This window comes from Apium graveolens, chromosome 1 (assembly GCF_009905375.1).
Source record: "Apium graveolens cultivar Ventura chromosome 1, ASM990537v1, whole genome shotgun sequence".
Classification (NCBI taxonomy): domain Eukaryota; kingdom Viridiplantae; phylum Streptophyta; class Magnoliopsida; order Apiales; family Apiaceae; genus Apium; species Apium graveolens.
This window is the reverse complement of record NC_133647.1, coordinates 13,683,473-13,755,561: the sequence shown is the minus strand read 5'-3', so window position 1 is coordinate 13,755,561 and position 72,089 is coordinate 13,683,473.

Here is a 72,089-nt window from a genome sequence, read left to right as displayed (position 1 = left end):
CGATAGAAAGGCTACGGTTGGGCGATTGTTGAGTGTTGGCAGGGTCGAGTTTTCAAAATGATGTTTGCATTAAATGAAGTATCTCGTAACTTCATTTTATTTTGATGATATTTCAAAGATTGATTCTATACAAGTTTTTTCTTGTAGTTTAATCAATGGGATGAACTATTTATACCTTGAACAGTGGTAGTTCAAGCAGTATTCAGAAAAGATATAAGTATATTGGAGTATCTCGTAATTTCATCTTTTCAACTTATATCTAGTTAATTATTATCTTATGAATGACAAAGGTTTTCAGAAAAAAGTTGAGACAAGGTTAGATATATGAGATCACCTTGCAACGATATTTTTATACAGTTATAAACTGGAACTCTGTGTATATTATACATGACAGAGGATTTCAAAGATTGTGAAAAGTATATATGTATATATATACTGAATATTTTGCGACTTGGTCGCGTTAAGATATAAACTTGGTTCATTTCTTCTTGACCAAGACTTTTATGAGTACTATGAGAATGCTCATATATTGTTAATTATTATACATATTATTTCGGTGGGCTTGTTGCTCACCCTTACTTTCTTCTTTCATCATACAACAACAGACATACAAGATGAACAAGATCAAGCATCCAATTCGTGAGCGGTTAGGAAACGTTCCGCAGTTTCCTGTAGGCGTTGATGCCGTTGTAGCTGAGGTAGAAACTACCAATAGGCTAGACTTTCAACTTTATTTGTGCCAGACTTATGTATATTTATGAATTGTAATAATGTCAAGGAATATGTAAATTTATTCAGAAACCTTTTGAGGTGTAATGGCTTATAATTGTGGAATAAAACGACTTGTGTTATTTTTGGTATTCATCTCAGAGACTATAACTTGTGGTGTGTGTGTGTATATTGTGGGGTCACAGTACGCAGTAATTGGTTGTTTATTAAGATTAAGTGTTATTAAGGGAAATGGAACTCGTGACAACCCGGATCCCCGACCCCGGATTTGGGGGTGTTACAGAAATGGTATCAAAGCTAAGCGTTATAAACCTCAGAGATGATGTGACGTTAAAATAATAAGTTCACTAAGATAATAATAACTCTCGCCAAGTTCATAGTCGGACTACCTAACGTAGTACTGACAGTTAAAACCCTTATGGGAACCCTTATAAATATCATGATAGCAACATAGTTCGTTATCATATAGGGTAGCGGGGAACCGAACCCTGAGGTTGAGGAGCAACAACGTGATGTTGTTTTATTACATATTGGAGATCAGATCGTGGATCCGATGGAGTACCCCAACGAGGGACCGAATGATGTTCAAATTGAGGATGTAGCGGTTAAGGATGTTATTCCAGAAAGGATTGTTGTTGAGGAGGATCTCGTGAAGGATCCTAACAAGTCTGAAGAGGTGATCGCTAAGGAATTAATGACCGTAGTCAGATTGACTACCAGAGATAGGATTGGCGGTTACTACCGTAGGTTCGTTCAAGTTTGCAAAGATAGCAGCCCCTTTAAACGTGGCTTACTCGTAAGAGTGCAAAGTTTGAATGGACAGAGAAATGCGAGAAAAACTTTCAAGAACTGAAGCAAAGATTGGTGACGGCCCCTATGTTGGCGTTGTCGGATGGAAAAAGGAAATTTTGTGATTTGTAGTGACGCTTCACACAAGGAATTAGGGTGCGTGCTTATAGAGCACATCAAGGTAATCGCGTACACGTCAATACAATTAAGAAAATATGAAATTCGATATCCCACCCATGATCTTGGGCTCGCGGAAATAGTTTTACCCTAAAGATTGGAGGCACTACTTGTATGGAGAGAAGTGCGAGATTTACACAAGCCATAAGTGCTCTAGTACATTTTCACGCAGAAAGAGTTCAACATGCGCCAGAGGAGGCGGTTAGAGCTAATCAAGGATTACGATTATAAGATTCTTTATCATCTAGGGAAATCCAAAATGGTGGCTAATGCCCTTAGTATAAAAAAGAGACTCAAGATGAAAATGTCTTTGGGAGAGTTGATAAGAGATTTTGAGAAAATGATAATAGAAGTGAAGGTAACCGGAGCCGGTACCGAAAAGCTGTTTGAGATAGCAATACAACCCGAATTATTGGAAAGATTATATTGCACCAAGAAAAAGTGATGAATGAAGGCAGAGAGCCAACAAATAGAGAAGAGATTAATACCGAGAAAGATGATAAGGGAATAATGAGGTATTCCTACAGAATTTGGATTCCAAACGTTCAAGAGCTTAGGGACGAGATATTAGGTGAAAGCCATAGTTCGAGTAATAAGATTTAGGGCAAACCCTGAATGTGATAGTCAGGGAGGTCGCCATCAAGAAAGAAAGAACCCATAACATAATGAAATGGAAAACAAGGATTTTAACGTATAAGATAACCCTGATTATGGGGAGGTGGAGGAAACATTTCATACTGAGAAAACAGAAGTCGAGTAAGGTAGGGAGAACCAGGACGGTACTCCTATGGGGCAATTCATGGACCTGCCTAAACAAAACTTATACTTTTACCCCAACCACCACCCTGAGGAAACAATGTGGTGTGAAATTCTTTCAGGACCTTTAAGTCGCTAAGCTCTCAGAGTTCCAAGGAACAAGCTGACCCAGTCGAGGCGAGAGCCCGGTTAAAAGAAATATAGGAATTATTTGAGATTCTAAATGATTGACGAAGCACAAAAGACTATTTTTTTCACCTACCTTCCTAAGAGAGAGGCCACCCGCTGGTGAAAGACCAAGAAAGGCATGGAGCCAGAGGTTAGAATAAACTGATTAAAGTTCAGTCAATTGTTTTCGGGAAAGTAATTCCCAAGGTTATGGAGATAGTGTAAAAGCTTTAGAGCCAGAACAAAGGCGGACGAGTATGATGAATTATGAAGCTAAGTTGTAAAAGTTGTCAAGATTCGTTCTGATGACAAGAATCCCAGAACGACGTGATATTTGAAGTCAATGATTAGTGGGTTCGTGAAATGATTGTAATAGAAAAGAAAATAAAAAGAAACTGAAGTGGAAAGGAAAATAAAGACAATAGAGTTTGAGGAATGATAAGGGAGTTGGGTATGAGGAAACCCTAAAGACTCGTAGCAATAGAAATAGAAAAGTATGTAATCGTCAGGATGAAGGTGATTCACCATGAGGTACAGTTGATGGTTGAAGGCATAAGAGATACATATAGTTTATCCCCTGTAAGTTGGGAGGATTCGAGGAAACCTTGAGATAGTTTGAAGGATAAATAATGAGACGCGGATAGACTGAGAAGACAAGAAAGAAAGAAATTAGGAAAATTGGATGAAGGAAGTGACCTTCAAGAATGTGAAGTGTAAACAACAAATGTAAATGAGGAATTATTAAGAAGAAGTTCACGTTGAACACGACCAATATCTTCCAGAACATCCCTGTTGTCATTACCAAATTAGGAAAGAAAAGCGGGTAACCATTGTTATCTTTTGAAGGCCATAGGGGTTGACCTCAGTTTGAATAAGGATGCTATTGTGAAATTGGTATAGACTATCGAGGTGGGAATGATTGAATAAGATAATCTATCAAGGATATATGACTTGATTTATCCATGGAAGGATGCAAGTACCTTTTTAAAGGTGGAATTAAGGATATAACTTCGATAACTTAAGATGAACCCTAGGGGAATGCATAAAGGTTGGCATTTCACCCTTAATAGGGACAATATGAGTTTTGACAGTATGAATTGGAAAGGATTAAGGTAACAACAACCTTTAAGGATCAATGGGGAATTTTTTTCCAGAAGTATATAGACAATGGTTCTAGTATTAGTAAATGGTATTTTGATATGCCCTATATCTAGGGAATACATGAGGAACGATTCAAGGATAACCTTAGAGGTCTTACAAGGAGAAAGGTAATATTCAAAGTTCTGAAGAATAGAAATTTTGATAAAGGAAATATGGCGTAATTATAATAATGCCAGGTGGGCACGTGTTAAACCATGAAAAGTATAGATTGAACCAATGGAGGTCAGAATTGTTAAAGCAAGAAGGGCCCAAGATAAAAGACGTCCTAAGTATGATCGAGAGTTAGCCATGATAATGTTTACATTTAAAGACTAAGGCAGTAATTTATGGAAAAATGGTGATTTTTTTTATTTATCACAAGGGCTTAAGAAAAGCATTTTCACATAAGCAGTGATTTGAAATGAGGTAGAAAATTTAGTGAAGGTGGTTAAAATGACATTGATTGTAAGGAAATATTACTATCAGGAAAGGCCAAAGAGGTGGCCGACATTTTAAGTGTAAGAAGACAATTATCGGCGCTCGTGCCAGAGGAATATAATGATAATGGTTAAAGCTGTGGAGATTGTATTATGGTTTGAAAGATTGACATTCCTTCTGATGATTGTGCGATACTCAACCGTGATAGTAGTTTGGTAAATATTTAATTTATGTAATCGCCGTGAGCGGGCTTATAAGGTCATATCTTGAGATAAGCCAGGACCATGTTACGAAAGGACTAAATGAACCTTTGAGCTTCATGTCTCCTAATAATGACATATGGTTAATAATGGTATTAACCTGCTATCGTTGATTTTATTGAAACTCATCTGCAATTTTATCTGCTTCATGTCATATGTACACCAAGTTTAGGAGTGTTCTTCATGAATCATGAATGGTGATTATGTTTCCTCTCTAGAAGATTTCGGTACGGCAGAAATGGACTCTATGTGATTAGCTATTGAGATTTCGAGGAAAACGAATGACTACAGTAGGACAACGATGGACCATAGTAATGTAGCAATGATTTTACAAGTAATGAGCCGATTACAACCGTAAGAGTTGTATTAGAATGGATGTTGAGATTGAGTACCACTAATCGGGTCATGGTGATGTATAATTTATCATTGTTAGACTAATTAAGTCGATTATCTACCTATTGAATATTTATTCCTTCTTATCAATAGAGGTTCGTATTACTATACGAGGAAGGTTGCGATACAAGCATAAAATTCTAATATTATGTCTAGAATGAAATCCCAGATTCGATTTTCGATGTCGAGGGAGTTTCAAAGGTGATTCTTTATAAGCTCGAGCAAGAGTATGGGACCATAGAACGATGGACGACATAGTAGATATTCAGGAGCGTGAAATGCGATGCTATAATACTTGATGTTGATATATATACATATATGTTTTGTTCTCCTATGACAAACCTCTATAGCTCAGAGGTAGATTCCAAGCCAGATATTTGTGGCAGTATTTTTTTCATATATATAATTCTCTTCAGTTCGTTCTTTTATCTTCTTTTCATTGCATGTAAGCTGAGAAGAACAACCCTTCCAGAAGGGGAGGTATTGCCGAATGACTATCTATCTGTGTGATAGAAGCCTAGTAGGATACCACATGTTGTTTAATTGCTTGTCAAGTACTAAAGGCTGGCCACCTTCTATACTAACTATGCAATAGAACAAGTGTTCATGATCATAGTGATCTCTCAATAAATTCTTTTACTTCTATACGAAGACCAAGCTTTCGAAGATGGAGGCAACTAGAGATGAAGTGGTACTGTCACGCCCCCAAATTCGGGGTCAAGGGATTTGGTCGTCACTATGAAACCTCAATCCAAATCAACCTGTTTTATCAATAATTAAATGCCAACGGAAGATATTTATCATAAATGACCCCAAACTAATCCAAGATCTTTTAAGGTTACAGTTCTAGATACAAGATATCCAAATTCCATAAATAAATTTTTCACTTTCTTTTGAAACTCTTTTCAATAATTCTCAATCTCAAAGCTAAACCCCCTAGTATAACTTCGAAAAGAAGTATACTAGGCCCAATTAAAATATATAATTATAATATAATATAATATAAAAAACTTTATACAATAAAACTTACACTAATTCACAAATCCTGGACCAACCACCTTCCAAAAGCTTCTTCTTTGCTTCCTCGAATTATGCAGCTAAACAGCGCAAGCTAATCCTCACTGGAGGTTAAATTTGAAAACAGGCAAGTATGAGCGAAAGAAATGCTCAGCAAGATCATTATAGCGAATATAGGGTCATTTTGATATAAAACCAACATCTGCATTAGAGCAGAATATTTAAAATTATAATTGCTGAATCATAAAATTTTAGTTGAGGAATCCCAGAATTGATTCCTTAATTGTATTCAAAACCATTTTGATATTTTTGAGCGAAATGCTTCAGCAATACTTTGAATCTTGACGAGAATCAAACTCGTAAAACAGTGTTTACGGAAATATCGTAAACAATAATAACAAGAAACAATGATTATGGATTGAATTATAACTTTACTCAAAACAGAACTCTTTGAATTTAATACTTATTTTGCTGTCATATCAAATTAGATATCAATACGAACTTTGATGCTCACAACATTCCATACTGAAGTCAACATCAATCATCTATACTAATAGTACCTTTGATATTCAACAACAACGTAAATATCAGCATAAATCAGAAACTGAATCAAAACCGCATTTCACCGCTAATCCAAAACATAACAGTTGATAAATCATTTATTCTATAAATATCAAAAATGATATGATAATTTAGATTAGGATCATTGTCCGACGGACGTACTATCACATGCTGATCAGCCCGTGTGATAGCACAAGGTCATGATTCGTAGAAACGTGACCCCAAAAACACGAGTACTTAAACAAAAGGCAATATACCTGCCTGTGGCAAAAAATTTGTCATAATATTCCATATGGCACTTAGAAATAGCCCTCCGCTGGACCTTCCGTCCCGGTCACTTACGCAATTATGATCCAATCTTAAAACCTTTTATTGAAATGGGGTCATAATAATCGACACCCGAAATAATTTTATTCCCCCAATTCTTAGGTAGGAATATTCGCAACCAAATCACTTTTCTCAAAATCCAAAACATTTATAAATCCAATAACTGGATAAGTAAAATCACTTGATTATTCTGAACATAGAATAGCAGAAGAATACTTGCATAAACAGAATCATTTAATTCAGCGATATGTAAAACATTTATCTATTACAAACCGAATGGGGAAAGCAATACTTGCATGAAAAGATTTAAAATAAATATCACTTGAACAATAACTGATGATAGGGATACTTGCCTTTGGGTTTTAGTAGTTAGTAACACTCGCAAAGACGCATCTATTCTGACATTCTGTCTCAAAATATCACCGTCCTTTTTTTCAACACTTTAATGATATGCTGCTCCTGCGATTGCTAGAAGCTAGACATCCAATACCATTCCATCTCATTCTTTATCCAACGTCTTGCCCCGATAAACTCGAGCGATCCGCATCTATAATTAAAAGATATAACTTTAATCGTCTAAACGATAATTACTCGACGAATTGCGCGTCAAAACCCTATTGTCTACCCATACGATACCCCACACATAAATGAAACAGTCAAACACAAGAATTTTGACCCACATATGCACATAATTCACATAGCATGTAAACACGTAACTCACGTATCACATAATTTAAATCACATATGACTCGGTTCGTCAAAAGGTTCGACTCAGTATGTTTAAAACTGAAATCGGCTCAAAAATATGATTTATCGATCAATAAACGACTCAGAATGATTTGCAAAACAAGCGACCTTTCGAAAAAATAGAATTTGGATCTTGAAAGTATTTTTAATGCAAGCGGAATATTTTTCTGAGTCTATACACGTTTGTTTCGTATTAAACGGACGAACGGTTTATATTCTACGAATAATTAGGAATAAATCAATTAATAATATTATTAATTGATTTTTAAATACCAAAATATAATTTTTGAAAGCTTAAAAACATTTTTTAGGAATTATTTAAATTAATTATAAACAATTGTATTTTATTTAACTATTTATAAATAAAATTAATTGATTAAATAAATTAACCAATTAATTAAATCTATATATATTCAATTAAGACAAACTATAAATAATTAAAACAAATATGGATTTTTGAAAATAATAACAAAAATAATTTTTGGGAATTTAAAAGAATTCAGCTAATTATTAAATAATTAACTAAATAATTTTTGGAAATTTAAAAAGGATTTTTAGAATTTTCAAAAATAGAATTTTGATAAAAAAATAAAATAAAAATCAACTGCAGAAACAGTTTTCAGGTTGGGGGTTTGGAGGAAAATAGATCAAAGACGAGTCAAAATGAAAATAAAACGGGTTAAAACCCGGACGTGAAGAACTGCCGCCGGGTTCAACGGAGTTGTCGCCGGAATCTAGAAAACCCAGATTCCGTTGTATCCTCCGACGAACACCCGAAGTCCGGCGAGTCCCCTACAACTCCGGTCATCCCCGTTTTTTTTGTCAAAATAGTCTGTTCGCTATCCTAAATCAATCACCATCATCTCAAACTTCCAGAAACACCACCACCATCAACAATCGATCGGTCGAATGTAAAAACCGATCAAACTCCGATCAAATTCCGACGTACACATATCTTGATCAATTCTTAATGAAATTAATATTCTATATATGAATTACAGCATGTAACACGTACTATCTAACCATATCATCAAGAACAACAATCAACATCTTCAAAATAAAAAAAAAACTGAAATTTAAAAACGACTAAAACCAAAACTCGGTTTGTACAATTTTTCACTCAAACAACACAAATTTCTATATAAATCGACTGTAATTTAGCATAAGAAGCTAACCCAATCATCGAATTCATCAAACAATCACTGTAAACAAAAAAACGAATTTCGACCCCAAGAACAAAAATATCGAATTGAAGAGTAATCAACCTTTGTTGATGATTTTGATGCCAAAAGAACGAGCATGAAATGCCCTTCAAATTATAAGAACGTTAAAAACCAACATCTTTAGCTCTTAGAATCATCTGATTTCCCTCAAGAACAAATTTCTCACCCCCAAAATTATCCACATTTTTGATAATTATCCTAAATATTATCATTTTTATCTAAATAGAAAAAAAATGAGGATTTTGGTATTTATACTTAAAGAATTTTATATCCGATAAATCGCAAATCGATGCTTTGATCTCATAATTTAAAATAACTAGCCCGAAAATGATATTTTACGGGGAAATTTTTTAAAAATAATATTTATAGATAAATACAAAATTATATCAAAATTCCCCAAAAATTGCGAATAATTTAGAAATACAAAGATAACAGTTATTTGAAATACGAATGATTTTATAAAAAAACACGAATTTTATGGGCTTTGACGTCCCGGTGGGGACCCGGTCCGTTTATTTTGCAAAAACGGAAACGATTCCTAAATTAATAGAAAATTCCGAAGACACATAAAATACATTGAACACACATAAAATGAGATGAAATGAGTAACTCGAATAAACACGCGTCCAAATTATGGATCGATTCATATAAATACATCTTAAACACGTAACAAGTATCATATTAGATCATATCAGATCCGAAAATAGATTACTTAGCCGCTAAGTAACTATAAAAATGATACAATTTAATACCAGATTTGGATAATTATCAAAACCGAACTTCTTATAAAACACCCTATGAGAAAATAATGTAAAAATATCCCGTCTCTCGAGAATACGGGTTTTATTGATTTATCGAAATGATTATCGTATCAAAAATTATACGCCGGGACGCGTACGGGTCAAACCGTAATCCGGATTGAAAAAGTCAAAACACGGAAAATGTCTGGAATTACCAGATTAGGTTAGGAAGGAGTTTTCGGAAAAGTTTCGGGTTGTAAAAACGTAAAAACAGTTGAAGTCGAACGATTCCCGGCTTTATAAAATAATTTTGGTAATTATTCAGAAAATAATTAATAAATCATTATAAAATCATGTAACAATCCAAAAATTACCAGAAAAATACCATAATTATCTATACTTTATTATGGACATATAAAAATTAAAATACTCAAAGAATATCATATATAAACATCCAAAACATCACTTCCAATTATCAGATAATTCACCAAAATTCACATAAAATCATATAAATAATTCCAAATAATAATAATAATAATAATAATATTTGAAAATATGGGATATTACAGGTACAAAGTATGGTGGTATTAAGAATGGAAACGCATTCATGATACTAAGGTTGACGCATTTATTAAAAGGTTATAAAACTCTAGCAAGTAAAGGTATATGTAGAATAGTATACTGTACGGAAGGTAGTAACGCTTACGAACAAGAAAAGAAGGAGTATTGAGAAGCAAAAGCTATAATGCTAGAAGCTATGATGAGAGTCTGTGCAATAGACTTGAAAGAATTTGGAATGATCACTTAACGCGGATTGAGTTTTCTCACGACAATAGATCGTATGTCAGGTATCGAGATGTCGCCTTATGAGATCCTTGAGGAAAGACAATGTCGATCTCCCTTATGTTAGGATGAAGTTGCAGAGCGCAAAATGCTCGGACCCGTAGTAGTCCAAAGGACCAAGGATATAATAGATCTAATCAGAGGACGGCTGGTAGTAGCCCAAGATGGACATAAGAAGTATGTTGATTTGACACGAAAGGACAAGGAATAGGAAGTAAGGGACCTAGTGCTGTTATAGGTATTCCATTGGAAAGGATTGATGAGGTTCGGAAAGAAAGGAAAGCTAAGTCCATGATTTATTAGACCCTTGGAGATATTAAGACGTATTGGGAAGTTAGCATATGAGCTAGCCCTACCCAAACCTGTATCAAGTCCATAACGTATTCCATATATCAATGTGAAGGAAGTGTAATCCGGATGCCATACAAATAGGGGCATATGAGCGCATGGACATGTGACCAGATGTAACTTATATGGAGCAACCAGGAAGGGTTATAGATCAAAAAGGAACAAGTGCTTAGGAGAAGGGTCATCAAACTAGTCAGAGTTTGGTGGTAGAACCACAATGTGGGAAAATTGACTTGAGAGTTAGAAAGTGCAATGCAAGAAAAGTATCCCAACCATTTTCTATCCGATTCCGGGATGGAATCCTTTTAAGGAGGGGAGACTGTAATAACCCCAATTTTTGGAATTTTTGAAACACGGATGAATAGTAACTTTTGCTGATGATGCTGATTAAGGAAAATTATCAGACCACACTATATAGGAGTACTTTTATGGAAATTCTAAGATCGTATTAGTATTCCATAAAGTAAATGAGTGTATGTAAAGGTCGTTAGAATTCGAATCCGGACACTTTGATTTTTCCCCGAAAATCCACCAGATACCGAAATAATTGAGTATAAGGTAATATGATTAAAAGGATTTAAATTCAAGGATTATAAGAGAGGATCGTAAAAGGAATATAAAATACTGAGAAAGGTTTAGGGGAACCCAAGTAATAAGATCCCGGATATGCTCCCTCGAACGATAAACGCGAACGAAAGTTAAACGAACCGTATAACAGATAAACGGTCATTAGCCAAGTAATTAAGGGTTAATCAAAGAGGTTAGTGGAATATGATGTCATCACACCAACAAGAAGAAGACAAGTGTAACAAGATGACCTAAGCTTGATGACATAAGCATGACAAGTGGGAAGGATTGGTTGGTTTATTGTGAGCCACACATTTTTCACCATGGTAAATTCCATGTAACCAAGCTAAACACCATACAAATCATCAAAACACAAATCAAGAAGCTATTTCTTCTTCTTCTCCTTCATTGCCTCGGCTTTTCTTCTTTAAACAAGAAGGAAAATTTCAAAACTCAAGCTTCACTCCATCATAAATCAAGAGGTTAGTCTCTATAGCTCCTACATTTCATAACTAAGAAGAGCAAGTAGTTTGAGTGCTTGAATCCAAGGTTTGCTAGCTCAAATAAATCATTTTAGTTTAGGGTGAATAGTAACTTTCAAGAACAAACTTTTGATTCTTGATTTTATTTGTAAGGTCAAGGTAGCTTAAGCATAGATCAAGGCTTTCATGGGCATTCCAAGGATCTTTCATTGATTAAAAGCTTCAAGAAGGTATAAAAACTTCAAACCCTAAGATTTACTTGAATGTTTAGGAGTGATTGTGATTAATATAGTTCATGAGAAGCATGATGCTTGTGTGTTTAAAGTTTGGATTGGGTTTGTAGTGATTTGGATGATTGAATCTTGTTTATAGTTAATGAACCTTAGTATGGTTAGTAGCTTTTGTTTGTGATTGAATGAGTTGGATAAAACATAAAGTAATGGACTGATGTAGTGAGGTTTGGATGGATTTTGGTTGTAATGTTGGTTGTAAGTTGTTTTGTGATTGATTTGGAGTAGTATAAACTTTGGTAATCGCGTAAACATAGCCGTCGTAATGCCCGATTTACCTTAGACTGATTTTGTTCTTAACTTCAGGATCCGTGAACTCACTGTAAGATTCAGACCATTGCCATGTTTAGATAGTTCATGTTACGATCTTCGTTTTGATATGTGGTTCGCTAGAATCCGATGTACGGTTTAGGAGAAACGACCGTTTTAAGTAACGGCGTTTCACGAACGAACCATTACCCCTCGCCTTACTTTGAAACCTTGGTTAAGGACCTTAAATGACTAATTGGAGTATGAAACAATTATGTAAAGTGGACTAGGTAGTTGGTAGAGTACTCGCGGAAGAATCGCCTTAAAATTCTTAATGCTTAATTTATTAAAAATGGTGGAGCCGAGGGTACTCGAACGACTTATGTGATTCGTTAAGCGTAGGAGTTACCATAAGCGAACGTTAGGGTTCAATTTGTTAAAGTCTAGTTTCTTAAGCGACCGGGGTTTAATTCCAACTTATGTTATTGTTCATATGTTATCGGACCCACTCTAAGCTTAAGTCTATCCGGGAACACTCAAGCAAGTTTTCTACCCGTTATACTGTTGTTGTGATGTATATATGTATATGCATTATCTTGTGATAAGTGCATGATTATTATTAGCAAAGTCTTGCGATATATTGGAGCATGTGATATGATATTTATATGCATGCATATTTCGAAATCTTGATATCTAATGGTTGATTCAAATGCTTATAAGTTGCATAATACATATGCTAGAGATAAGCAGTAGATGCGTATAACCTTAGTATACGGGACCCAAAGGTGAACATTTTCTAAACCGGGAGTCGATGTTCTCGAGTATAATATATATATATATATATTTATATATATATAGATATAGTTTTCAAAACTATTAATCGAATAAGGTTTATTCGATAACTTTATTTTATTTAATGAATATTATTTTGAATATTCATTCGAGGACTTATGACTCCGCTTATTCTATTTAATGAATATTATTATGAATATTCATTCGAGGAATTATGACTCCGCTTACTTTATTTAATGAATATTATTTTGAATATTCATTCGAGGACTTATGACTCCGCTTATTTTATTTAATGAATATTATTTTGAATATTCATTTGAGGACTTATGATTCCACTTATTTTATTAAATAATATTCTTTATTTTATTAAAGAATAATGTTTCGATATTTGCCAAGTATTCGGAAAATAATTGATACTATCAAATCATTCTTACTTTAAATATTTCCAGAGATTATTTTCAAATTTTATCAAAACTATTTTTGGAAGGTTAGAGCGGATCCCAAAACTCGTTTTCATATTTAAGATCTTCCTTTCGAAGGGGATTTAAAATACTCGCTCAAAAATCAGAGGGATCCGGCTCCGTGATGTATTTTTATATTCACAACAAGGTTGCTGTTTTGATAAAAGAGTTTTTGATTACTTACCCAACACTCGGGAAGTAAAATTATTGGAATAAGTTAATCCATTAACAGGCATCGCCTGGGAAATATCGGTGAGTTTTTCTATCCAACTAGATACGACTTCTTGGTGGAGCCGTATCAACAAGTTTCTACTTGGGGAAAGGGGGGACGAGCTTTAAGTTTCAGAGTCATGGATTTCATCTGAACTAGGAGTGGCGTAAGTGGTCGAGTGGCGCCGACCCAGCCTTATTATATTGGCCTAAATGGCCCGGAAGTTCCGCTAAAACGGTCCATTCCTTAGGAGTCCAGTGTTCGGTTGACAAGTAAATCCGACTGTTCTCCTCTACATGTAGAAAATGGTGGGGTTGCACTACTGCGACTGATCATCGTGAGTGGTCTTCCTGGCGCGGAAAACTCCCGTAATGAGTTCATCATCCAATTGGATATTTCTGCAACACTACCCAGAGCACTTCGATAGAAAGGCTACGGTTGGGCGATTGTTGAGTGTTGGTAGGGTCGAGTTTTCAAAATGATGTTTGCATCAAATGAAGTATCTCGCAACTTCATTTTATTTTTATGATATTTCAAAGATCGATTCTATACAAGTTTTGTCTTGTAGCTTAATCTATGGGATGAACTATTTATACCTTGAACGGTGGTAGTTCAAGCAGTATTCGAAAAAGATATAAGTATATTGGAGTATCTCGTAATTTCATCTTTTCAACTTATATCTAGTTAATGATTATCTTATGAATGACAAAGGTTTTAAGAAAAACATTGAGACAAGGTTAGATATATGAGATCACCTTGCAACGATATTTTTATACAGTTATAAACTGGAACTCTGTGTATATTATACATGACAGAGGATTTCAAATATTGTGAAAAGTATATATGTATATATATACTGAATATTTTGCGACTTGGTCGCGTTAAGATATAAACTTGGTTCATTTCTTCTTGACCAAGACTTTCATGAGTACTATGAGAATGCTCATATATTGTTAATTATTATACATATTATTTCGGTGGGCTTGTTGCTCATCCTTGCTTTCTTCTTTCATCACAAAACAACAGATAGACAAGATGAACATGATCAAGCTCCCAATATGTGAGCGATTAGGAAATGTTCCGTAGTTTCCTGTAGGCGTTGATGCCGTTGTAGCTGAGGTAGGATCTACCAATAGGCTAGGCTTTCAACTTTTGTTGTGCCACACTTATGTATATTTATGAATTGTAATAATGGCAAGGAATATGTAAATTTATTCAGAAACCTTTTGAGGTGTAATGGCTTATAATTGTGGAATAAAACGACTTGTGTTATTTTTGGTATTCATCTCTGAGACTATAACTTGTGGTGTGTGTGTATATTATGGGGTCACAGTACGCAGTAGTTGGTTGTTTATTAATATTAAGTGTTATTAAGGGAAATGGAACTCGTGACAACCCGGATCCCCAACCCCGGATTTTGGGGTGTTACAGTGACAGGTTCTGATGCTTCTTTAGAGTCTTGAGATGTGGTAGGATCTTCATCTTGCTCCCCCTGGACAGGTGCATTTTCCTTTGGAGTTGTTACCACAGATTCAATGACATCAGTACTTACAGGTTCAGAGTTTAAGTCATCAGAATTTACAGAATCAGAATTTAAGTCTTCATTTTCAAATCTCAACTGATCGTGATCATTGAAATCTTCAAGTCCAATAATCTTCTTATCATCAAAAGATACATTGATAGATTCCATGACAACCCTTATTCTTAAATTGTAGACTCTGAAGGCTTTTGTGGAAAGTGGATATCCAACAAAAATTCCGTCAAAAGCTTTTAGATCAAATTTTGACAGCTGCTCATGATGAGTCTTAAGAACAAAACACTTGCAACCAAATACATGAAAGTATTTCAGATTTGGCTTCTTTTTCTTCACCATCTCATATGGTGTTTTTCCATGCTTGTTTATGAGTGTTGCATTATGTGTAAAACAAGCAGTCTGCACAACTTCAGCCCAAAAGTAGGTTGGCAGCTTTATTTCATCAAGCATAGTTCGTGCAACTTCAATGAGAGTCCTGCTCTTTCTTTCTACAACTCCATTTTGCTGTGGAGTTCCAGGTGCAGAAAATTCCTGTTTGATTCCATGCTCTTTGCAGAACTCTTCCATGATTGAATTCTTGAACTCAGTGCCATTATCACTTCTTATAATTTTAACAGAATCTTTGACCAACTTAACCAGCTATCTGACATGATTAGTTAGAGTAAATGCAGTTTCATTCTTCTTGTGCAAGAAGTACACCCAAGTGTACCTTGTGAACTCATCCACTATAACTATGTCATATTTCTTCTTTGTAATAGACATGACATTGACTGGACCAAATAGATCAACATGCAGTAGGTGATAAGGCTCAAGAATTGATGACTCAGTTTTGTTCTTGAAAGAAGATTTTCTTTGTTTTACCTTTTGACATGAATCACAAAGGCCATCAGGAGCAAATACTAATTTTGGCAATCCTCTCACAAGATCTTTCTTTACAAGCTCATTTATGTTGTTGAAGTTTAAATGAGAGAGTCTTTTGTGCCAATTCCAACTTTCTTCATTTGATGCTCTACTCAACAGACAGATTGCAGAACCATCAGAATTTGTTGAAAGTCCGACTTCATAAATGTTACCATGCCTGTAACCTTTCAGAACCACTTTGCCTGTAGAATTTCTTACAACTTCACAGTGTTCTTCAAAGAAATCCACATGATAACCTCTGTCATAGATTTGACTCACACTCAGCAGATTGTGTTTAAGTCCTGAGACAAGAGCTACTGTTTCAATGATGACATTCCCAAGATTAATACTGCCATATCCCAGAGTTTTTCCCATGTTGCCATCTCCATAAGAAACTCCTGGGACAGCTTTCTCCACAAAGTCTGAGAGCAGGGCTTTATTTCCAGTCATATGTCCTGAACATCCACTATCCAGTACTATGATGTTTTTCCTGTTGCCCTACAATCACAAAGACCACTAATGGTTAGTTTTAAGGACCCAGAATTGCTTGGATCCTTTGGCCTTTTTAAGTTTGTTAGCATTTGCAGCGGATTTAATATCAGAGTTTATGCTAACATGCTGTTTATCAGAACTTATATCAGACTTTGCATTAGTCTTTATACTAGAAGGAATTAGAGCAACTTTCTTCAAAGAAGGTTTTATTTGATAATAATCATAGTACAAACTATGATATTCCTTACAAGTATAAATGGAATGTCATAGACTACCACAATGAAAACAAGGATTTTGTGGCTTAAACCTAACAGACTGACTCTTAACTCCTGACTTAGGAGGTAAAGAGTTTATATTTTTATTCTTCCTGCAAAAAGAAGCAAGATGGTTAGAGTTTCCACAGTTATACCATTTCTTTCTAGGAGAATTAGGAACAGGCATATAATTATTGCTTTTATTCACACATTCCTTTCCATTCCTATTTTTCCTAGTTGCCTTAACCTTGTTGACATTCCTTATTTCTTTCAGCTTATGCTTAAGCTGCTTATTTATCATTAAGCCTATGTTGACTTCATCTGGTTTATCCTGTTCTAATTTTTCAGAAGTTGACTTCTCTTTAACTTCTATCACAGACTCTTTCATCTTTTCAGAATCAGACTTTATAGTTTTAGCTACAAACTTAACAGGATTTACCTTTGGCTTAACAATTTGTTTAACAACAATTGACTCAATTTGTTCAGTTCCTATTTCACTTTTATCATCTCCATAACCTAAGCCCTCTTTCCAATTTCCACTATTTAATAAATTATGAGTTGTTCTGCCAAAGTTAGTCCAAGTCCTGATAATCTCTTTTTCTTTTTCTAACTCAGTTTTAGAGATTTATTCAATTTTAGTAATTCAACTCTAACATAAAAAGCATCATCTCTCTCTTTCTGAGTTTGATGGAACATAACTAACTCTTTTTCTAAATAATCATTCCTTTTCTTATAAGCAAGATTTTCAGAAGTTAATCTTTCACATGTTAAAGTTTGATCTCTGTAGCTAATAAACATGGTTTTAAGATATAATCTCAACTCAGTAATATCATCAGTATGAAAGGCATAAGTTGTTTGAGGTACCTTCAGTTCAGCAGTTTCAGGGCTGCCATCAGCATTTGCCATTAAAGAATAATTCACCTTATCTTCAGAATCTGAAGAGTCTATCCAGCTTTTCTTCTTTGTGACAAGTGCCTTGCCTTTGTCACTCTTTCCTTTCTTACAGTTAGGAGATATGTGGCCTCTTTCATCAAAATTGTAGCATTTGACTTTTGAGTTGTCTCCTCTGTCAGACTTTGCACTTTTGCCTTCATACTTTCTGAACCCTTTCTTATCAGCACTTCCACCTTTCTTGAAAAACTTCTTTCCCCTTCTGAATTTCCTGTAGGCTATCTTTGTGATACCCTTCACCATAAGAGCACACAATTTCATCATCTCTTCATCAGCATCTATTTCAGGTAAACTTTCAGTTTCTGAATCATCATCATCAGAACTTGATAATTCTGAATCAGACTTTGTGATGAGAGCTTTTCCTTTGCCTTTCTTTGAGACAACCACTTTGGGGAATTCCTCCTCAACCTTAAGAGCAACTATCCTTGACTTTCTCCCATATCTCTTGCTTCTTTGATCCATCTCAAGTTCATAAGTCTTGAGCATACCATAAATTTCATCAAGAGTAGTTTCATCAAGAGCATAGTTGTCTCTTATAATAGTAGCCTTCAAATCCCAACTTTCAGAAAGAGCTAAAAAGAATTTTTGATTTGAATCTTCAAGATCATATTCCTTGTCCACCAGTGACAGATCATTCAAGAGTTTGACAAACCTGTCATATAAGCCATTTAATGACTTATCAGCTTTTGAGTCAAAGTGCTCATACTCTTGAGTGAGTATAGTCCTCCTGTTCTTCTTGATTGCATCAGTTCCCTGGCATCTTGTCTCCAAAGCATCCCATATCTCCTTTGCAGTCTTGCAATGAATTACCCTGTTTGACATGACATTATCAGTGGCACTATGTAGCAAATGCCTTACCTTTGCATCCTTGGCAATGGATGAGATATCTTCAGCTGTATACTCACTTTTCTCCTTTGGTATGATCTTTGCTGGCTGATCTGCAACTACAATAGAGAGCTTGGTTGGCTTATGCGGTCCTTCATTAATTCTGTCAAGGTATTCTGGATCTGTAGCTTCCAGAAACATAGCCATCTTTACTTTCCATATGGGGTACTCACAAGCTCTCAGTATGGGAACCCTAATAGTCTCATATCGACTGTGGATTTGAGTCTTTTGAGTTTCTTCAGTTTTGGCGGGCTTGGTTGGATTTTCTGCTTCTTCAGACATGATTGTTTGGATCTTTACTGTATGTGTGTTAACAGATAGGATCTGATACCACTTGTTAGGTCACACAACACTGTAGAAGGGGGTTGAATACAGTGTATAATACAATCAAATCGATTTCAAACACAAGTAACAGTAAACATATATATTCAATATAATAAACTTTGTTACAATGGAACTGTTCTCTTTCAGTGATGAACAAATATCACGAGAGCTGCTAGGTTATAATGTATGATCTTCTCGATAATGATAACACATATAGTGTAAACCTATGTCTGTGTGTATATAGTACACAGTTACAAGATAACTTCTAATTGATATGGAATATAATTCTGTCTCCTAAAATATATCAATCAGATATCTTTTACAATTCTTTAAGTCCTCTAACTCTTTCCATGCATATCTTCTTTTGTATTAGTCTCGATCTTCTTTCCTGTAAATCAGCTTCCTTCCTTAACTTTTTAGTCCTCCCGTACTTAAGTTCTGATATCCATCTTCTGATATTTATCTTCTGATAATCTAAGTTCTGATATCCTTAAGTTCTGACTTCCAGTAAGTACTGATTCCAGTAAGTACTGATATTTCCTGTTTGTTAAGATCTGAAAACTAAACATGAAACACATTAGACATGACATCTCAAAAATATCTAACAATCTCTTCAGTATTCTGAACTTCTTCTGCTAATTCATGTCCTTGTACAGGAACATAACCTTCTCTGGATAGGACATTCAGAAATATAGAATCAATTGTAAGCACTTGACTTGGTTTAAAAATCCTTCCTCTTCCTCTTCTTCATCTAGCTCTTGTAGATCCTCCACCTCTTTTTCCTCTTCCTTTAGAGGTGTTGACTTCAGCTTCATTTGAGCCATTAACTCCTTCTGTTGCATAACCGCTTCTTCAGTTGTTAGATCAGGAAATTCTTCAATTATCAATCCAAGAGCACTCCTAGCATTCTTTTGCTCAAACCTTTTATCTTTGTAGTACATAATAATCTTTTCACCTGTTTCCTTGTGTCTGTAAGTGTAACGCCCCCAAATCCGGGGTCAGAGGATTTGGTCGTCACGAAGAAACCTCAATCCAAAACAACCTATTTAATCGATAAATAAATGCCAGCGGAAGATATTTGACATAAATGACCCCAATTAATCCAAGATCTTTTAAGATTACAGTTCTAGAAACAAGAATTCCAAATTCCATCAATAATTTTTTTTCATTTTCTTTTAAAACTCTTTTCAATAAATTCCAACTCAAAACTAAACCCACTGGTATAACTTCGAAATGAAGTATACTAGGCCCAAATAAAATAAACAACTATAATTTAATATAATATAAACAACTTTACACAATAAAACTTACACTAGTCCGCAAACCCTGGACCAACCACCTTCCAAAAGCTTCTTCTTTGCTTCCTCGAATTACGCAGCTAACTAGAGCAAGCTAATCCTCACTGGAGGTTAAATTTGAAAACAGACAAGTATGAGCGAAAGAAATGCTCAGCAAGATCATTATAGCATATATAGGGTCGTTTTGATATAAAACCGACATCTGCATCAGCGCAGAACATTTAAAATCATAATTGCTGAATCATAAAATTTTAGTTGAGGAATCCTAGAATTGACTCCTTGATTGTATTCAAAACCATTTTGATATTTTTGAGCAAAATGCTTCAGCAATACTTTGAATCTTGACGAGAATCAAACTCGTTAAACAGTGTTTACGGAAATATCGTAAACAACAATAACATGAAACAATGATTATAGAGTGGATCATAAACTCATTCAAAACCGAACTCTTCAAGTTAATACTTACTTTGATGTCATATCAAATTAGATATCAATACGAACTTTGATGCTCACAACACCCATACTGAAGTCAACATCAATCATCTATACTAATACCACCTTTGATATTTAACAACAACGTAAGTATAAGCATAAATCAGAATCTGAATCAAAACTGCATTTTACCATTATTCCAAAACGGAAACAGTTGATAAATCATGTATTCTATGAATATCAAAAACGATATGATAATTAGATTAGGATCATCCTCCGACGGACGTACTATCACATGTTGATCAGCCCGTGTGATAGCACAAGGTCAGGATTCATAGAAACGTGACCCCAAAACACGAGTACTCAAACAAAGGCAATATACCTGCCTGTGGCAAAAGTTGTGTCATAATATTCCATATGGCACTTAGAAATAGCCCTCCGCTGGACCGTCCGTCCCGGTCACTTACGCAATTATGATCCAATCTTAAAACCTTTTATTGAAATGGGGTCATAATAATTGACACCCGAAATAATTTTATTTCTCCCGATTCTTGGGTAGAAATATTCGCAACCAAATCACTTTTCTCAAAATCCAAAATATTTATAAATCCGATAATTGGATAAGTAAAATCACTTGACTATTCTGAACATAGAATAACAGAGGGTACTTGCATAAACAGAATCATTTAATTCAGCGATATGTAAAACATTTATCGATTCTAAACTGAGAGTAGGGAAAGCAATACTTGCATGATACGATTCAAAATAAATATCAATTGAACAATAAGTGATGATATAAATACTTGCCTTTGGGTTTTAGCAGTTAGTCATACTCGCAAAACCGCATCTATTCTGACATTCTGTCTCAAAATATCACCGTCTTAATTTTCAACATTTTACTGATATGCTGCTCCTGCGATTGCTAGAAGCCAGATACCCAATACTATTCCATCTCATTCTTTATCCAATGTCTTGTCCTGATCAACTCGAAAGATCCGCATCTATAATTAAAATGTAGAACTTTAATCGCCCAAACGATAATCACTCAACGAACTGCGTGTCAAAAGCCTATCGTCTACCCATACGATAGCCCACACATAAAGAAGATAGTCAAACACAAGACTCTTGACCCACGTACACACATAATTCACATAGCACATAAGCACATAACTCATGTATCACATAATTCATATAACACAGGACTCGGTTCATCAGAAGGGTCGACTCGGTACGTTTAAAACGGAAATCGTGTCAAAAATATGATTTTATCGATCAATAATAGACTTAGAATCATTCGTAAAACAAGCGACCTTTCGAAACAAAAGGATTTGGGTCTCGAAAGTATTTTTAAATGAAAGCGGAATATTTTTCTGAGTCTGTACGCGTTCGTTTCGTATTAAACGGATGAACAGTTTATTTATTATGAAGTTTTGAACATTTTTCAGAATTAAATCGGGTCTCCGAATCATTTTATAACTATATAATAGGGCTCGAACACTCGAAAATAATTTTATAAGAATTATTGAGCTTGAAAAATAATTTAAAATAATATTTTAAAGCTCGAACTATTTTTCGGAATTTTTAAATCATAAGAAATAATTAACTCGAATTAAATAATCAATTAAAATTCATTAACTAAATAATTTGGATTTATTTTCGAATAAGAATAAAAATAATAATCTTCAGAACTAAAAATAATATTTTCTTGGAAATCGGACAGCACCTCCTCTATTTCTCGGACTGCCAGTCGATATCATATTGACACAACCAACAACAATCAATACAATAATTTATATTTACGCGTATAAACACTCCAGAAATGAATAACACGGCTACCTGAACCAAAACTCGGACCAAAAGTGACTTCTCCAATAATTTCTAAAAATTATGAAATAAATATATAAACACTAACATGCTATAATATACACAAGTACGAAAGCGGAATTTCGGAATCGTTACCCAAAATAAATTTTGATCACCCCGAAGAGAATATCTGATGTCCGGAAAATATCTTCAGAAAAATCCGAAATTAATGGTCATAGACATATACACGCTGAGATGCCATGTGGAGTAATCAACGCCTTCAAACTCCTTTTCTATGTCTCGAAAATAAATTAAAACGGAAATATAACGGAAATATGCCCCGCAAATTTTCATCTCAAAACCTTGCAATATATATACCTATGCGTAGGTATCGAAGCGCTGATCGTTTATATATATACCAATTGAAATTTGGATGAACGGTTTGTAAGATATGAATTTTTGAAAATTAAAAGTATATAAATATACGATAGAGAGGAGAGATAGAGGAGGGGAGGGAGTAATGTGTTGAACAGATAAAAGAAACGGGGGAGGAGTATACTCGGGGGAGGGGGTGTGTGCGCGTGGCAGGGGTGGGGTGGGGTGCTGGGTAGTTTTAGGATTTGACACGTTTTTTTTTCTTTTTTTTTTAATTTATTTTGCCCCGCATTTCTCAACTTATCGAATAAACGCGCCGGTAAATAAAATCAAAAAAATTACCAAACAAATTCTAAAATTCTCAAAATAATTAGAAAACTGGTAAAATAAAGTTTTCATAATTTTTAAAATATTTTTGATTTGCGCTCTATACCCGCATTATACGATTTAAAGAACCGAGCTACACTTAAAACAAATTCAGAAAATCACGAAAATAGTCTTAAAATGTTACAAATATCCCGAAGTTTATAAAAACATAAATTTCGAAATTTTAAAATAATTTTTGAAACGCAGTTTATACCCGCTTTTAGCAATTAAATGATTCAACGCGCGGGTAAAATTAATCCTAAAAATTCCCAAAATAATTTTAAAATTCTCAGAATATTCCAAACTTAAATAAATATGAGTTTCGTAATTTTTGAAGAATTTTGGAATTAAATACGGATTTTACAAATAAATGAAATCTGAAAATCATACAGGGCTAAATAATTGATGAAATATTGATTTCTAAATTTTATAAAATCCCAATTATAATTATTGTAATTATAAAATTATAAAAACAATTTTAGAGACAATCCAAGTATTTATGTAAATAAATATCCGAAAATAGATTACTTAGCTGTTAAGTAACTATAAAAATGATACAATTTAATACCATATTTGGATAATCATCAAAACCGAGCTTTTTATAAAACACCATATACGAAAATAATGTAAAAATATCCCGTCTCTCGAGAATACGGATTTTGTTGATTACCGAAATAACTATCGTATCGAAAATCTTGCGCCGGGCCGCGCACGGGTCAAACCGTAATCCGGATTGAAAAAGTCAAAACACGGAAAATGTCCGGAATTACCAGATTAGGTTAGGAAGGAGTTTTCAGAAGAGTTTCGGGTTGTAAAAGTGTAAAAACGATTGAAGTTGGACGATCCCTGGCTTTATAAAATAATTTTGGTAATTACTCAGAAAATAATTAATAATTCATAACTCAATATAAAATCATCTAACAGTCCAAAAATTACCAGAAAAATATCACAATTATCTATATTTTATTCTGGACATATAAAAATTCAAATACTCAAATAATATCACATCTAAACACCCAAACATCAATTTCACTTATCAGATAATTCACTAAAATTCACCTAAAATCACATAAATAATTCCAAATAATTATAATAATAATATTTGAAAATATGGGATATTACAATCTACCCCCCTTATAAGGATTCCGTCCTCGGAATCAGCAGAAGAAAACACTAAGGGATCTTATCACAAATTTTCCATTTCCAAATAAACTCAATTTTCCATAATCTCAAATAAATCTTGTATTCCTTGTATAATAAAACTTTTACAGGAGCTTCACTGTGCACCACTGTTCCATTCACACCCTTTGACCAATTCTTCAATAGAATCACTTTTTACTGATCGCGAGAAAGAAGAATAGAAAGAAAGATAGAGAGAGAGAAGAAAAGAAAGATAGATAAAGAGAGAAATAAAGAAATAGATTGACTTCGGTATATGCCACTAATATTATAACCGCATCGCAGTCCACTGTTGCTCTTGGTAATCTCGTTACATAACCCTGCTTTGACTTGACCAGGATAACTCAGCTTAACTTGCTTGGCATACCTTCGAATGTTTGGGATAATAAAATCATGGAATTTTAAAAAGAAAAGAATTTGATACCAAAACAGAAAAATCTAAATTTGAGAAAATGTATTGTTGAAATAAAAAAAAATAAATGAGAGATCAATATGATCAAATGAACTTGGTATTGCGTGTCCAAATTAAGACACTACTAAAGGTTGTTAACCTTCATGTATTCACAATACACACAAGTGATGGCGTCCCATCCAACTCCTATCACACAGACAGGTATACCTTGTTTCCCCTATAATTAGGGTTGTTCATCTCAGTCGGAATAAAAATATCAAAGAATTCAAAATCAAATGAATAAAACTGAAAAGATTTCAAAGCTGATATTTCTGAAGGAAATGAAGTCCAGAAAATAAAAATTCTGGCACAAAATGAATAAACTGGTCTTAGGGATTATGTCTTCTAATTGATATTTCTTTTTTAGAGAAGTCAAAAGAATTTATTGAAAAAGAAGGTATTTCCAAAGTCTTAATATTTATCTCCAATTTGAACTCTCCAGTTGACTCGCCATCTGATTGTAGACACTTCTTCACGTTCCAAAAATATCGATAATCTTCATCGTCGTCGAATCGTAGTAGCCTCGAAAGATTCCACCATAGAAGTTTGTAGCTTTCCGGAGTTCCATCCAGCTCAGCACAACCATCTCGAACGAATGCGCCTATCTTAACTTACTCGTTGGTACTATATCCAATAGTCCAACAGGAACTCGATATGAGCTCAAACATCCTCACATAGCTATACACACTCCTACACACTCTCGTTTCTAGTTTACTATAACCTCAGCTCTGATACCAACCTATAACGCCTCCAAATCCGGGGTCAGAGGATTTGGTCGTCACGAAGAAACCTCAATCCAAAACAACCTATTTAATCGATAAATAAATGCCAGCGGAAGATATTTGACATAAATGACCCCAATTAATCCAAGATCTTTTAAGTTTACAGTTCTAGAAACAAGAATTCCAAATTCCATCAATAATTTTTTTTTCATTTTCTTTTAAAACTCTTTTCAATAAATTCCAACTCAAAACTAAACCCACTAGTATAACTTCGAAATGAAGTATACTAGGCCCAAATAAAATACACAACTATAATTTAATATAATATAAACAACTTTACACAATAAAACTTACACTAGTCCGCAAACCCTGGACCAACCACCTTCCAAAAGCTTCTTCTTTGCTTCCTCGAATTACGCAGCTAATTAGCGCAAGCTAATCCTCACTGGAGGTTAAATTTGAAAACAGACAAGTATGAGCGAAAGAAATGCTCAGCAAGATCATTATAGCATATATAGGGTCATTTTGATATAAAAACCGACATCTGCATCAGCGCAGAACATTTAAAATCATAATTGCTGAATCATAAAATTTGAGTTGAGGAATCCTAGAATTGATTTCTTGATTGTATTCAAAACTATTTTGATATTTTTGAGCGAAATGCTTCAGCAATACTTTGAATCTTGACGAGAATCAAACTCGTAAAATAGTGTTTACGGAAATATCGTAAACAACAATAACATGAAACAATGATTATAGAGTGGATCATAAACTCATTCAAAACCGAACTCTTCAAGTTAATACTTACTTTGCTGTCATATCAAATTAGATATCAATACGAACTTTGATGCTCACAACACCCATACTGAAGTCAACATCAATCATCTATACTAATAACACATTTGATATTTAACAACAACGTAAGTATAAGCATAAATCAGAATCTGAATCAAAACTGCATTTTACCATTATTCCAAAACAGAAACAGTTGATAAATCATGTATTCTATCAATATCAAAAATGATATGATAATTAGATTAGGATCATCCTCCGACGGACGTACTATCACATGTTGATCAGCCCGTGTGATAGCACAAGGTCAGGATTCATAGAAACGTGACCCCAAAACACGAGTACTCAAACAAAGGCAATATACCTGCCTGTGGCAAAAAGTTGTGTCATAATATTCCATATGGCACTTAGAAATAGCCCTCCGCTGGACCGTCCGTCCCGGTCACTTACGCAATTATGATCCAATCTTAAAACCTTTTATTGAAATGGGGTCATAATAATTGACACCCGAAATAATTTTATTTCTCCCAATTCTTGGGTAGAAATATTCGCAACCAAATCACTTTTCTCAAAATCCAAAACATTTATAAATCCGATAATTGGATAAGTAAAATCACTTGACTATTCTGAACATAGAATAGCAGAGGGTACTTGCGTAAACAGAATCATTTAATTCAGCGATATGTAAAACATTTATCGATTCTAAACTGAGAATAGGGAAAGCAATACTTGCATGATACGATTCAAAATAAATATCACTTGAACAATAAGTGATGATAGAAATACTTGCCTTTGGGTTTTAGCAGTTAGTCACACTCGCAAAACCGCATCTATTCTGACATTCTGTCTCAAAATATCACCCTCTTTATTTTCAACATTTTACTGATATGCTGCTCCTGCGATTGCTAGAAGCCAGATACCCAATACTATTCCATCTCATTCTTTATCCAACGTCTTGTCCTGATCAACTCGAAAGATCCGCATCTATAATTAAAATGTAGAACTTTAATCGCCCAAACGATAATCACTCAACGAACTGCGTGTCAAAAGCCTATCGTCTACCCATACGATAGCCCACACATAAAGAAGATAGTCAAACACAAGACTCTTGACCCACATACACACATAATTCACATAGCACATAAGCACATAACTCATGTATCACATAATTCATATAACACAGGATTCGGTTCATCAGAAGGGTCGACTCGGTACGTTTAAAACAAAAATCGGGTCAAAAATATGATTTTATCGATCAATAATCGACTTAGAATCATTCGTAAAACAAGCGACCTTTCGAAACAAAAGGATTTGGGTCTCGAAAGTATTTTTAAATGAAAGCGGAATATTTTTCTGAGTCTGTACGCGTTCGTTTCGTATTAAACGGATGAACAGTCTATTTATTATGAATTTTTGAACATTTTTCGGAATTAAATCGGGTCTCCGAATCATTTTATAACTAAATAATAGGGCTCGAACACTCGAAAATAATTTTATAAGAATTATTGAGCTTGAAAAATAATTTAAAATAATATTTTAAAGCTCGAACTATTTTTTGGAATTTTTAAATCATAAGAAATAATTAACTCGAATTAAATAATCAATTAAAATTCATTAACTAAATAATTTGGATTTATTTTCGAATAAGAATAAAAATAATAATCTTCAGAACTAAAAATAATATTTTCTTGGAAATTGGACAGCACCTCCTCTATTTCTCGGACTACCAGTCGATATCATATCGACACAGCCAACAACAATCAATACAATATTTTATATTTACGCGTATAAACACTCCAGAAATGAATAACACGGCTACCTGAACCAAAATTCGGACCAAAAGTGACTTCTCCAATAATTTCTAAAAATTATGAAATAAATATATAAACACTAACATGCTATAATATACACAAGTACGAAAGCGGAATTTCGGAATCGTTACCCAAAATAAATTTTGATCACCCCGAAGAGAATATCTGATTTCCGGAAAATATCTTCAGAAAAATCCAAAATTAATGGTCATAGACATATACACGCTGAGATGCCATGTGGAGTAATCAACGCCTTCAAACTCCTTTTCTATGTCCCGAAAATAAATTAAAACGGAAATATTCCCCGTAAATTTTCTTCTCAAAACCTCGCAATATATATACCTATGCGTATGTATCGAAGCGCTGATCGTTTATATATATACCAATTGAAATTTGGATGAACGGTTTGTAAAATATGAATTTTTGAAAATTAAAAGTATATAAATATACGATAGAGAGGAGAGACAGAGGAGGGGAGGGAGTAATGTGTTGAACAGATAAAAGAAACGGGGGAAGGGTATACTCGGGGGAGGGGGGGTGTGCGCGTGGCAGGGGTGGGGTGGGGTGGGCTGCTGGGTAGTTTTAGGATTTGACACGTTTTTCTTTTTTTCTTTTTTTTTGCTTTTTTTTAATTTATTTTGCCCCGCATTTCTCAACTTATCGAATAAACGCGCCGGTAAATAAAATCAGAAAAATTACCAAACAAATTCTAAAATTCTCGGAATAATTAGAAAACTAGTAAAATAAATTTTTCATAATTTTTAAAATATTTTTGACTTGCGCTCTATACCCGTATTATACGATTTAACGAACCGAGCTGCACTTAAAACAAATTCAGAAAATCACGAAAATAGTTTTAAAATGTTACAAATATCCCGAAGTTTATAAAAACATAAATTTTGAAATTTTAAAATAATTTTTGAAACGCAGTTTATACCCGCTTTTAGCAATTAAAAGATTCAATGCGCGGGTAAAATTAATCCTAAAAATTCCCAAAATAATTTTAAAATTCTCAGAATATTCCAAACTTAATTAAATATGAGTTTCGTAATTTTTGAAGAATTTTGGAATTAAATACGGATTTTACAAATAAATGAAATCTGAAAATCATACAGGGCTAAATAATTGATGAAATATTGATTTCTAAATTTTATAAAATCCCAATTATAATTATTGTAATTATAAAACTATAAAAACAATTTTAGAGACAATCCAAGTATTTATGCAAATAAATATTCGAAAATAGATTACTTAGCTGCTAAGTAACTATAAAAATGATACAATTTAATACCATATTTGGATAATCATGAAAACCGAGCTTTTTATAAAACACCATATACGAAAATAATGTAAAAATATCCCGTCTCTCGAGAATACGCATTGTGTTGATTACCGAAATAACTATCGTATCGAAAATCTTGCGCCGGGCCGCGCACGGGTCAAACCGTAATTCGGATTGAAAAAGTCAAAACACGGAAAATGTCCGGAATTACCAGATTAGGTTAGGAAGGAGTTTTCGGAAGAGTTTCGGGTTGTAAAAGCGTAAAAACGGTTGAAGTTGAACGATCCCCGGCTTTATAAAATAATTTTGGTAATTACTCAGAAAATAATTAATAATTCATAACTCAATATAAAATCATCTAACAGTCCAAAAATTACCAGAAAAATATCACAATTATCTATATTTTATTATGGACATATAAAAATTCAAATACTCAAATAATATCACATCTAAACACCCAAACATCAATTCCACTTATCAGATAATTCACTAAAATTCACCTAAAATCACATAAATAATTCCAAATAATTATAATAATAATATTTGAAAATATGGGATATTACAGTAAGGAAAGAATAACCCTTTAGCATCTGCTAAGTTAGAGATTGTAACATCACCAGTTTTAGGAGCATCATCATTAGTCTTGTGCTTAGCTTCATGAGCATCATCATTAGTCTTGTGCTTAGCTTCATGAGCACCAGTAGACTTTCCTTGTCCTGAAGAACCAGATCTTTTAGAATGTTGAGGTTATTGAGCAGTAGGAACAATTGAAACATTTACAACCGGATTTTTATCACCATCACCATCAGTATCTTTATCTTTCAACTGAATAGAGCCAGGTGTACATTTTGTGACAACTATCTTCTCCCCCTTTTTGGCATCAGTATTTGAAAGAAGAGAAAACATAACATCCAGTTTATTAGCCATAGACGATACTTTATCTTCCAAGGAAGAAAATTGAGAATTCATGCTTTGTTGAGATTGAACCACAGCTTTAATAGCATTTTTCACACTTATGAGGTCAGCTGAAGAAAGTGAATTAATCATGAATGCATCAATCTTGTTCTTTAAAGTATCATGAGATTTCTTCATATCTGCAAGTTCAGAACGAATTTCTTTCACAGAAATGGTAGAGGCCTTAAGATGCAATTTCAGATCAGGATTTTGAAGGTCATCATAGGCCCTGTGAACATGTTGCATACCAATAGCAGGGGAGATAAAAGTATGTGAATCTCTCCATGCAAAATCCCATTCAGTCTTTCGAAAATGCTCAACATCAGCATTGTAATAAGAAGGATCTGCATTGAAATGTGAAGAAGAACTAACATTGGACTTCTTAGATGCATCAATAGTAGTCTTAAGCTGAGCTGTGTCAGAATCATCATGATCACTATCTTCATCAGAATCAGAACTAGACAGACCCTCAGAAGAATTTAAAGAGCTAGGCAGAATTGCTTTGCCTTTATGAGGATCCTTAGCAATAAGTGTTTGTACCTGATGAGATCCTAAAACATAAACAAGGTAACACCTAAATCTCTCTTTTCTTTTCAAGTGATCTCATCACTTCTCACACAATTTATTACTTTTGAGAGTAATATTTTTCTCACAGAAGAAATTTTATAAGTAAAGAAATACTTATAAATTTTTTTTCTCAAAGCTACCTCCCCTTTTGCCAGTACAGGAGACTGCCACTCAAAAATTTAATTTTCTCGCATAGTATTTTCTCACAGTCTCATAAAAAAGCACAGTCACACATTTTGCAAAGAAATAAGAGATGGCTGAGAGGAGTAGTATGCTTGTCATATAAATAGAGGTAACCTCAAACAAGATACTATTTATAATCATATAAACATGAGGAACAACAGAAGAAAGTAAGCAATCCCTGAAGGTGAGCCCTCAAGTGGAAGTGATGATAGTGGAGGAACAAACAACACATCAGGATGCTTAAACAGGCTAGTCAGCAGCAAGGAATCATCAGTAATAGCATCAGGATTTGTTGTAGCATCAGGATTTGACTTGTCAGGAGAATGAATTAGGCCAGCATCAGTACTTTGAACTGATGGTTCTTGTGGGGCCTGAGAAATATGAACTACTTCAGCAAGTTTTGGTGAAGGTTCTTGTGTACTCTCCTCAAACATAAGATCATTAATAACTGCATCCACCTTTGACAGGTCATCCTGATGGGCTTTCTTTTCCTTCAGTAGTTGCTCAGAATCAGTAAGAAGATCACTTTGAGCAAAATCAACAATTATTTGTGCGGCCTCTTAGTCTGCATCTTCCCTTTGAGAAGATGGTTCTTGTGTGACTGGATGTGTCTCAGTTGCTAAATCCCTTTGAGACTTATGTTCTTGTGTATTGATATCCATTGCAGAAGACCGAGCCTTTTTCTTCTTTATGATGTACCTAACCACGTCTCCATCTTTTCTTTTTAACTTGCTTTTGTCAGCTGTCTTGGGCACAACAGTTTCTTTGATCACTGGAATCTTTTTTATCAGAGCACTAACATCAGTAGTTGGCTCCTTGGTTCCAGTTGTGTCAATAGAGTCATCAGGAATTGCAACTGTTGATTTCTTTATTTCATCCTTGACCTAATGGGCATCTGATCATCAATGTTAAAATCATCTTGCATGATCAGCCTTTTTTTTCCGGACTGGAAAATATTCTTCTTTCTTCTCTCACTCTCACTCAGTTTGGCCGAATGAGCACTCTGTTCAGGTTTAACAGATTTCTCAACCAGCCTTTTCTTTGGTACAATTGATGCCTTTTGGGAGACACCAGAGGAGGCTAATTTAGGTGCTGGATTAGACTTTTGTGTAGGAGAAAGAATGCTTGGGTTAGAAACAAGATGGGTAGTGTCTTGGTCCACAACATCAGGAAATGTTACAGAGGTGCCAGCATCAGGATTTGCAGGCACTTGTGAAGGAGTAGGTCTATTTCTCAACAAAAATTGCTTGACCTCCCTAGGCAGGAAAGGTGGTCTTGAAAAATTATTATTTTCATCTCTTTTAATGTGATCAGTGATAGCCTTCTCAGAAATTTGAAACACATGAAGCAATTCATCATTATCAAATGCAACATTAGGGCATAGAAAATTGAAAATCAATTAAAGAAGTCTAGTATACCCTATTACTCCTGATGTATCTGCTCTCCTAGAAATTATGAATTGAATTATAGTATTACCATAGTCAAAATTACCAGAGTAAAGGAGAGAGTACCCAATTTTCAGAGAAGTAGATGGAAGAGCATCAAAATTTGTTGTTTTATTCAAGAAGCACCTACTGATGCAGTCAAAGAAGAAATTTCATTCTCTCTTCAATTTTATCCTTGTCAATTTGCCAATGGTTGTAATTTCACCTTTATAGCTCAGAGTTCTAAGCATATCAAACATCTGCTCAGTTGCATAATTATCAGGAGCACCATCACAAGCAGGCAATCTCAATGCTTGAACCAGGACATCAGCATCAACTTCATACCTGCGTCCCCTATATTCAAAAGAGAAATCAGTGTTTGTTTCATTAACTAGAGCTGTATTCCATACCTGCTGTCACACCCCAACTTAAACAGCAAATTAAATATAACTATTACAATATTTTAAAAGAAGAATACAAAACCAACTCCAAGATCTTATAGTTTAGGGTTTGGAACAACCCAACACTACCAACTATTACATTTGATTAAAAGTACCGAGTCCTCACACAAACTATTATTACTTATTCTACCTAAGCTCGAACATAAGCATCAGCATCACATGTTTACGGGAAGTCTGCTTGAATCTAACCATAGCTGATAGCTGTAATATCAGGGTAAAGCAAGGAGTGAGCTAAATGCTCAACAAGTGCTAACAGTACGACACAAATCATAAATCGAGATATACATTAAAGAATGACAATGGAAAGACATAACCAATGGTAACGAGAGATAAAACTATGTGAGATGGCATCATTTTTCTTGTATCAAAACAATTTTAAAATCATGTCTTAATCAAAATCATTTTATGACGCTACGGATTACAGCCGGTGATCAGCCGCGAAGTAATCCCGAACCTCGCTGGGTTCTAAAATATCAACGGGAATCCCTAGGCAACTTTTAAGCCTAATATAAGTGTGGAAAGAACTCGTGTCTCAGTCCAGATTCACTATTTAACGAAAACATTTATCCCCCTTTGGGACTGAAAACCCATATTTTATTTATTTCAAAAACTGATGCCGAATTATAACAAAATCTCTTTTAACAGTAAACATTTTATTAAGGGAATATAGATCAACTCGAAACACGGGAAATATGGTACTAAATCTCAGGGCCATGATTTACAAAATTTTACTCTATTAGGGTAACCAAAAGGTTTTCGTATGTCAGAACTTGGACAGGAAAATTTAGTGAGACTAATGGATAATATAAAGGGGTAATGCCAAACTGGGCTTAAAGCAATGGTTTCTCGTCAAGGTACAGGTATTGGATCATCAAGAAGATAAGTTTCATGAATACTATGGGTGTTAAGGTATGAAGAAATGATTCTTTAGCTCAGGATATATCAGAGTTGTCAAGCTTTAGGATAAGAAAGAGGGGTATCAATCAATGAGGGATCACTTTGATAAGTTTCTGACTTTCACGGTTCAAGGTAAGGTTCTATAGGGATTCAAGTATCAGGATGAGATATCAATACTTAGGAATCATCAGCATGTTAATCAAGAGGATCAATCAAGTAATATATCAACTCTTCATTTTATCATGGCATTTAACTATCATGAAAAGGCTTTTGAACTACTTGCAATACATACTCGAGGGTTCATGGCATTTCTATATAATTCAAAGATAAACGAAAGATACGCTTGATTTAAAACATATAAAATGACTTAGGATAATTGCATCAATATATATATATGAACTGTTTATAGTAAATACGAAGGTCAAGTTGAATCACTTGCCTTGAGAAAGGATGGTCTGGTCTGACTGGTAGGAGCAACTGGAGCTTCACTCGACCTTTATGGCAAGTTTTCCATCGTCTTGAGATCCTACATAATAATAATAATCCTCATTATAATATATTCTTACCATCTTAACCTATTTACAACTTGAAATTAAACACGGAATTACTAGGAATTCATAATGCCCATATCTGGTCCTGAATGCGGTCTTGGGAACATCTTCTTCTTTGATCTTTAATTGATGGTATCCCGATCTCAAGTCAATCTTTGAAAAGCATTTTGCTCCCTTCAACTGATCAAAAAGGTCATCTATCCTTGGTAGCAGGTAGCGGTTCTTGATCGTTACCTTATTCAACTCCCGATAATCTATGCATAGACGCATACTCCCATCTTTCTTCTTTACAAACAGAACAGGTGCTCCCCATGGCGACGCACTTGGCCGTATCACTCCCTTATCCAACAATTCTTGTAGCTGGCTCGCCAACTCTTTCATTTCTGCTGGTGCTATCCTATATGGGGCCTTTGAAACTGGTTCCGTTCCTGGAGCAAGGTTGATCTCGAACTCGATTTGTCGATCTGGTGGTAAGCCTGGTAGTTCGTCGGGAAACACATCCGGGAACTCGTTAACTACAGGGATATCTTCCATGCTGGGGCTGCCTTTTTCCGAATCCACTACATAAGCTAGGAACGACTCACAACCTTTTCTAAGTAGCTTCTTAACCTGAACAATTGTAAGAAATAGTTCGCTTGCCTCTGCCCCTTAAATACTACCTTCTCTCCACTCTTCGTCTTTAAATACACTCTCTTGGTCTTACAATTAATCTGAACGTTATTCTCTCCTAACCAATCCATTCCTAAAATTATGTCAAACTCTCCCAACTTGAAGAGTATCAAGTCGGCTGAAAACTTATACCCCGAAATATCAATCTCACACTTTGGACAAAATTAATTCACAGGAATCTTCTCTTGGTTCTCAATTACCACATTTACTACCTCACTCATAATCATTTTCTCACATTGAAGCTTATCAACAAAAGATTCTGATATGAAAGATCTTGTTGCTCCCGAATCAATCAATACTTTAGCTTTGACATTATTGAGTAAAAGTGTACCTGCTATCACCTCCGAATTCTGTACAGCATCCTTCATCTTCAAATCAAATGTCCTTGCTGTTGTTTGCGGGGTTGATGTAGGTGGTGGAGGTAATGCCAATACCTCAGCTGGCACGCTTACACTGGTACTTGCCACATTCATCAGAGCTTTGACTGGTCCGGTTGCCTTGCAATCCCTAGCTATGTGTCCAGTCTTCCCACACTTGTAACACGTAACTCCTGGCTTCGGCATCTTGCACTCATTCGCCAAATGTCCCTTCTGATTGCACCTGTAGCATGTCATGCTCAGCTTATTACACACTCCAGGGTGCATTCTTCCGCAGTGCTTGCATTCTGGCCTCTGGAACCTGTTTTCTCCAACTTGCCCTTGGCTTGCCTGATTGTTCCCCTTCGATTCTTGCCTTTCACCCAAATTTCCTTTCTTTTGAAAATTTCCGCCCTTCTGGAAACCAATCCTCTTTACATTCTGATCTTGTGAACTTCCTGCTTCAGACTTTTCTCCATAAAATGGAACCTTCCTCTTCTTGTTATCCCTCTCTTTCCTTGACTGCATCCCATTATTCTCAATCAGAGCAGCTTTCTGTACTACTCCCGCATAAGTTTCAAGCTCAAACATAGCCACCCTATCTCTGATCTAAGGCTCCAATCCTTGCTGAAATTTCTTTGATTTTTCCTCTTCAGTGCCGGTATACTTTGTCACAAACCTTGACAACTCAGTGAACTTCTCCTCATACTCCAATACAGTCATGTTCCCTTGCTTCAACTCAAGAAATTTTAGCTCCATCTGATTCTGCATGTACTTAGGGTAACTTCTTAAATCTCTCCCAAGAAACCTGCTGAGTGACTTCCATAGCTTTTACTGATTCCCACCAATAGATGACTTCTCCCTTCAAGAAGTAAGTAGCATACGACATCTTCTGATCGTCTCCTAACTGTACCAACTCAAAAGCCCTTTCCATCTCCTTGATCCATGTGTTAGCTATCACTGGATCGGTGGTATCATGAAATGCAGGTGGATTCATATTCTGAAAAGCCTTGAAAGTGACAATTTGTCTAGGTGGTACTGGTGGTTTAGGTGGTTGGTGTGGCTCACGGTTATCTTGGTTTTCAATTCGTTGTTGAAGAGTTAGTTGTTGTTGAGCTATAACATTGGTTTGCTGTTGCAAAGTTTCCAGTAGTCGAAGAATATTTGGGTCTGTGGTGGATGTGGTTGTTGGGTTCTTCTTTTTGGGAGGCATAATCCTGAAATAAGAGTTATGTCAAAACAGATATGAATGATAAAATGATTCGAGGGTATCGCATGGCATTCTTATTTACATATGGGGTCAAGTTTCCAAATTAAGCAGATATGATGATGCATATAAAAACGTAAAATAACAGTTGAGAGCAAATGGAACAACAGAACATAATTATTGAAATTTTAAAGGTCACAATACATAGGATTGGGACAAAGTCTGATTCTAGGAAAAACAGGCTTATTTAAAGGAAACAACGGAAACAACTGGGGATTCCATAGAGTCTGATAGTACAACAACATGAAAGGTAAATGGAAAGAACTAAGGCCCCACTCCATCTGAACGGGGCTTGGTAGTCTTTTCCTCTCGAAGCGTCTTCACAATGTTCTGGAGCTCATCCGCCACCATCTGGATGACATATTGGCTGGTGCGGTCCCGGTGCGCTGGCATCTCCTCAAGCTTAGTGTTGACGTACTGAACCAAGGTCTCAAGTCTCGCAGTCATCTGCTCCTTGGGCTTCCCTTCGTAGTTTCGGCTGTCCGGATACACGTTCTTCAGTCGGTCTATCAGTCGGTCGTACTTGCCCTGAAGCATGTCGAACTCGCGCCTCAATTCAGCATACACTGTGAAAGCAATAGTGTCATCCGACCCAGAGGATGACGAGGAATGCGCCCTTTACTGACAACCAATAAGAGGAGTATTAATAATAATTTACTTAACCTACTCTCTCGCATATTATCTATAACCTACACACATATCCTATAACCTATTTGGGTTGTCCAGGGACTCTAAACCGTAGCTCTGATACCAAAACCTGTCACGCCCCCAACTTAAACAGCAAATTAAATATAACTATTACAATATTTTAAAAGAAGAATACACAACCAACTCCAAGATCTTACAGTTTAGGGTTTGGAACAGCCCAACACTACCAACTATTACATCTGATTAAAAGTACCGAGTCCTCACACAAACTATTATTACTTATTCTACCTGAGGTCGAACATAAGCATCAACATCACAGGTCTTACGGGCAGTCTGCTTGAATCTAACCATAGCTGCTAGCTGTAATATCAGGGTAAAGCAAGGAGTGAGCCAAATGCTCAACAAGTGCTAACAGTACTACACAAAACATAAATCGAGATATACATTAAAGAATGACAATGGAAAGACATAACCAATGGTAACGAGAGATAAAACTATGTGAGATGACATCATTTTGCTTGTATCAAAACAGTTTTAAAATCATGTCTTAATCAAAATCATTTTATGACTCTACGGATTACAGTCGGTGATCAGCCGCGAAGTAATCCCGAACCTCGTTGGGTTCTAAAACATCAATGGGAATCCCTAGGCAACTTTTAAGCCTAATATAAGTGTGGAAAGGACTCGCGTCTCAGTCCAGATCCACTATTCAAGGAAAACATTTATACCCCTTTGGGACTGAAAACCCATATTTTATTTATTTCAAAAACTGATGCCGAATTATAACAAAATCTCTTTTAACAGTAAACATTTTATTAAGGGAATATAGATCAACTCGAAACACGGGAAATATGGTACTAAATCTCAGGGCCATGATTTACAAAATTTTACTCTATTAGGGTAACCAAAAGGTTTTCGTATGTCAGAACTTGGACAGGAAAATTTAGTGAGACTAATGGATAATATAAAGGGGTAATGCCAAACTGGGCTTAAAACAATGGTTTCTCGTCAAGGTACAGGTATTGGATCATCAAGAAGATAAGTTTCATGAATACTATGGGTGTTAAGGTATGAAGAAATGATTCTTTAGCTCAGGATATATCAGAGTTGTCAAGCTTTAGGATAAGAAAGAGGGGTATCAATCAATGAGGGATCACTTTGATAAGTTTCTGACTTTCAGGGTTCAAGGTAAGGTTCTATAGGGATTCAAGTATCAGGATGAGATATCAATACTTAGGAATCATCAGCATGTTAATCAAGAGGATCAATCAAGTAATATATCAACTCTTCATTTTATCATGGCATTTAACTATCATGAAAAGGATTTTGAACTACTTGCAATACATACTCGAGGGTTCATGGCATTTCTATATAATTCAAAGATAAACGAAAGATACGCTTGATTTAAAACATATCAAATGACTCAAGATAATTGCATCAATATATATATGAACTGTTTATAGTAAATACGATTGTCAAGTTGAATCACTTGCCTTGAGAAAGGCTGGTCTGGTCTGACTGGTAGGAGCAACTGGAGCTTCACTCGACCTTTATGGCAAGTTTTCCCTCGTCTCGAGATCCTACATAATAATAATAATCCTCATTATAATATATTCTTACCATCTTAACCTATTTACAACTTGAAATTAAACACGGATGGCACTTAGGCCTATACGCACTTAATTTTATATTCACTTTTAAATTACAAAAGTACACACATAGCCACATAATCACATATCATATATTAATACCAATAACACCATATATACCATAATGCAACACTAGGCTTAGATGATCTCGACTCACATCTTAAGTCACTTGGTCGCTAAACTAGACAAGGTCTTCTAATTTTGGCTTCCTAACTCGATGTGCCTTTCCTAAATTATCCAAAACCTTTTGACCCTCACTTGTGCCTTTAGCTCTACTGACCTTATACCATCTTACAACTATGGTGGTCGACCTAATACTCACTTCTAAGGGTTCTAAAACTATGTGATAAGTGAAAGTGCTCACTGGTGCAAATTTCAGAATGACAACTATAGTTCTTGAGTGCATTAGGCACTCTTAAACTATAAGTTTTCCTTCAAAACTTTTACACAAGACTCTCCTGACCTAAGGGCATCTCAAAAACTTGATGTGGCTCAAGGGCCTGGCTTGGGCCTTCTTGGGCCTAAGCTAAAAGTCCAAGGTTCCCCTGTTTTTCTGGGCAGAAAACGCCCTGACTTGAATTAACTTGTGACACGTGGTTCTAACTCATATCCTATGAAATATGGTTGGAAAAACTTCTATGACACTCCCTCTAACTAAGGCCCAATAGGGCCTAATGAGGGCCTACCCATGACATGGTCAAATCTTCCTATTTCTAAGTTGCAACAAAACTGTCCCCTGCTGGACAGATTTTGTTATTCTACTTGTGCACCTAACCAAAAGACATGCAAACCTCCAACCAACTACTAAAACCTTTTATATACTCCCAATAATAACTTCTGGTGGCTTGGGCCTTAATGTGCACATCAATGACATGGTCAAAACTCACTCTAAACCTCAGGGTACTAAACTGATTTTCTGCAGAAACTATAACTCTCATTTCTCCAAGATTTTGACTTGACAAACTCAACTACCAACATCCCAATACTTAAACCAAGACTTATACATGGTAATCTACTGAAATAAATCCCTTATTCTTAAAATAACCTTGGGTGAGATCATCCTTACCTAAGGTACAATTATGGCAAAACAAAAGAGATCACATTTCTCGACTCACCAATCATTAAGTTTTTGAAACCACAAGATATGCATTTTATAAAAGATAACCACGAATTATTATCATGCATCAAGAAGCATAAATCAATATTAACACATTATTCCTACTGAAATTAAGGCTCACTAACAAAATCTTTCCAAATGATCAAAATCTTACAACATTCTAAGAGAAATCCACATGCATGCATGTCCTCGGGTTTTGCAAACCAAAACAACACATTTTCTACATATATTCTACCATAAAATTGACATGCAATCCTAGCATAAGCTATACCTAGATGATCACTTAGCATGCAAGGAGTTTTATCAAATTTTCACCATAAAATTCAAGTCATTATCACATAAACATGCAAAATTTGAGCAAAACAACAAGAATGATCTCAAGGACCATTCAGTCGGCTCCCATATGGTCATGGCCGAATGAAATGGATGGGAATGGCCATTTAATCATCAAGAGTTTCCTTCTCAAGACTTTGCTTGTTTTATGGTTTTTGTATTGGCAAAAGTGAGTGGAATTAGGAATTGACATGATTAGCCTTCCACTTGAACTTGGTTCAATTTGCATGCAAGGGTAAAGAAGGAAATTGGCTAGAAAAATAAGAGTTAGTGGGGTTGGAATTGTCCTCTTTGTCCTTGAAAAGAATGAGAGGGTGGTTTTCATGCAAGGGCTTTCTTGTAATTTTCTAAATATGACAACTAAAATTTATAATGATTTATTTTTATAAAATAAAATACAAGTTCAAAAATTATAAAATTTATACCATAAAATAACTTGGATTTTTAGAGACTTTATAAAATCATTTTCATAATTTGTGAACAAAATACCTTTTAAAAGAAAATTTTTCCAAGGCTTAGAATATTCCTTATATATCAAAAATAAAGAAATTAAATAAACTCTTGCTTTGAAAAATCATATACTACATAAAGCAAATTTATAATGCAAAAATTTGCACTCACACAAACGTACAATCATTGAATATATTTTCATTCGGCTTTAATATTATACCAAATCCACAAATAATATTACACGAAGATACCGGTCGTAACACCTGCATTACAACCCTGTATGACACCTTATTAGGATTTTTTAGAGCATACCCAATTGGACATTGGAGTAAGAAATCCTCTATATCATGAAAAGATTATGGAAACTGCTGATGTGTAAGCAGAGCTAAATAATTATTTGTGCCAAAGGTGTTTCAATGAATGATAGTGGTTTGACTGAAGAAAGGTGAAACCTCAGAAGATGACGTGATGTTCGTAGGAGTTGAGGAAGAATATAAGTGAGATGTGGATAGTGAGGCTGTGTGTATGATGATTTGTCACAAAAGTTCTTGTGCATATATAAGTTTGCAAAGCTGAGTTGTATATAACACACACGAAGAAGGAAGCTTAGTGAATTAGACTTCTGACAGATGGTAATTACTGAAGAATAGGATTTGAAAGTGGAGTAAAGTGCGGAATTAGCAACAAAATACGCACAACTCTTTCAATAAATTACTGTGTGAATTTGTTCAACATATAATCCACTATTAAATAATAATTAAATAAGAAATTCAATTTTTAGCACTAAACAATTTATAAATCATTTTTCAATAATATTCTAAATTAAAACATGCTGACCTGTTGGAACCTCTTATCTGTCAGGATTTGACAATGTCAGGATTTGGCGATTCAAATTCATCAGGATTCGTCAAAACAACTCAAATTTATTAGACAACCATAATTTTAATCTCAAGAATCATCAAAAGATACATGTTAAGTGTGTGATTTAGAGATTAACAGGCTACAATTAAGAACAAGCACATGCATACACAACTAAGGAACATAGATTAGGTCTTGTAAACAAAACAAATAAAATTTCATTAATAGTTCAAGAGAGTACATTTCATGAGATTTTTGATTACATGCAAAAGAGATTACAAGAGAATCCTAGTCTAGTAGAGAAGAACAACTACAATAGCCTTGGTCTGAGAAGCCTGACAAAGCTGATGGTGAAGAGAAACAACCAGAGGATGTTCAGAGATTCTTCCTGCTTTCAACAAAGAGGACAACAAGACAAATGATCCTCTCTTGCTGATGAAGGATGTAGAGATGAAGATCTCTTCGAAACCCCAAAAAGTCATTTTTGGTGACTTCAGGAAGTTGAACCCAAATATTATGTGGAATGGCATTGATATGATATTGAGTTTGCATTCCCTCACGAAAGAGTGTCACAATATTAGTGCCAGAGCTGTAGAACCAAGTGAAATTTTCCATTGACCGAGAGAGGAAGGAGATGTGAGAAATGAGAGTGATGAGAATGATTTGTGTTGGGAAAGATATGATTCGACTTGATGATGAATGATGGTTTAAATAACCCAGAGAGAGGGGGAATTTCAAGGGACTAGGGGTTTGATTAATTATTAAGTGCAGAGTTAACTTAATGATTTAACCAAAAAATATCTTATTGAAGCGCGTCTCCCTAGACTGATTTGCAATGATGACAACGATATATATTCATACATGCATATTTAGTAAATAAATTCACTTAATTTATCATGCATATAATAAAATACATCAAAAATTCCCAACGTAATATCTTCAACAACATTTAGAACACATCAGGATTTGATCAAATATAAATTAAAAGGAAATTATCTGTCCCAAATAACCATACCAAGTTCATTGACAACCTTTGTAAATGTTTCTTCAGGTAATGGCTTTGTGAAGATATCAGCCAGTTGCTGATCAGTAGGAATAAAATGAAGCTCAATCGTTCCTTCCATGACATGCTCTCTTGTAAAGTGATATCTGATGCTGATATGTTTAGTAAGAGAGTGTTGCACTGGGTTTCCTGTCATAGCAATAACACTTTGATTATCACAATAAATAGGAATTTTATAAAATGATAATCCATAGTCCATGAGCTGATTCCTCATCCATAACAACTGAGCAAAGCAACTCCTAGCTACAATATATTCAGCCTCAGCAGTTGAAGTGGATATGGATTTCTGCTTCTTACTAAACCATGAGACTATTCTTCCTCCCGAGAACTAACAGCTTCCAGATGTGCTCTTCCTATCTACTTGTATCCAGCAAAGTCAGCATCCGAATATCCACAAAATCCAAAATCAGCTTTCCTTGCATACTAGAGGCCAAGTGATACAGTACCCTTGAGGTATTTGAAAATTCTCTTCACTACAGTGAGATGTGGCTCCCTAGGATTTTCCTGAAATCTTGCACACAAACAGGTGGCAAACATAATGTTTGGTCTACTAGCCATTAGGAACAAAAGAGAACCAATCATACCTCGGTAGTTTGTGACATCAACTGCTGTACCTTCATTAGGATCAAGCTTTGTAGCAGTTGCCATAGGATTACTTGCAGTTGCACTCTATTGCATATTAAATCTTTTCAAAAGATTCTTTATGTACTTGGACTAATTAATATAGATGCCATTATCAGTCTGTTTAATTTGTAATCCCAAGAAATAGCTCATCTCTCCCATCATACTCATTTGATATCTTGATTGCATCAACTTTGAGAACTTATCACATAGTTTTTGATTAGTTGATCCAAAAATGATATCATCCACATAAATTTGAACTAAAAGTAGATCTTTACCTTTATTCAGATAAAATAAAGTTTTATCTATTGTACCTCTTTTGAATCCACTTTCAAGTAGAAACTGAGCAAGGGTATCATACCATGCTCTAGGTGCTTGCTTTAGTCTATAGAGTGCTTTGTCAAGTCTATAAACATAGTCAGGATGTTTAGGATCTACAAAACCTGGTGGTTATTCAACATAGACTTCTTCTTCAAGTTCTCCATTGAGGAATGCACTCTTGACATCCATCTGAAAAACTTTGAACTTCTTGTGTGCAACATATGCCAAGAAAATTCTGATTGCTTCCAGCCTAGCAATAGGAGCAAAAGTTCCATCATAGTCAATGCCTTCCTGTTGGGAATATCCTTTAGCCACCAATCTTTCCTTGTTTCTGACAATGGTTCAATCAGAATCAGTCTTATTTATGAAGACCTACTTTGTGCCTACAATTGACCTGTTTTTGGGTCTAGGCACCAGCTTCCAAACTTTATTTCTTTCGAACTCATTCAACTCTTCTTGCATAGCTATGACCCAATGTGCATCCTTAAGTACATCTTCCACTTTTTGGCTCTTCTTTTGAAAGTAGATTGTGATACAAACATTCATTTTGAGTTGTACTCCTTATCTTTACACCTTTATCAGGATTTCCAATGATCAGATCAGGAGTATGATCTTTAGTCTATTTTCTGGCACTAGAAAATGTCCTTCTTGAGTTAGATGCTCCCCCTGAATCATATGCCTCGTCAAATGCATCTGAGGTTCCCCCTAAATCAGTGCTGTCATCTACTGTTGAAGTATTAGGACTTGACTCATGTCCATCTATTATTGAATCAGCATTGGATTCTGAATGACCATATTGAGAAGAACCTTGAGTTAATTCTTCAGTGTTAGTATTATCAGTTGAACCTTGCTGTTGCTCCCCCTCAATATGTGCAGGTTCATTAGTACAATGATCATCTTTAGGATCTGAAGGAGTATCAGGATTTGGATCATCAGTAATTGACAGTCCATTAGAGTTTGATGCAGATTCCAATAGTGTATTTTCATTTGCAAATATTAGACTTTCATGAGAGTCTTCTTCAAAACCAGGAATCTTCTTATCATCAAAAGATACATTGATGGAGATAACTACAGTATTTATTCTCAGATTGAAAACCCTGTATGCTCTTGATGGTGAGTAACCAACAAAGATTCCTTCATCAGCTTTTGATTCAAATTTTCCTAGCTGATCAGTATGAGTTCTCAGAACAAAGCACTTACATCCAAATACATGAAGATGTTTGAGATTGGGCTTCTTTTCTTTCAGCATCTGATAAGGAGTGACACCATTTCTGTTTATCAGTGTGATATTTTGAGTATAACAGGTTGTGTTTACTGCTTCAGCCCAGAAGTAAGTGGGTAGTTTGGCTTCTTCTAGCAGAGTCCTTCCAGCTTCAATCAGGGCTCTATCCTTTCTCTCAACAACACCATTTTGTTGGGGTGTGCCAGGAGCTAAGAATTGTTGTTGTATGCCTTTGTACTTGCAGACTTCCTCCATTTTTGAGTTCTTGAACTCAGTGCCATTATCACTTCTCAGTATTTTCACTTTGAATTTGGATCCATTCTCAATTTGCCTTATATAATCCAGAAGAATTTTTGGAGTTTCATCCTTCCTGTGTGGAAAATAAACCTAAGTGTATCTAGTGAAATCATCAACAATTACAAGTGTGTACCTTTTCTTGTTGATAGATATTATATTTACTGGTCCAAAGAGATCCAAGTGTAACATATGATATGGCTTAGTGATAAAGACCATCAGATGAATATAGCATATTTGGTAATCCTCTTACTAGCTCCTTCTTGGCAAGTTCATTGATTGAATTAAAGTTGAGTTATGAGAGCTTCTTATGCCAATTCCAGCTCTCATCTATTGATGCCTTTGAGATAAGGCAATTAGCTTCTTGCTCAAGACTTTCATGCAATCTTGCTTCATACATGTTGCCACGTCTGTATCCCATCAAGACAATTTTCTTTGACTTGTTATGAACAACTTCACAGTAAGTCATAGAACACCACATGATAACCTTTGTCAGTGATTTGACTGATGCGTAGAAGATTGTGCTTCAGTCCTTCCACCAGAGCTACATTCTCTATTACTGCCTTTCCAATTATCAAGTTGCCATATCCCAGAGTGTGCCTATATTTCCATCCCAATAAGATACATCTGGGCCAACCTTCCTCTCAAATTCTGACAACAGGGATTTATTTCCAGTCATGTGTCCTGAACATCCACTATCCAAGACAAGAGTATTTTTCCTATTACCCTGCAGTCAGAGGAGTGATTAATTAAAAGAATTTTTAAGGATCCACACTTGTTGGGCCCTCATTTTGGACAACTTAAGTCTTAGTAATTCAGGCTTACTTCTGACAGTTTTTCCCTTGTCAGGATTTGTCTTATCAGAGGTAGATTTAGTAGAACTAGAAGAATTAAGCACATAAGCAGTTTTATTGAATTTAGGAAAATGTTCATAATAGTTGTGATATAGCTTATGATAGGAACTACAAGTGTAAATTGAATGCCAACTACTACCATAATGAAAACAAGGATTTTGTGGTTTGTAAATACTGATCTACCCCTAACATCAGACTCAGGAATAACAGTTTTCATTTTCTTACTCATCCTGCAATCAATAGCAAGATGATTAGTATTACCACAGTTAAAACAAGTTTTTCTAGGAGCATTGGGAACAAACTTATAGTTAGAATCCTTAGAAATACCTTGCTTACCATTCCTGTTTTTTAGGACTTTTTACTTGAGGTTTGTCAGCAACCTTAGATAATTTCTTTTTCAATTGTCTTTTAGACAAAAGTCCTATGTTCTTTTCTTTCTTAACAATCTTAATGGTTTCCTCGTTTTCCTTTCTTTAAGTTTTATCACTTACTAACTTTTCTTGGGATGCTGAGGTTGAACCCTTCTCAAAGGTAGATTTGGGTTCATCAGCTTCTGAAGAGATAAACTTAACAGGAGTCTTAAGGGTAGTTTTATTTTCAGTGTCAACATCCTTAACTCCATTTACATAACCAAAACATTCTTTCCAGTTTTTCTTAAAGATCATCTCATGAACCTTTTTGCCTGAAACATTCCAGGCTTTAAGGGTTTCCTCTCATTTTCTAATTCATTTTCTAACATACCGTACTTAGCTTCCAATATCTTTGTTGTATGTTTAACTTTCTCACATTCTTTTTAATTTCAATCTGATTACTAAGTCAGACTCCAACTAATCATTCCTAGATTTTAAAACTTCATTTTCAGTTAACAGTCTATTGTTCTCTAGAATCTTAATTTTAAAATTTCCATGGAGAGACTTAAGAATAGATTTCAATTCAGATATATCTTCAGTATCAAGAGAGAAGAAGGAAGTTGATACCTTAGAATCAGAGGTAGCAGGAGCATCAAAACTAGCCATCAGTGTATAGCATATTTCTTCATTTTCAGAATCAGTGGAATCCATCCAATCCTTGCTTGATGTAATCAAGGCTTTGTTCTTCCCTTTGTCATGTTTTATCTTTTTGCACTCTGTAGCAAAGTGACCAGGTTTATCACAGTCGCAGCACTTAATTTTTGACCTGGCGACTTTTTTAGCTTTAGAGTTCTTTCATTTTCTTCTTCCAGACGACTTTCTTTCTCCTCCAGTGAACTTCTTCCTGAAGCGTCCTTTCTTCTGAGACTTCCTGAATTGCATCCTCTTGAAGCCCTTAACTAGTAATGCAGCCATTTGCATGACATCAGAATTTGTCATGTTCTCATCAGTTTCAGAATCAGTATCATCATCAGGATTTGATGATGAATCATCAGTATCTAATTCTGGCAGATTGTTCTTTTTCCTTACAGCTTCAACAGACCTGTCTTTTGAAGCTGTAACATTCACTTTCAAAGCAACTGATTTTCCCTTGTTGCTTTTCCTCTCTTTCCTTTGCTGAACTTCCAAATCATGAGTTCTCAGCATGCCATAGATTTCATCCAAAGTGACTATTTCCAAATCATACTGATGTCGTATAATTGAAGTCTGTGTCTCCCATTCCTCATTCAAAGCTCTCAGAAACTTGGTGTTGAATCTTCCAGATCATACACCTTTCCCATCAAAGATATGTTGTTTAGCAGAGTGAGAAACCTATCATAGATGTCAGTGAGACTTTCATCAGACTTGGCCTCAAAATGTTTATATTCTTGAATTAGAACAGCTCTTCTGTTCTTCATGATGGCCATAGTTCCTTGACATTGAGTCTCAAGAGCATTTCAGATCTCCATGGCAGTCTTGTAGGCTATAACCCTATTTGACATCACGGAGTCAATACTGTTATGTAAAATGTTTCTTACCTTTGCATCCTTCAGCACATCAACTTTTTCTTCTGGTCACCACTCACTCTTCATTTTCAACTGAAGATGTTCAACAATAATAGGAGTTACAGACACCAATTTTGTTGGCTTGTAGGGTCCATCATTGATTACGTCGAGGTAGTCTGGATCCGTAGCTTCCAAGTGCATGAGCATCTTTACCTTCCATGTGGGATATTCAGTCTTTTTCAGAATGGGAATTTTGATACTTTTATACTTGTTTAGAGACATGTTTAGATCGATTCTGATAGTAAATTATCAGTCCGCTCTGATACCAATTATTGCTCAGTAGTAATACAATTGTTTATGAATATAAAAATATAATAGTTCTTTATATTTCTGATAAAAACTGTTACAAACTCTCTCAAGAAATAATGATGTTCTTGAGAGCTGCTAGGTCGTACAATACTCGAGTTAATCACTATGTGATGACCTAAATTTTGTTTATATGTTACACAGCTGCTACAAATCAATCTAGGATATGCATTATCAAATACTAACAGAAAATAATACATATCTTTAACTGAATACATAAAGTCCTATCACTCAGAACGTAACAGATATCCATCCCTCAAATTAAGGAACATAATCAATCTTCATAACAGACTGTCTTCAGATGCTGATTACATGTAAATACTGATGATGCATCAAATCCTGATGATACATCAAATACTGATAACATCTAAACACAGTCAGATCCTGAGTTTCTTCTGATGATTGAGAATCAGCACGTGTCATAAGTTGAGAAAAGATCTTAAAGAAGTTAACTTTAGATCTGTGATTAAAGATGAAAATGCTGATCAAACCAAGAATGTTGTTCCTTTTGAATGTTCAAGTTCTACTTCTGCTAATTATGTGAAAAAGAAAGTGCCCAACACTGCTTGGGTAGCTAAACACACTTGAATCTTATTGTGTGCAGGGTAAGAAGAATAAAGTCATATGGATAATTGACAGTGGATGTTCCAGACATATGACAGGTGATAAAGCCCTGCTATCACAGTTTGAGCCTTGAGGAGACGGCTGGCTCTTTGGTGACCTTTGGACACTACAAAAAATGATTCACAATGGGATATGGAAAGTTGATTTATGGAAATGTTATCATTGAAGATGTAGCACTGGTTGCAGGTCTTGAAGTGAATCTTCTTAGTGTAATTTAATTTACAGACAAAGGTTTCAAGGTCATTTTTGAAAAAGAAGATTGCTCAATCACAAGCAAGAAAACTGGTAAAATTGCTCTGAAAGGATTAATGAGGGGAAGCTTGTTTATTGCAGATTTAAATTCAGCAAAATTTGTTGCTTCTACTCCAAGGCATCTAGTGAGTAAAACAAGCTCTGGCACAAGAAGCTTTCTCACTTAAACTTCAAAGAAATCAACACTCCGGTGAAAAGAATATTAGTGAGAGATATGTTAGCTTTGGAATTTGCTCAAAACGAAGTTTGTGAAGCTTGTCAAAAAGGAAAAATGAAGATGTCCATTCATAAAAGTAAAGCTGTGAATTTCATTAATGCTCCACTACAACTTATCCACATGGATTTGTTTGGACCTATAAATTTCATATCTATATCCAGAAAGAAATATGATTTGGTGATGATGGATGACTACTCAAGGTACACTTGGGGTGGAATTTATGCATTTAAAGGATGAAACTCCACACATCATTATTGAACATATAAATAAAGTTGAGAAACAGGATGAAGATTAAGATTGTGTCAAAAGATTGAGGAGTGACAATTACACAGAATTTAGGAATGCAATTCTAAATGAATTTTGCAAGGAAAAAGGCATTGTTCAAGAGTTCTCAGCTTCAAGAAAACCTCAACAAAATGGTATGGTTGAAAAAAATAATAGAACTCCAGTTGAAGCTGCAAGAACAAGGCTGCAAGATGACAACCTGCCAACCAATTTTTGGGAAGAAGCTGTTAACACAACATGTTACACCCAGAATAGATATTTAATAAACAAAAACATTAGTAAGTCACCCTACTCAATTTTTTCAAAAAGAAAGCCTACTGGTAAACATCTTCATGTGTTTGGCAGCAATTGCTTTGACAACTCTGAATATATTGGAAAATTTGACTCTAAAGTATTTAAAGCTATTTTTTTAGGATATTCATTGGAAAAGACAGCTTACAGAGTCTACGTGCTAGAGCAGAAGAAAATCATGGAAAGCACATATGTTATACTTAATGATGACAAGTATCTATACTTGGAATGCCTTGATGAAAGTGAAGCTGAAACTTTGAAATTTGAAAATCTCAATATTGACAGTGATTCTGAAGATGAAGCTGAATTCAACACAAACAGAAGAGTGGAGGAAGAATCAAGTGAACCAAAGAATTTTGACAATGAGAATTCATATCATGAAAGAAGTACACCTGGATTTGATGGCACAAACTCAAGGGGAGAAGGAAATAATTATTCTGCAAGTCATGCCAACAATGAAGATAAAATCACACCAGCAAACGGGATAGAAGTCATACAAGAGATTCTATAATTGGTGATCCCAGTGCTGGAATAAGGACTAGAAGTGATACTTCAAATAAATTCCTGCATGCATGTTTTCTCTCTCAAATTGAGCCAAAAAAATCGAGGAAGCTTTATCAGACCCTGATTGGATAACTGTTATGCAATAAGAGCTAAATCATTTGAAAGAAATAAAATTTGGGAATTTGTTCCTGCACCAAGAAACATAAGCATAATTGGAAAAAAATAGGTGTACAGGAAAAAAATGAATGAAAATGGAATCGTAACCAGAAACAAATAAGACTGGTTGCCAAAGGCTACTCACAAGAAGAAGGAATTGATTATGATGAAACTTTTGCTCCAGTTTCAAGGCTTGAAGCAATAAGAATTTTTCTTGCATTTGCTGCATATTTTAATTTTATGGTGTATCAAATGAATGTGAAAAGTGCATTCCTTAATGGTGAATTGGAAGAAAAATTCTATGTGCAACAGCCACCTGGTTTTGAAGATCCATAATTTCCAAATTTTATTTATAAACTTTTGAAGGCTCTATATGGATTGAAGCAAGCACCAAGAGGCACAATTGACAAGACTCTATTCTACAAGCAACATGGTGATGACATCATCCTAGTTCAAATCTATGTGGATGATATCATTTTTTATTCTACTAATGAAAATCTGTGTCAAAGATTCTCAAAACTTATGCATAGTGAATATGAGATGAGCGTTATGGGAGAACTAAGTTACTTTCTTGGTCTTCAAGTTAGCCAAAGAAGTGATGAAATCTTTATCAGCCAAACCAAGTATGTCACAGATCTTTTGAATTTTTTTGGAATGGTAGACTGCTCACCTGCATCAACCCCTATGTCTACAACTACCAAATTGGATGAAGATAAGAAAGGATAAAGTGTAGACATCTCAAGCTATAGGGGAATGATTACATCTTTGCTCTACTTAACTGCAAGTAGACCATACATCATGTTTGCCACATGTCTGTATGCTAGATTTCAAGAAAATCTTAAAGAATCATACTTAATGGTTGTCAAGAGAATTTTCAGATATTTGAAGGGAACAACAAACTTGGAATTATGGTATCCTAAGGGAACTGGTTTTGAAGTTGTTGGATACACAAATGCAGATTTTTGCTGACAGAAAAAGTACAAGTGGAAGCTGTCAATTCCTTAGTCAAAGGCTTGTATCATGGTATAGTAAGAAATAACAATCTATATCAACTTCTACAGCTGAAGCTGAATATATAGCTGCTAGAAGTTGTTATGCTCAAGTGCTTTAGATTAGAAATCAATTAATGAATTATGACCTAGTGTTACAAAAGATTTCAATCATGTGTGACAATACTAGTGCAATATCCATTGTTTTTAATCCAGTCAATCATTCTAGAACAAAGCACATTGATGTAAGGTATCATTTAATTAGAGAACATGTTGCAAATGGTACTGTTGAGCTTTTTTTTGTTCCAACAAAAAAACAGTTAACTGAAATTTTTACTAAACCTTTGGATGAAGCAACTTTCACTAGACTTGTAAGTGAAATTGGTATGCTAAGTTCTTCATCCTAAAGGAAAGAACTCAGCTAACTAGTTGCAGCAGATTAATTTATGATAAATCAAAATTATTTTTATTTAATAAGAAATTAACTGAAATATGATCTATAAATATTTCATATTTCTCTGTATATTAATTTTTCAAAAATAAAATCTCAACTTGGAATTTTTCTAATTCTAAGAAAAACTGTCTCATTGTTATTCACATCATTAATATGTGAAATTAATATAAAACATATATGATATAGATCAAAAGTATGTAGAGAACTGAGTTCTCGATAAGTCTAAATGACTTGTCGATAAGTCATTTTGTGACTTCTCGATAAGTCTCTTTTATGACTTCTCGATAATCATCTCGATAAATCATTTTATGACTTCTCGGCAAGCATTGTACAGATCTCTATATACTTATCGATATGGAGTTCTCTAAAGTTTAAACTTAGGCTAATCAATAACTCAGAATTGAAACAATTTAACTCAATAAATTATTTTAGTAAAATACTTTTGATATAAAATTGATTCTAATTTTATGTTAATTTCTTCAATATAAACTAGAATATTTTATTCCAATAAGAACAAACTGGGTATTTTATTTCAAGATTCGTTCTGATGACAAGAATCCCAGAACGACGTGATGTTTGAAGTCAATGAGTAGTGGGTTCATGAAATGATTGTAAGAGAAAGGAAAATAAAGAGAAACTGAAGTGGGAAGAAATAAAAAGGCAATACAGTTTGAGGAATGATAAGGGAGTTGGGTATGAGGAAACCTTAAAGACTCGTAGCATTAGAAATAGAAAAGTATGTAATCGTCAGGATGAGGGTGATTCACTATGAGTTAAAATTGATGGTTGAAGGTATAAGAGGTACATATATTTTATCCCTTGTAAGTTGGGAGGATTCGAGGAAACCTTGAGATAGTTCGAAGGATAAATAATGAGACGCGGATAGACTGAGGAGACAAGAAGGTAAGAAATTAGGAAAATTGGATGAAGGAAGTGACCTTCAAGAATGTGAAGTGTAAGACCAGTGGGATGATACCTAGAAAGGGAGACGCCAGGTATGAAAGATATCCCAACATTGAGATGACTGTTGAGATAAACAACAAAAGTAAATGAGGAATTATTAAGAAGAAGTTCACGTTGAACACGACCAATATCTTCCAGAACATCCTTGTTATCGTTACCAAATTAGGCATATACTATCGAGGTGGTAATGATTGAATAAGACACCCTTATCAGGGATATATGACTTGATTTATCCATGGAAGGATGCATGTACCTTTTTAAAGATGGAATTAAGGATATAACCTCAATAACTTAAGATGAATCTCAGGGGAATGCATAAAGGTTGGCATTTCACCCTTAATAGGGACAATATGAGTTTTGATAGTATGAATTGGAAAGGATTAAGGTAACAACAACCTTTAAGGATCAGTGGAGAAATTTTCAGAAGTATAAAGACAATGATTCTGGTAGTAGTAAATGGTATCTTGATATGCCCTGTGCCTAGGGTGTACCTGATAAAGGATTTAAGGATAACCTTAAAGGTTTTACAAGGAGAAAGGTAGTATTCAAAGTTATCAAGAATAGAAATTTTGATAAAGGAAATATGACGTAATAATAATAATGCCAGGTGGGGTACGTGTTGAACCATAAGAAAGTATAGATCAACCCAATGAGGGTCGAGATCGGTGAAAACAAGAAGGACTCAAGATAAGAGACTACCTAAGTATGATCGAGAGTCAGTCGTGACAATGATCACCTCTAAAGACCAAGGCAATAACTTATGCAAAAATGGTAATATTTTTTTTCTCACCAAAGCTTAAGGAAGAGCATCTTCACACAAGCAGTGATTAGAAATGAGGTAGAAAAATTTAGTTGGAGGTGGTTAAAATGACATTGATTGTAAGGAAATTTTACTATCAGGAAAGGCCAAAGAGGTGGCCGACACTCTAGGTGTAAGAGAGCAGTTATAGGCGCTTGTGCCAGAGGAATACAGTGATAATGGTTAAAGCCGTGAAGTTTGTATTATGGTGTGAAAGGTTAAAATTCCTTCTGATGATTGTGCGATACTCAACCGTAATAGTGGTTTGGTAAAGATTTAATTCATAAAATTTCCGTGAGCGGGCTATCTATCTTAGAAGGTCCTATCTAGAGAATAAGCCAGGACCATGTTATGAAATGACTAAATGAACCTTTGAGCTTCATGTCTCCTAATAAAGACATATGATTAAGAATGGTGTTAACCTGCTATTGTTGCTTTGATTGAAACTCTTCTGTAATTTTATCTGCTTCATGTCATGAATGTACGTTAGGATCTGGAGTGTTCTTCATGAATCATGAATGGTGATTATGTTAACTCCTTAAAAGATTTTGATACGGCAGATATGGACTCCGTATGATTAGATATTGAGATTTCGAGGAAAATGAATGACTACAGTAGGTCAGTGATGGACCATAGTAATGCAGCAATGATTCTACGAGTAATGAGTTGATTACAACCGTAAGAGTTGTATTAGAATGGATGTTGAGATTGAGTACCACTCATCAGGTCGTGGTGATATATAAGTTATCATTGATAGACTAATTAAGTCGATTATCTACCTATTGAATATTTATTCCTTCTTATGAATAGAGAGCCGTATTACTATACGAGGAGGGTTGCAGTGCAAGCATAGAATTCTAGTAACGATGATGTCTAGAATGAAATCCCAGATTCGATTTTCGTTGTCGAGGGAGTTTCAACGGTGATTGTTTATAAGCTCGAGCGAGAGCATGGGTCCATAGGACGATGGATGGAATAGTAAATATTCAGGCATGTGAATTGTGATGTTATTAATACTTGATGTTGATAAATATACACATATGTTTTGTTCTCCTATGACAAACCTTTATAGTTCAGAGGTAGATTCCAAGCCAGATATTTGTGGCAGTATTTTTTTTTCATATATAATTCTCTTCAATTCGTTCTTTTCTCTCATTTTCATTTTGTATAAGCTGAGAAGAACAACCCTTCCAGAAGGGGAGGTATTGCCGAATGACTATCTATCTGTGTGATAGAAGCCTAGTAGGATACCACATGTTGTTTAATTGCTTGTCAAGTACTAAAGGTTGACCACTTTCCGTACTAACTAAACAATAGAACAAGTGTTCATGATCATAGTGATCTCTCAATAAATTATTTTACTTCTATACGAAGGACCAAGCTTTCGAGGATGGAGGCAGCTAGAGATGAAGTGGTACCAAGTATGGTGGTATTCGGAATGGAAACACATTCGTGATACTAAGGTTGACGCATTTATTAAAAGGTTATAAAACTCTAGCGAGTAAAGGTATATCTAGATAGTATTTTGTACGGAAGATAGTAACGCTTACGAACAAGAAAAGAAGGAGTATTGAGAAGCAAAAGCTATAATGCTAGAAGCTATGATGAGAGTCTGTGCAATAGATTTGAAAGAATTTGGAATGATCACTTAACGTGGATTGAGTTTTCTTACGATAATAGATCATATGTCATTATCGAGATGTCGCCTTATGAGGTCCTTGAGGGAAGACAATGTCGATCTCCCTTATGTTAGGATAAAGTTGTAGAGTGCAAGATGCTCGGACCCGCAGTAGTCCAAGGGACCAGGGATATAATAGATCTAATCAGAGGACGGCTGGTAATAGCCCAAGATGGACATAAGAAGTATGTTGATTTGACACGAAAGGACAAATGATAGGAAGTAGGGGACCTAGTACTGTTATAGGTATTCCCTTGGAAAGGATGGATGAGATTCGGAAAGAAAGGAAAGATAAGCGCACGAATTATTGGACCCTTGGATATATTAAGACGTGTTGGGAAGTTAGCATATGAGCTAGCCCTACCCCCGACCATGTAGTCAGTTCATAACGTGTTCCACGTATCAATGTTAAGAAAGTGTAATCCGGATGCCAGATAAATAAGGGCATATGAGCGCATAGACATGCAACCAGGAAAGGTTATAGATCGAAAAGGAACAAGTGCTTAGGAGAAGGGTTACCAAACTAGTCAAAGTTTGGTGGTGGGACCACAATGCGGGAAAATTTACTGGATAGTTAGAAAGTGCAATGCTAAGAGAGTATCCCTATTCATTTTCTATCTGATTCCGGGATGGAATCCTTTTAAGGATGGGAGACTGTAATAACCCCAAAAATTTTGGACTTTTTGTAACCCTTATGAATAGTGATTTTGCTGATTATGCTGAATAAGAAAACTTTTCATGTCACACTATGTAGGGGTTATTTTATTGATATTCTGAGATCTTATTAGTTGTTATTCCCAGTGGACTAACAATGAGATTTACAAAAGGAGGTTGAATGTAAATCTCAAAACTTTTTCAAGTTTTGAGCAGTTTCTAAGACTAAGTGTTTTGATGAACAAATGTGTGTGAATTGCTTTAAGCTAATACAGATATATATTCAAGCATAAATGTAAAGAACACAAAGAACTTAAAAACTTTTCTGGTGGATATGTTATTCCACCAGAGATGTGTTATTTCAGAAAATCTGTGAATCAAAGAATTGATCACAACTGCTTCCTAGTACAAACTAGATAGTTTTCTCTCTGGATTTTTCTAAATAGCTATGGAAAAACTCATCATCTAATTACTAGCTGCTACTTGGTTTATATATCACCAAGTTTATAAGTGAAGACAAAACTGTAAAATACAATTAAACGATTCTTCACATGTTTCTTCTTCATTTCTCTATCCAATGCAATTTACGTTTAGCTGTGAATCTTTGAATACTTCCTTGTTTGCACCAGAAGGGAAATGCTGCTTTTTCTTGATTCCTCCAAGAGGCTGCCACATTCCAGTTTGTCTCTGTCAACCCATGTGCCTCTGTCAGCTTATGAATTGTCACTATCAACTGCTATTGAGCTTAGCATCCGTTGAAGCTTTTATCTGTTGATGGCTTTATCCGTTGAAGTTTTATCCGTTGAAGCCTTATCCGTTGATGCATTAGCAGTTGAAGCTTTATCCGTTGATGCACTCATCCGTTAATGGATGTTATCTGTTGAAGCTTTAGAGACATTCATTGAAGCTTTGTTTCTCATCCGTTGAAGGCCTTTAATATCAGTTGATACTACTTCACTTATACAAAATTACAAGGCATGAAATATTTACAAGTAGCCCTCCTATTTGCATATCCACTAGTAGTCAACATGACTTATAATTTCCCACAACATCTAAGAATTACAACTTAAATACAGAGAATGAAATGTGCTACAATACTAAACTTATTTCTAAGTAAAGCTACTCCTTCAACGGATAGCCAGAATGGTCTTATCCGTTGAGGCTACAAACACCAGATTTCTACTTAAGTGTTTTGTTGAACTTATCATCAAACTAATACACATATTCCTAACATTAGTACTCTATATGGTATATAAGTGTATGTAAAGATCGTCAGAATCCAAATTCGAACACTTTGATTTTTCCCGAAAACCCACCAGATACAGAAAGAATTGAGTATAAGGTAACATGATTAAAAGGATTTTAATTCAAGGATTATAAGAGAGGATCATAAAAGGAATATAAAATATTGAGAAAGGTTTAAGGGAACCTAAGTAATGAGATCCCGGGTATGATCCCTCAAACGATAAACGAGAACGAAAGTTAAGCGAACCGTATAACAGATCAGCGATCATTAGCCAAGTAATTAGGAGTTAATCAAAGAGGTTAGTGGATGATGATGTCATCACACCAACAAGAAGAAGACAAGTGTGGGAAGATGACATAAGTGGATGATATAAGCATGACAAAATGGGAAGGATTTGTTGGTTGATTGTAAGCCACACAATTTTTACCAGGGTAACAATTTAATTAACAACAAAAGTAAGCAACCAAGCCAAAAACAATTCATAACACAAAAACACAAGTTGACTTTTTATTTTCCAAACAAGAAGCTCTCGGCTTCTTCTCTTTTCCAAGAAGAAAAAAATCCAAATTCAAGTTCCAAGCTTTGATAATTTGTGAGGTAATTATCCAAGGTTCCTTAAGCATAGATATAGCTATCCTATGAATCTAAGCTTCCATTTCCTTCACAATCTCTTCCAATAATTCATTGAAGAAGAGGATGAATAGTGTTTTCAAGATCTTAAAAATTTTGATCTTGTGTTTTTGTTTAGATATAGCTTTGGTAAGGATTTTCAAGGGTGATTCCAAGCTCCTTAGTTACTTTTACTCATCAAGGAAGGTATAATCTCATACCCTAGCCCTACTTTTGTATATTTAGAGTTTTTATGATTGATATGGTTCATGAGAAGCATGATTCTTGTATACTTAGAGTGTGGTTGGATTTGTAATAAGTTTGAAGTTGTAAATCTTGATTATTGGTTAATGAACTTAAGTATAGCTTTTAGTTCATGATTGAGAGTAGTATAAATTGGAAATCTTGAGATGTTGGGGCTGTTGTAGTAAATTATGGAGGGAGTTTGGTTGTAGTAATGATTGTGGGTTGATTGTGAGTGGTATAAATTTGGTAATCGCGTAAACATAGCCGTCGTAATGCCCGATTTACTTCAGACTGTTTTTGTTCTTAACTTCAGTACCCGTGAACTCACTGTTAGGTTTTGACCATTGCCATGATTAGATAGTTCATGTTACGAGCTTCGTTTTGATATGTGGTTCGTTTGAATCCGATGTACGGTTTAGGAGAAACGGCCGTTTTAAGTAACGGCGTTTCGCGAACAAACCATTACCCCTCGCCTTATTTTAAAACCTTGGTTAAGGACCTTGAATGACTAATTGGAGTATGAAACAATTATGTAAAGTGGATTAGGCAGTTGGTAGAGTACTCGCGAAATAATCTCCTTAAAATTCTTAATGGTTAATTTATTAAAAATGGTGGAGCCGAGGGTACTCGAGCGACTTAAGTGAATCGTTAAGGGTATAAGCGACCATAAGAGAACGTTAGAGTCTAATTGGTTAAAGTCTAGATTCTTAAGCGACTTTGGTTTAATTCTGACTTATGTTGTTGTTCATAGGTTATCGGACCCACTCTAAGCTTAAGTCTATCCGGGAACGCTCAGGCAAGTTTTCTACCCGTTATACTGTTGTTGTGATGTATATATGTATATGCATTATCTTGTGATAGATGCATGATGGTTAATTAGCAAATCTTGCGATATATTGGAGCATGCTTATATGGTTTATATGCATGTCTGTTTCGTAATCTTTATATCTATTTGTTGATTTCAATGCTTATAATTGCATAATACCTATGCTAGAGATAAGCAGTAGTTGCGTATACCCTTAGTATAGGGGACCCAAATGTGAACATTTTTCTAAACTGGGAGTCGATGTTCCCGAGTATAATATATATATATATATATTTATATATATACAGATATAGTTTTCAAAACTATTAATCGAATAAGGTTTATTCGATAACTTTATTTTGTTTAATGAATATTATTTTGAATATTCATTCGAGGACTTATGACTCCGCTTATTTTACTTAATGAATATTATTTTAAATATTCATTCGAGGACTTATGACTCCGCTTATTTTATTAAATAATATTCTTTATTTTATTAAAGAATAATGTTTCGATAATCAAACTTATTTTCGATTATTCAAATAAAGATCGTATTTTCGTATAAGTATATCTTTGGTTATTTAATATTCATTTCAAGTATGAGTTTTAAAACTTCTACTTCAATTATTTTTATAAAGATTATTCTTTATGGGAATATTATTTAAATAATAATATTCAGATATTTTCTAATATATTGGGACTGATTTATTTTATTAAATCAGCATTACTCCAAACATTCTTAAAAATGTTTTCGAGTCTTCAAAATGATTTTTAAAAGTTAGGGCAGATCCCAAAACTCATTTTTATATTTAAGATCCTCCTTTCGAAGGGGATTTAAATACTCGCTCAAAACTTGAGGGATCCGGCTCTGTGGTGTATTTTATATTCGCAACAAGGTTGCTGTTTTGATAAATGAATTGATTACTTACCCAACGTTTGGGAAGTAAGCCCATCTAATTGAGTCGGCATAAGCGACAGGCCGGGGTACGGTCTATCAAAGTGTAAGTGGCTGGGGGCAGCCCATCAACGCGTAAGAGGCCGGGTGGCGGTCCAGCACAAGGTCCTAATTAGGCCAGGGTGATGACCGGTGGGGGATTCATCCATCTACTAGTAGAAAAGGTTACTTATTGGTATCTTTTCCTGATCAGCAAGATATCAGGTTTATGCCAAGGTTTTCTTCTTTCCAAATTCATTGGATATTATAACTCTGTTTATACTTTTCATAACAGAGGTTTCCAAGGAAAGTATGAGATATATATAGGTGTATATATATATATATCGGGACTTAATGAAGTATCTCGTAACTTCATTTCTTCTGAATAATATTTCAAAGATTGAATCTATTCAAATCTTATCTTGTAGTCTCATCTATGTGATGAACTTTTGAAACTGATTATAACTTGAACGGTGGTAGTTCAAGTAGTATTCAGAAAAGATATAAGTATATTGGAGTATCTTGTAACTTCATCTTTTCAACTTATATCTGGTTAATGATTATCTTATGCATGGCAAAGATTTTCACAAAAACGTTAAGACAAGGTTAGATATATGAGATCACCTTGCAACGATATTTTTATACAGTTATAAACTGGAACTGTGTTTATTATGCATGGAAGAGGACTTCCAAGATTTTGAAAAGTATATGTACATATATACTTAATTTTTTGCGACTTGGTCGCGTTAAGATATCAAACTTGGCTCATTTCTTCTTGACCAAGACTTTCATGAGTACTATGAGAATGCTCATATATTGTTAATTATTATACATATTATTTCGGTGGGCTTGTTGCTCACCCTTCCTTTCTTCTTTCATCACACAACAACAGATAGAAAAGATGAACAGGACCAAGCTCCCAATTCGCAAGCGGTTAGGAAATGTTCCGCAGTTTTATGGAGGCGTTGATGCCGCAGTTTTGTGGTATAATGACTTATAATTGTGGAATAAAATGACTTGTGTTATTTTTGGTATTCATCTCTGAGACTATAACTTGTGGTGTGTGTGTGTGTATATTGTGGGGTCACAGTACGCAGTGGTTGGTTGTTTGTTAAGATTAAGAGTTGTTAAGGGAATTGGAACTCGTGACAACCCGGATCCCCGACCCCGGATTTGGGGGTGTTACATCTTACAACTAATACACTGCATATATATCCATTACATAAATATCAACCACACAAATGTACACAAATATCAAACTGCACAAAGCTCTATAATAATGTGCAGCACATTAAGTAAATATCAAAAACAACTAAGTGCACATGAAAAAGTGTAACATGCTAAGTGAGATGCAACTAACTGCTTAGACTTAATGCAACAAAAGTTTCAAGATAATCAGATAGCACATAAGACAGTTAGGTTCCAAGTGCACACGTGTGTGTGTTCAATGTATAAGTGAGATACACTAAACAGGATGACACAAATAGAGCACCTTAAATAAATAGCTCACACAAAGCACTTAATCACATATTAATACTGTTAGACTTTAGTTTTTAATTCAAGGATAAATTTCTCAAAATTTGAGAATCCAAGAATTAAATACATTTCTCAAGTCTATTTTAGCCACACAAATAACAATAACTCTACATGCTCAGGGTAAAGCTAGAGTTAAATCAAGGCAAACATGCAAAAAGCTCTAACTTAAATGACTCACACCATAATAAGCACAACAATCAGAGATGCAGGGCAATTCCAATTTTACAACTAAGGAAGCATAAGTAAGATACACAACTGATCAAGCATACAAAGCACACATAAACACTAGATAGCAAACCAACCATAATTGTAATCACATAATTCAATCAACTAAGGCGTATCCATCAAGCACACTTACAATGACTATCATATGGTCCTAAAATGAATATCCCCAGTTAATCAAACTATATACATACACATACATACTACTATATCAATCAACATAATCATTCATATCATATATGCTTTAAAACTGTAATCAAGATAAGGCGTAGATGTAACCGTATGTGAAGAACACAAATGATCCACAAAACACACAAACACCCCAAGGTAGATGGAACTCCAATAACAAGAAATCTGCAACACAAATTAGTACAGCAGGATAAAAGCATTATGCGCTGGAATTTCAACAATATAGAGATTCAAGTGAATGAAACTCCAAAATAAATAAAATTATCAAATTTTTGAAAGCCAATCAAGGGACATTTCAGAAATGAGAAAGATAACCAATAAACCAACACGAGAAGAGCATGAATTGCATGAAACAACAACGAAACAGAGTCGAATTGAAACTAATCGAAGAGCTAGGGTTTCGATGGTTTGAGATTTAGGAAACAGAATCATGCTATATGGGTGTGTATCGATGTGTTTTGAGGAGAGAATCATGAATATGAGATCGATTTTCATCGAGGTTGAGTGTTTTGATCGGAAAGGAGCAATCGCCGGTTAGGTTTCAGATAGATATAGAGAGCGGCGAGAGAGAGAGAGAGAGAGAGAGAGACGAGAGGCGCGTGTGAGAGAGAGAGACACGTCCGTACACGGCTGAAAACACGCACACACAAAATGATATATACTCCTTGATTTAGACGGTTCAGATTCGTTCGCCTTTTCAAATCAACGAACCAGATTAATTGATTTTTACTTTTATATTCCTAAAATCGGGAAAATAAAAAGTTAAATCATAAAATCAGTTTTATTTATATTAAATAAATTCAGTATATATTCAGAAATTATTTCCTTAAATCACAAAAATAAAATTGCAATTTTCTGTATTTAAATTCCTAAATTTTATCTAAAATCAAAACCGAATTATTTTTAGTCCAAATATTTCTAAATATATCATTTTAAATTTGAAAAATGATATAACATTTTAAAACAATTATTTTGGACATAAAAATATGATCCTTGCATTTTTCATATTTTTATATTAATATTACGATACTTGCAATATTTAAAATGTGTAGATTTCATAAATAGCATTATATTATTTTTCAAATAATAATATTTAAAAAACTTGATTAAATTTAAATAGCTCTAAATTTTGCCCCGAGTTTTGAAATATTCGATATTCCAAGGCCATGCAAAATAGAACCATTTAAATTTATCCTTTCATCTTAAAATATATTCAAGATGGTTTTTAGACAAATCATAAATATTAAAAATAATATTTACGGTAATCAAATATATTGCAGAGAAATCTGAACTTTGGACAACCAAAAATCCGCTCATACAATATGCTTAATTGATTTGGCCAAAAATCAAATTGCGTATACTTTCAAAATGAAAGTCTAACTAAATATAGAATATTTCTATATTTAATTAAGATTTGCATTCTAACATTCCTAAGAGCAATCGCAGCTTAGTGAATCTTTTGGAATGCAAAGGCTTCGTGAATATGTCGGCAATATTATTTTCGGTATCAACATGATCCATTAAAAATCACCCTTATTGACATGATCACGTAAGAAGTGATGTCGTATATCAATGTTTTTTGTACGTGAGTGCGACACCGGATTTTTACTTAAATTTATTACACTCGTATTATCACACAAAATTGATACTGCATCAAATTTAATCATATAGTCAGCTAATGTCTGCTTCATCCATAATATTTGAGCACAACATTTTGCGGCCGCTATATATTCAGCTTCCGCGGTAGACATGGATACGAAATTTTGTTTCTTTGAAAACCAAGAAACTAGGCTTCCACCGAGGAACTGACAAGTACCTCTAGTGCTTTTTCTATCGATTAAATGACCCGCATAATCCGAGTCAGAAAAACACACTAGGTCCAATGGTAATCCTTTAGGACACCAAAGTCTGAGTTCAGTGGTTCCCTTAAGATATCTAAAAATCCGTTTAACCACAGATAAGTGAGATTCTTTTGGATCCACTTGAAATCGTGCACATTTGTAAACGCTATATTGAATATCCGGTCTACTAGCAGTGATAAATAATAAACTGCCTATCATACCACGATCTTTCTTGTTTTCTATCGATTTACCGGTCTCGTCTGTAATTAATTTCTCCGAAGGAGACATAGGAGTACTAAGTGGTTTAGCATTCTCCATCTCAAATTTCTTAAGCATTTCCTTGCAATACTTAGATTGAGATATATGAATGCCTTCATCGGATTGCTTAATTTGCAACCCTAAGAAGAAGTTTAGTTCTCCCATCATGCTCATTTCGAATTCTTTACTCATTATTTCCGAGAATTCGTTACATAGTGATTCTTTGGTTTACCCAAAAATAATATCATCTACGTAAATTTGAATGGGCAAAATATCTTCACCTTCATACTTCGTAAATAGAGTCGTATCGGCTATTCCCATTTTGAATCCACTATTCACTAGGAATTTGCTTAAACGCCCGTACCAAGATCTCGGAGCTTGTTTTAGTCCGTATAAGGCTTTATAAAGTTTATACACATATTCCGGATGTGTTAAATCCTCAAATCCCGGAGGTTGTCTTACATAGACTTCTTCTTCTAAGACACCATTTAGGAAAGCTGATTTAACATCCATTTGATAAACCTTGAATCCCTTATGACACGCAAATGCTAAAAATGTACGAATTGCTTCGAGTCTAGCTACGGGAGCATAAGTTTCATCATAGTCAATTCCTTCCATTTGTGTATAACCTTGAGCTACTAGTCTAGCTTTATTTCTTACCACAGTTCCGCTTTCGTCTAATTTATTTTGAAAGACCCATTTAGTTCCAATCGTGGAAGTATTGGGCGGAGGCGGAACTAGTTCCCAAACATTACTACGAGTAAATTGATTTAATTCATCTTGCATCGCAAGAATCCAATCCTCAACGAGTAAAGCTTCTTTAGCCATTTTGGCTTCTATTTATGATAGAAATGCTAAGTGACTAGCAATATTCTGTACTTGAGATCTAGTTAGGTCTCCCACAATATTTTCGATAGGATGACTTCTAACCCAAGGTATATCCAGAGGTAGTCCATTATCGACTTCAACTACTTCGAGAGGATTATTAGGAGCAATTGTTCCATGATCAAAAGCATCAATTTGTCTAATGGTGTTTTCCACATTATCTTGACAATCAACTTTGGGATCATTATCCTCTTCGACCAAATCTTTATACTTCGAATGTGGTTTAGATTCATCGAAAACTACATTTAACGATTCTTCCACCATCAAAGTTCTAAGATTGAATACCCGATAAGATTTGCTTGTATTTGAATATCCAAGAACTACGCCCTCACTAGATTTTGGGTCGAACTTTGTTAAATAATCTTTTGTATTCAAAATAAAGCACTTAATTCCAAATACTTTGAAGTAACTTATCTTGGGTGTTTTATTAAAATAAAGCTCATATGGAGTCTTCATTTTAATAGGTCTTAGTGGTACTCTATTAAGAACATAGCAAAATATTGGCATCGCTTCGGCCCAAAAATATTTAGGTCACCGATATTCATTCAACATTGTATTTGCCATTTCTTGCAACGTTCTATTCTTCCTTTCAATTATACCATTTGATTGAGGTGTATAAGGAGGAGAGAAGTTGTGAGTAATACCACTAGTTTCACAAAAGTGCACAAACTCGGAATTTTGAAACTCTTTTCCATGATTCGTCTTTATATAGACGATAGACGTTTCTTGTTGAGTTTGTATCCTTTTGCAAAGAGCAATAAATGATTCAAGTACATCGCTTTTTGTTTTTAGGAATTCTGTCCACGTATAACGTGAGAAGTCATCGACCACTACTAGAGTGTACGAACATCCTCCCAAACTTTGTACGGGAACGGGTCCTATAAGATCCATATGTAGAAGCTCGAGTGGTCTAGTCGTAGACACCATGAATTTGGCTTTATGAGATGCTTTAATTTGTTTTCCAATTTCACATGCTTCACATATATGATCTTTTATGAAATTCAGTTTCGGTAAACCACGAACATGTTCATTCGAACAAATGTTCTTAATGAGTTTCATAATAATATGACCCATCCTTCGGTGCCATAACCAAGGATCCTCATTTGTGGTAACTAAACACACATTTTCGTAATTGTTAATGTTACAAGCGTATACATTATTATCTCTTGGATATGTTATAACCAGTCTTCCATTATTATCAAAGACGAAACAATGAGTTGGATAAAATGTAACCTTGCATCCATTATCACAAAGTTGGCTAATTGACAACAAATTATACTTTAATCCTGTGACTAATTGTACATCACATATTTTAAAGTTTTCATTTCCAAGATCACCAATACCAATGGTGTCACCTTTTATACTATCACCAAATGTGATAATTCATGCGGTAACTTTTCTAATATTATTTAAAAAGGATTTATTACCTGTCATTTGTCATGAACAACCACTATCAAGATACCACACATCTTTCTTAGCAGCAAGGCACACCTATACAAAGGATCAATTAAACCTATTGGTACCCTCTTTCTCGAGGGTCCGGGTGTTAGTGCATCATATGGTATACTAGAGTTTGCATATAGAAATCTAGGCATAGGATAATCATTATTAACACAAAATAGATTTCTAGACGCTTGATTCCTATTAGAAACATGATAAGCATTTGTACAAGGAGCATAAGACATATTTCTAGGATAGGCATAATCATTTTCGAACCTAGGATATGCAATTTGATTCGAACTTTTATCACTAACATAAGCATGATGACTCGAATTTTAATAATTAGCACGAGGATAGACATTAGGCACATAATTATTATGACTTGATCTAGCATGCAAATGACTCGTATTTCTAAGCATAGAGTTAACATTCAAGTTGCGAGTATGATCATAACCACTTGGATTTCGAGTCTTATAACCTTATTTAGGAGTGTTCAAAAATTGTCCCTTATTAGTGCTTTCACTAAATTAATTTTTAACATTCCTACATTGATAAATGTTAGATTCTTGATGATAATGAAACTTAGGTTGTCTCTTGTCATTTTTGACCATTTGTCTTTTATTTTGAACAACCTTTGTTTCATTTCTTTTCTTTATAAGTTCACTTATAGGAATCCACTTATACTTCCCCTTACATTCACCTTCTTTAGCTTTTCAATAAAGATTAATATGTCCATTCTTATTACAATAAGAACATGTAGTAGAAGATGACTTAGGAGTTGTATTTATCGAGGTTTTAGGGGTTCGAAACTCACTCTTAGGTGAAGATCTCAAATTATATCCCAATCCTTTCCGATTAAATGATTTCTTAGAGTTAAATACCATACGATCCAGTATAGCATTACTCTTAGTGAATTGTTTAATGGTTTTCTCAAATTTTTCCTTTTCCGCTAACAAGATATTTATCTTATTACGTAATTGAATATCTTGATGCTCGATTTGAACTAAGAGCTTGCGATTTTTTATTTCGAGTCTTTGTCTATCCAATATAACTGATTCAAGTTCCGAGATAACGCTTTCTTATTTCTTGGATTCAGTTTTGAATTTATTCCTTAGTTGAGTAAATTCGAAATCTTTTTTAGATAAGATCAATTGGTAGTCAAGCTTTTTCATTTTAAACGCTTCATTACGCTCTTGTTCAACATCGCCCGTTAAGGATTCTTCTAGTTCTTTTATCCTTTCACTACTTGTTTCATTCTTATGAATCAATGATTCATTTTGAATTTTTAAGTTCAAAATCTCTACGTGGAGATCATTAGTGCTCTTGGATAATTGAACCTTCTCATCTTTCATCTCTTCCGCCTGAAATATTAAGGATATATTTTTGACTTCTAATTTTTGAATAATTTCCTCCTTATTATTCATATCAAGTTTCAAGCGTTCATTTTGAGACGAGAGAAATTCGTAATACTCAACGTCCTTGACTTGAGTACCGGCCAAGAGTGTGACCTCTTTTTGTAGCTCAATATTCATATCTCGAATTCTATTCCTTTCAGAATTAATCACGATATATTTTTGGCTAATATCATCATGACTCGATTTTTACATATTAACAAGGTTCATCAACTCCGAAATACTCAAGTTAGAATGATCTACTTTAGACAAATTTAAGTTAGCATTATCACTACTACAAGAAGCTAAATTATCTACGGATTTTAGGCTTACCTCTTGATATTTATTCGAAGCTTCTATCATTTCTTTTTCATCACCAATCGCCATCAAGCACAAGTTCACAACCTCTTCATTTTGTTCGGGAGCTTCTTCATCCTCGCTTAAGTCCCATCCATTCTCGGCAACAAGGCTTTGGCCTTTAGCCAACTTTGGACATTCTCGTTTAAAGTGATCGGGTTTTTTACATTCGAAACACAAATCATGTGCTTCTTCGTTTGACGATTCCTTCGACTTAGGGGCAACATAATTATTCAAAAAAATCGAATTATTATTGTTACTATAACCATTATTCGGTTGTTGCATCCCTTTGCCTTTGTTAAAGTTCGAAGGTTGGAAATTATTACTCTTATAATTCGGTCTTCCTTTCGAGTTAAACACACGTTGTTGATTACCCGACTTCAGGAAACCTTTTTCGTACCTTTGAGCTTTACTTTGCAAAACCCGACGAAGTTGTCTTGAAAGTAGTGCAATCTCTTGTTAATCGAGATTTTGCAACTCTTCGTTCAACTCATCGTCATTTTCATCTTTATCGATTAAAATTGCTTTTAAGGCCATATTCTTCCTTTTATCTTTAACTTTAGGAATAACCTTTTCCAGAATATTATCCTCTTCGTAAGCACGAAGGTTTCCGAACAAGCTATCGATAGTATATGAATTGAGGTTATGCATTTCTTTTATTGTGAAAACTTTAACATTCCAACTAGAAGGCAAAGCTTTCAAAATCCTATGATTTTTCTCGTTCGTAGTATAAGCTTTTCTGAGTTGTGAAAGTTCATCGATTATACGAGTAAACCTCGTTTCCATATCGATGATAGTCTCGCTTTCGAGGAGTTTAAAATTTTATATTCTTGTATCAAAGTATCCATTAGGGATTCTTTAATATCTTTTGTACCCTCGTAGGTAATGACTAACTTGTTCCACATTTCTTGTGCGGACTTGCAGTTATTAACACGTTTGTATTCTTTTTCCGCAAGTGCACTAGTCAAGACCATTTCCGCTTTAATGGCTATGTTCATTTGACTTTCTTCTTCGGGGTTATATTCGCTAACTTTCTTCTCGACAAGTTCATCACCTACGCTTTTCATAGGGACTAAAACACCATCTTCAATGGCCATCCAAACCTTAACTCCTTGTGATCTTGCGTATATTCTAAAACGCATTTTCCACGTAGCAAAGTTTGTGCCATCAAATAGAGGTGGTCGAGAACTCGAAAGTCCTTCCCCACAACCAATTGTACTTAAGTACGCCATAAAAAGTTGTCCATAATACGGTTTTACGTAACGACTTTTATAATAGTCGATAACTCCGTTAGGATCTACTTTTTGTCGTATTCCTCGATTATCGTAATAATAGATATATAAGGTCAAAAGCACTACTCTGATACCAACTGATAGGTCCCGCGAGTAGGTTCGATAAGCTAGAAGAGGGGGTTGAATAGCTTATCACCTTTTTAAAATTTAAGAGTTTGGCTTTTTGAAATTTATTTTCTCCTCTTTAACGTTAACTACTTGTAAGCAAGCTAGTTAAGTACAGAAAATAAAGATACGAAAAGACTGGTTCGCGGTGGCTAACTCAACAAACGGAGTCCACTCACCCCTACTTCAGTCCCCGAGCTCCTCCCCGAACTCGAGATTTTCTCTACTATAAAGAACCTCCTCTATAGTAGGCTGAGAAACCTTTACAAACTAACCACTATTTAAATGTCTTGGAATGTTACACACACGTAACTTACTCAAAATAAATAGCAACCCTATTACAAGACTATCTTGGAGCGTAATAACCTAGTCACCTCCTCAAGCACTCGTAAATCCTTTTACGTAGCCTTCGTCCTTCTTCTTCTTGGCGGGTCTCGGATCTAGGTTTTAGATCTCGGGTCTTTCCTTTGCCTCACGGTGCAAAGGCTACTAACTCCCCGTTAGTATGCCTAAGACTTGGGTCTTAGCACAAGGATCACCTCACTTCACTTTACCTCACTGCAAAGAAAATAAGACAAGCTACAAGCACAAAAGCAAACAAGCAATATATATTTGACGAGAAAATATATAAATCGATGCTATTACGCGTTAAACTATTCGGCTTTCGCCACGCTAATACGCGTTACACTAGTGTGGAAACTATATAAAAGATTGTCGAGATATGTCACGCAAGGGACAAATCACACAAACAAAATGCAAGACAAGCAAATAAATAAGAATGCAAGTGTGTGCTCTATTCGGCCAAGGATGAACACGGAACACGTAAGGGCCGAATGAACAATTAATAGGCTCGTTCTTTAAGTCCTTTCAAGAGATAGTATGAAAGGGTCAAGGACTTAAGAATACAAGTATATACCTTTCTAAATGCACTTGGTAAAAAGATCAAAACTATCGAAATGCAACTAATGTGCTTAACAAAACTATTCGACCAAGAATAGTGAAATCGAATGCTTTTCCGTCTCATTTCTTTAAGTTCTTTCAAGAGAAAGTATGAAAGGGTCAAGAACTTAATAACACAAAACTATAGCTAGCTTAGTTCACTTGTTAAAGAAAGAAAAACAAGCAAGAAACGCAAGGCACTAGAGCTTTTATATTCGTCCGAGTATAATAACTCGTATGGTCGAAAATTTGAACTTGCTTCTTCAAGTTCAAATGGCCTAGTTTATTATGTTCTTGTTCAAGATAACTCCCCTTGATAATAAAGATTCAAATAACAAAATCAAGACCAAACTTAGACAAGATTTTGGTATTCAAAAACCAAGAATTAAACCACTTACGATTTATGCTCATTTAGGGACGTTGGTTTTAACCAAAAATCGTCTAAATGCCTTTAATCACTTCAAGCTCCTAATATTGAGTGAAAGGACTTAAAAGTCAGTAGATCTTAGCTACTAAATCTTGGTATGTTCCTACTAATGCTCCAAAACACACTACACGAATAAATCAAGAACAAGTGCATTTTTATGCCAAAGTTCACGGAACTTGCACCAAAGTGTATCAAATGGTTGGATCTAACAAGGATGGGTTCAAGAACACTCAATGCACTCACAATGTTATGACTCTTCACCTTACAAAATCTCAAGCCCCTCAAAATAGAGAAGACTACAAGAGATACGAGATGGTGAAGCCGAAAAACACACAAAACTAGTCGCCGAAAAAGTCACTGGAAAAAAATGGCCGAAGGGTGGCTTTGGCTACTGACTTTTCAAGGCTCAAGTTGTAATATCCGGGATATATCGTGTAATTATTTTTGCTAATAAATAATTATTATATGTGGTCCGTATCTATTCTGTGAATTATTTATTAAGCGTTAAATGTGTTTGGATGTTTAAAAATATTATTAATTGAGTATTTTAATTTTTATATGTCCAAAATAAAATATAGATAATTGTCATATCTTCCTAATTATTTTTATGTTGATTTATGAATTTATAGGAATCATATGGATTTTATAAAATCTTTTATCGGGTATTTAAAATTTATTTTATAAAAACTGGAACCAACCGACGTCATCCGTTTTTACGTTTTTATAACCCGAAACTCTTCCGAGAACTCCTTCCTAACCTAATTGTAATATTCCGAGCATTTTCCATGTTTCGACTTTTTCGATCCGGCGTACGGTTTGTCCTGCGCGGGTCCCTGCGTAATATTTTCGATACAATATTCGTTTCGGTAAATCAATAAAACTTGTATTTTCGATAAACAGGAGCTTTTTATTAAACTATCATA